This window comes from Engystomops pustulosus, chromosome 11, assembly GCF_040894005.1.
Source record: "Engystomops pustulosus chromosome 11, aEngPut4.maternal, whole genome shotgun sequence".
In the NCBI taxonomy this organism is placed as follows: domain Eukaryota; kingdom Metazoa; phylum Chordata; class Amphibia; order Anura; family Leptodactylidae; genus Engystomops; species Engystomops pustulosus.
The window spans coordinates 65,579,937-65,652,025 of record NC_092421.1 but is presented as its reverse complement, the minus strand read 5'-3'; positions in this window follow the sequence as shown (position 1 = coordinate 65,652,025).

Sequence of the window (72,089 nt, the reverse complement as noted above, 5' to 3'; positions counted from 1 at the left end):
ACAGCACAGAGACATCGGGGCAGCAGCAGCACGGAGACATCGGGGCAGCACGGAGACACCGGGGCAGCACGGAGACATCGGGGCAGCATAGAGACATCGGGGCAGCAGGGAGACATCGGGGCAGCAGGGAGACATCGGGGCAGCATGGAGACATCGGGGCAGCGGCAGCACGGAGACATCGGGACAGCGGCAGCACGGAGACATCGGGGCAGCGGCAGCACGGAGACATCGGGGCAGCGACAGCACGGATACATCGGGGCAGCACAGAGACATCGGGGCAGCACGGAGACATCGGGGCAGCACGGAGACATCGGGGCAGCAAGGAGACATCGGGGCAGCATGGAGACATCGGGGCAGCACGGAGACATTGGGGCAGCACGGAGACATCGGGGCAGCACGGAGACATCGGGGCAGCACGGAGACATCGAGGCAGCGGCAGCACGGAGACATCGGGGCAGCGGCAGAATGGAGACATTGGGGCAGCGGCGGAACGGAGACATCGGGGCAGCACGGAGACATCGGGGCAGCGGCAGCACGGAGACATCGGGGCAGCACGGAGACATCGAGGCAGCGGCAGCACGGAGACATCGGGGCAGCACGGAGACATCGAGGCAGCGGCAGCACGGAGACATCGGGGCAGCGGCAGCACGGAGACATCGGGGGAGCAGCAGAATGGAGACATTGAGGCAGCACGGAGACATCGGGGCAGCGGCAGCACGGAGACATCGGGTCAGCACGGAGACATTGGGACAGCACGGAAACATTGGGGCAGCACGGAGACATCGGGGCAGCACGGAGACATCGAGGCAGCGGCAGCACGGAGACATCGGGGCAGCGGCAGCTCGGAGACATCGGGGCAGCGGCAGAATGGAGACATCGGGGCAGCACGGAGACATCGGGGCAGCGGCAGCACGGAGACATCGGGTCAGCACGGAGACATCGGGGCAGCACGGAAACATTGGGGCAGCACGGAGACATCGGGGCAGCGGCAGCACGGAGACATCGGGAAGGGCAGAGAGATCGGGGAGACTTCAGTGGAAGAAGAGGAGCGGATCCCGGGACAGCGTATCTCCTGACAAGTAAGCAGATGTGCCCAACATCTGCAATCTATTCTTCACTGCGTTTTTCACTTATATGATACTGTGCTCACTGTTTTTATTCTATTCTTCACTGTTCTTCACATCTGCTAACTTGTCGGGAGATATATATGCGCAGAACAGTGAAGAATAGATTGCAGATGTTTGCATACATCTGCTAACTTATCAGAAGACATTCTTTTTCAATTAAATAACACATTTTATTCCTGAACCATGGTCCCTTCGAAAAATGCTCGAGTCTCCTATTCACTTCAATGGGGCTCGTTATTCGAGACGAGCACTCAAGCATCTGGAAAAGTTTGTCTCGAATAAGGAGCACTCGAGCATTTTAGTGCTCGCTCATCTCTAAAACACAGTGAAGATCAGTGAAGAATACAATGAAAACAGTGAACACAGTGAACACAGGATCATTTAAGTGGGGAACACATTGAAGAACACAGTGAAGAACACATTGCAGATGTTCCGTACATCTACTCACTTATTGGAAGACACGCGTGCTGAACGGTGTTTTTCACAATAGTATGTGAAGAACAATATGTGTGAAGAACACATTGCAGACGTATGGAAACATCTGCAATGTGTTCTTCACACATATTGTTCTTCATATACTATTGTGAACACCGTTCGGTACGCGTGTCTTTGGATAAGTTAGCAGATGTACGGAAACACCTGCAATGTGTTCTTCACTGTGTTATTTCAATGTGTTCTTTCAGTGAAAACATCTGAAAACATCTGCAATGTGTTCTTCTTTAGTGTTCTTCTTTCAATATGTTCTTTCAGTGAAAAATGCTCGAGTCTCCCATTGACTTCAATGGGGTTCGTGATTCGATATAAGCACTCGGGAAAAGTTCGACCCGAGTAACGAGCACTCGAGTATTTTAGTGCTCGCTCATCTCTAATAATGAAGTCTCAAGTCTAAGAATCATGTCAGGCTGATTCCCACTACCTCATCGGTAGGGCATTATTGTTTCTGCTCTTACAGTAGAGAATCCTGTCTATGATGATGGTGATACGTCTCTCCTGTAGGTGTAGAGGATTTTCCCTGTCTACGATGATGGTGATACATGTCTCCTCTAGGTGTAGAGGACGCCCCCTGTCTATGATGATGGTGATACGTCTCTCCTGTAGGTGTAGAGGATGCCCCCTGTCTATGATGATGGTGATACGTCTCTCCTCTAGGTGTAGAGGATGCACTCTGTCTATGATGATGGTGATACGTCTCTCCTGTAGGTGTAGAGGATGTCCCCTGTCTATGATGATAGTGATACGTCTCTCCTCTAGGTGTAGAGGATGCCCCTGTCTATGGTAATGGTGATACATCTCTGCTCTAGGTGTAGAGGATGCCCCCTGTCTATGATGATGGTGATAATTCTCTCCTCTAGGTGTAGAGGATGCCCCCTGTCTATGATGATGGTGATACATCTCTCCTCTAAGTGTAGAGGATGCCCCCTGTCTATGATGATGGTGATACGTCTCTCCCCTAGGTGTAGAGGATGCCCCCTGTCTATGATGATGGTGATACGTCTCTCCTCTAGGTGTAGAGGATGGCTCCTGTCTATGATGATGGTGATACGTCTCTCCTCTAGGTGTAGAGGATGTCCCCTGTCTATGATGATGATGATACATCTCTCCTCTAGGTGTAGAGGATGCCCCCTGTCTATGATGATGATGATACATCTCTCCTCTAGGTGTAGAGGATGCCCCCTGTCTATGATGATGATGATACGTCTCTCCTCTAGGTGTAGAGGATGCCCTCTGTCTATGATGATGATGGTACGTCTCTCCTCTAGGTGTAGAGGACGCCCCCTGTCTATGATGATGGTGATACGTCTCTCCTCTAGGTGTAGAGGATGCCCCCTGTCTATGATGATGGTAATACGTCTCTCCTCTAGGTGTAGAGGATGCCCCCTGTCTATGATGATGGTGATACATCTCTCCTCTAGGTGTAGAGGATGCCCCCTGTCTATGATGATGGTGATACGTCTCTCCTCTAGGTGTAGAGGATGTCCCCTGACTATGACGATGGTGATACGTCTCTCCTCTAAGTGTAGAGGATGCCCCCTGTCTATGATGATGGTGATACATCTCTCCTCTAGGTGTAGAGGATGCCCCCTGTCTATAATGATGGTGATACGTCTCTCCTCTAGATGTAGAGGATGCCCCCTGTCTATGATGATGGTGATACGTCTCTCCTCTAGGTGTAGAGGATGGCTCCTGTCTATGATGATGGTGATACGTCTCTCCTCTAGGTGTAGAGGATGTCTCCTGTCTATGATGATGGTGATACGTCTCTCCTCTAGGTGTAGAGGATGCCCCCTGTCTATGATGATGATGATACATCTCTCATCTAGGTGTAGAGGATGCCCCCTGTCTATGATGATGATGATACGTCTCTCCTCTAGGTGTAGAGGATGCCCTCTGTCTATGATGATGATGGTACGTCTCTCCTCTAGGTGTAGAGGACGCCCCCTGTCTATGATGATGGTGATACGTCTCTCCTCTAGGTGTAGAGGATGCCCCCTGTCTATGATGATGGTGATACGTCTCTCCTCTAGGTGTAGAGGATGCCCCCTGACTATGATGATGGTGATACATCTCTCCTCTAGGTGTAGAGGATGCCCCCTGTCTATGATGATGGTGATACGTCTCTCCTCTAGGTGTAGAGGATGTCCCCTGACTATGACAATGGTGATACGTCTCTCCTCCAGGTGTAGAGGACGCCCCCTGTCTATGATGATGATGATACGTCTCTCCTCTAGGTGTAGAGTCTGCCCCCTGCCTATGATGATGGTGATACATCTCTCCTCTAGGTGTAGAGGATGCCCCCTGCCTATGATGATGGTGATACGTCTCTCCTCTAGGTGTAGAGGATGCCCCCTGTCTATGATGATGGTGATATGTCTCTCCTCTAGGTGTAGAGGACGCCCCCTGTCTGTGATGATGGTGATACGTCTCTCCTCTAGGTGTAGAGGACGCCCCCTGTCTGTGATGATGGTGATACGTCTCTCCTCTAGGTGTAGAGGATGCCCCCTGTCTATGATGGTGGTGATACATTTCTCCTCTAGGTGTAGAGGATGCACCCTGTCTATGATGATGGTGATACGTCTCTACTCTAGGTGTAGAGGATGTCCCCGTCTATGATGATGGTGATACGTCTCTCCTCTAGGTGTAGAGGATGCCCCCTGTCTATGATGATGGTGATACGCCTCTCCTCTAGGTGTAGAGGATGCCCCCTGTCTATGATGATGGTGATACATCTCTCCTCTAGGTGTAGAGGATGCCCGCTGTCTATGATGATGGTGATACGTCTCTCCTCTAGGTGTAGAGGATGTCCCCTGTCTATGATGATGGTGATACGTCTCTCCTCTAGGTGTAGAGGATGGCTCCTGTCTATGATGATGGTGATACGTCTCTCCTCTAGGTGTAGAGGATGTCCCCTGTCTATGATGATGGTGATACGTCTCTCCTCTAGGTGTAGAGGATGTCCCCTGTCTATGATGATGGTGATACGTCTCTCCTCTAGGTGTAGAGGATGCCCTCTGTCTATGATGATGATGATACGTCTCTCCTCTAGGTGTAGAGGAGGCCCCCTGTCTATGATGATGGTGATACGTCTCTCCTCTAGGTGTAGAGGATGCCCCCTGTCTATGATGATGATGATACATCTCTCCTCTAGGTGTAGAGGATGCCCCCTGTCTATGATGATGATGATACGTCTCTCCTCTAGGTGTAGAGGATGCCCTCTGTCTATGATGATGATGATACGTCTCTCCTCTAGGTGCAGAGGATGCCCCCTGTCTATGGTGATGGCGATACGTCTCTCCTCTAGGTGTAGAGGACGCCCCCCCGTCTATGGTGATACGTCTCTCCTCTAGGTGTAGAGGATGCCCCCTGTCTATGGTGATGGCGATACGTCTCTCCTCTAGGTGTAGAGGACGCCCCCCCGTCTATGGTGATACGTCTCTCCTCTAGGTGTAGAGGACGGCCCCCCCGTCTATGGTGATACGTCTCTCCTCTAGGTGTAGAGGATGCCCCTGTCTATGATGATGGTGATACGTCTCTCCTCTAGGTGTAGAGGATGCCCCTGTCTATGATAATGGTGATACGTCTCTCCTCTAGGTGTAGAGGACGCCCCCTGTCTATGATGATGGTGATACGTCTCTCCTCTAGGTGTAGAGGACGCCCCCTGTCGATGATGATGGTGATACGTCTCTCCTCTAGGTGTAGAGGACGCCCCCTGTCTATGGTGATGGTGATACATCTCTCCTCTAGGTGTAGAGGATGCCCCCTGTCTATGATGATGGTGATACGTCTCTCCTCTAGGTGTAGAGGATGTCCCCTGACTATGACGATGGTGATACGTCTCTCCTCCAGGTGTAGAGGACGCCCCCTGTCTATGATGATGATGATACGTCTCTCCTCTAGGTGTAGAGGATGCCCTCTGTCTATGATGATGATGATACGTCTCTCCTCTAGGTGTAGAGTCTGCCCCCTGCCTATGATGATGGTGATACATCTCTCCTCTAGGTGTAGAGGATGCCCCCTGCATATGATGATGGTGATACGTCTCTCCTCTAGGTGTAGAGGATGCCCCCTGTCTATGATGATGGTGATATGTCTCTCCTCTAGGTGTAGAGGACGCCCCCTGTCTGTGATGATGGTGATACGTCTCTCCTCTAGGTGTAGAGGATGCCCCCTGTCTATGATGATGGTGATATGTCTCTCCTCTAGGTGTAGAGGATGCCCCCTGTCTATGATGGTGGTGATACATTTCTCCTCTAGGTGTAGAGGATGCACCCTGTCTATGATGATGGTGATACGTCTCTCCTCCAGGTGTAGAGGACGCCCCCTGTCTATGATGATGATGATACGTCTCTCCTCTAGGTGTAGAGTCTGCCCCCTGCCTATGATGATGGTGATACATCTCTCCTCTAGGTGTAGAGGATGCCCCCTGCCTATGATGATGGTGATACGTCTCTCCTCTAGGTGTAGAGGATGCCCCCTGTCTATGATGATGGTGATATGTCTCTCCTCTAGGTGTAGAGGACGCCCCCTGTCTGTGATGATGGTGATACGTCTCTCCTCTAGGTGTAGAGGATGCCCCCTGTCTATGATGATGGTGATATGTCTCTCCTCTAGGTGTAGAGGATGCTCCCTGTCTATGATGGTGGTGATACATTTCTCCTCTAGGTGTAGAGGATGCACCCTGTCTATGATGATGGTGATACGTCTCTCCTCTAGGTGTAGAGGATGTCCCCGTCTATGATGATGGTGATACGTCTCTCCTCTAGGTGTAGAGGATGCCCCCTGTCTATGATGATGGTGATACGCCTCTCCTCTAGGTGTAGAGGATGCCCCCTGTCTATGATGATGGTGATACATCTCTCCTCTAGGTGTAGAGGATGCCCGCTGTCTATGATGATGGTGATACGTCTCTCCTCTAGGTGTAGAGGATGTCCCCTGTCTATGATGATGGTGATACGTCTCTCCTCTAGGTGTAGAGGATGGCTCCTGTCTATGATGATGGTGATACGTCTCTCCTCTAGGTGTAGAGGATGTCCCCTGTCTATGATGATGGTGATACGTCTCTCCTCTAGGTGTAGAGGATGTCCCCTGTCTATGATGATGGTGATACGTCTCTCCTCTAGGTGTAGAGGATGCCCTCTGTCTATGATGATGATGATACGTCTCTCCTCTAGGTGTAGAGGAGGCCCCCTGTCTATGATGATGGTGATACGTCTCTCCTCTAGGTGTAGAGGATGCCCCCTGTCTATGATGATGATGATACATCTCTCCTCTAGGTGTAGAGGATGCCCCCTGTCTATGATGATGGTGATACGTCTCTCCTCTAGGTGTAGAGGATGTCCCCTGTCTATGATGATGGTGATACGTCTCTCCTCTAGGTGTAGAGGATGTCCCCTGTCTATGATGATGGTGATACGTCTCTCCTCTAGGTGTAGAGGATGCCCTCTGTCTATGATGATGATGATACGTCTCTCCTCTAGGTGTAGAGGAGGCCCCCTGTCTATGATGATGGTGATACGTCTCTCCTCTAGGTGTAGAGGATGCCCCCTGTCTATGATGATGATGATACATCTCTCCTCTAGGTGTAGAGGATGCCCCCTGTCTATGATGATGATGATACGTCTCTCCTCTAGGTGTAGAGGATGCCCTCTGTCTATGATGATGATGATACGTCTCTCCTCTAGGTGCAGAGGATGCCCCCTGTCTATGGTGATGGCGATACGTCTCTCCTCTAGGTGTAGAGGACGCCCCCCCGTCTATGGTGATACGTCTCTCCTCTAGGTGTAGAGGATGCCCCCTGTCTATGGTGATGGCGATACGTCTCTCCTCTAGGTGTAGAGGACGCCCCCCCGTCTATGGTGATACGTCTCTCCTCTAGGTGTAGAGGACGGCCCCCCCGTCTATGGTGATACGTCTCTCCTCTAGGTGTAGAGGATGCCCCTGTCTATGATGATGGTGATACGTCTCTCCTCTAGGTGTAGAGGATGCCCCTGTCTATGATAATGGTGATACGTCTCTCCTCTAGGTGTAGAGGACGCCCCCTGTCTATGATGATGGTGATACGTCTCTCCTCTAGGTGTAGAGGACGCCCCCTGTCGATGATGATGGTGATACGTCTCTCCTCTAGGTGTAGAGGACGCCCCCTGTCTATGGTGATGGTGATACATCTCTCCTCTAGGTGTAGAGGATGCCCCCTGTCTATGATGATGGTGATACGTCTCTCCTCTAGGTGTAGAGGATGTCCCCTGACTATGACGATGGTGATACGTCTCTCCTCCAGGTGTAGAGGACGCCCCCTGTCTATGATGATGATGATACGTCTCTCCTCTAGGTGTAGAGGATGCCCTCTGTCTATGATGATGATGATACGTCTCTCCTCTAGGTGTAGAGTCTGCCCCCTGCCTATGATGATGGTGATACATCTCTCCTCTAGGTGTAGAGGATGCCCCCTGCATATGATGATGGTGATACGTCTCTCCTCTAGGTGTAGAGGATGCCCCCTGTCTATGATGATGGTGATATGTCTCTCCTCTAGGTGTAGAGGACGCCCCCTGTCTGTGATGATGGTGATACGTCTCTCCTCTAGGTGTAGAGGATGCCCCCTGTCTATGATGATGGTGATATGTCTCTCCTCTAGGTGTAGAGGATGCCCCCTGTCTATGATGGTGGTGATACATTTCTCCTCTAGGTGTAGAGGATGCACCCTGTCTATGATGATGGTGATACGTCTCTCCTCCAGGTGTAGAGGACGCCCCCTGTCTATGATGATGATGATACGTCTCTCCTCTAGGTGTAGAGTCTGCCCCCTGCCTATGATGATGGTGATAGATCTCTCCTCTAGGTGTAGAGGATGCCCCCTGTCTATGATGGTGGTGATACATTTCTCCTCTAGGTGTAGAGGATGCACCCTGTCTATGATGATGGTGATACGTCTCTCCTCCAGGTGTAGAGGACGCCCCCTGTCTATGATGATGATGATACGTCTCTCCTCTAGGTGTAGAGTCTGCCCCCTGCCTATGATGATGGTGATAGATCTCTCCTCTAGGTGTAGAGGACGCCCCCTGTCTATGATGATGGTGATATGTCTCTCCTCTAGGTGTAGAGGATGCCCCTGTCTATGATGATGGTGATACGTCTCTCCTCTAGGTGTAGAGGATGCCCCCTGTCTATGATGATGGTGATATGTCTCTCCTCTAGGTGTAGAGGACGCCCCCTGTCTGTGATGATGGTGATACGTCTCTCCTCTAGGTGTAGAGGATGCCCCCTGTCTATGATGATGGTGATATGTCTCTCCTCTAGGTGTAGAGGATGCTCCCTGTCTATGATGGTGGTGATACATTTCTCCTCTAGGTGTAGAGGATGCACCCTGTCTATGATGATGGTGATACGTCTCTCCTCTAGGTGTAGAGGATGTCCCCGTCTATGATGATGGTGATACGTCTCTCCTCTAGGTGTAGAGGATGCCCCCTGTCTATGATGATGGTGATACGCCTCTCCTCTAGGTGTAGAGGATGCCCCCTGTCTATGATGATGGTGATACATCTCTCCTCTAGGTGTAGAGGATGCCCGCTGTCTATGATGATGGTGATACGTCTCTCCTCTAGGTGTAGAGGATGTCCCCTGTCTATGATGATGGTGATACGTCTCTCCTCTAGGTGTAGAGGATGGCTCCTGTCTATGATGATGGTGATACGTCTCTCCTCTAGGTGTAGAGGATGTCCCCTGTCTATGATGATGGTGATACGTCTCTCCTCTAGGTGTAGAGGATGTCCCCTGTCTATGATGATGGTGATACGTCTCTCCTCTAGGTGTAGAGGATGCCCTCTGTCTATGATGATGATGATACGTCTCTCCTCTAGGTGTAGAGGAGGCCCCCTGTCTATGATGATGGTGATACGTCTCTCCTCTAGGTGTAGAGGATGCCCCCTGTCTATGATGATGATGATACATCTCTCCTCTAGGTGTAGAGGATGCCCCCTGTCTATGATGATGATGATACGTCTCTCCTCTAGGTGTAGAGGATGCCCTCTGTCTATGATGATGATGATACGTCTCTCCTCTAGGTGCAGAGGATGCCCCCTGTCTATGGTGATGGCGATACGTCTCTCCTCTAGGTGTAGAGGACGCCCCCCCGTCTATGGTGATACGTCTCTCCTCTAGGTGTAGAGGATGCCCCCTGTCTATGGTGATGGCGATACGTCTCTCCTCTAGGTGTAGAGGACGCCCCCCCATCTATGGTGATACGTCTCTCCTCTAGGTGTAGAGGACGGCCCCCCCGTCTATGGTGATACGTCTCTCCTCTAGGTGTAGAGGATGCCCCTGTCTATGATGATGGTGATACGTCTCTCCTCTAGGTGTAGAGGATGCCCCTGTCTATGATGATGGTGATACGTCTCTCCTCTAGGTGTAGAGGACGCCCCCTGTCTATGATGATGGTGATACGTCTCTCCTCTAGGTGTAGAGGACGCCCCCTGTCGATGATGATGGTGATACGTCTCTCCTCTAGGTGTAGAGGACGCCCCCTGTCTATGGTGATGGTGATACATCTCTCCTCTAGGTGTAGAGGATGCCCCCTGTCTATGATGATGGTGATACGTCTCTCCTCTAGGTGTAGAGGATGTCCCCTGACTATGACGATGGTGATACGTCTCTCCTCCAGGTGTAGAGGACGCCCCCTGTCTATGATGATGATGATACGTCTCTCCTCTAGGTGTAGAGGATGCCCTCTGTCTATGATGATGATGATACGTCTCTCCTCTAGGTGTAGAGTCTGCCCCCTGCCTATGATGATGGTGATACATCTCTCCTCTAGGTGTAGAGGATGCCCCCTGCATATGATGATGGTGATACGTCTCTCCTCTAGGTGTAGAGGATGCCCCCTGTCTATGATGATGGTGATATGTCTCTCCTCTAGGTGTAGAGGATGCCCCCTGTCTGTGATGATGGTGATACGTCTCTCCTCTAGGTGTAGAGGATGCCCCCTGTCTATGATGGTGGTGATACGTCTCTCCTCTAGGTGTAGAGGATGCCCCCTGTCTATGATGATGGTGATACGTCTCTCCTCTAGGTGTATAGGATGTCCCCTGACTATGACGATGGTGATACGTCTCTCCTCCAAGTGTAGAGGACGCCCCCTGTCTATGATGATGATGATACGTCTCTCCTCTAGGTGAAGAGGATGCCCCCTGCCTATGATGATGGTGATACATCTCTCCTCTAGGTGTAGAGGATGCCCCCTGCCTATGATGATGGTGATACGTCTCTCCTCTAGGTGTAGAGGATGCCCCCTGTCTATGATGATGGTGATATGTCTCTCCTCTAGGTGTAGAGGACGCCCCCTGTCTGTGATGATGGTGATACGTCTCTCCTCTAGGTGTAGAGGATGCCCCCTGTCTATGATGATGGTGATACGTCTCTCCTCTAGGTGTAGAGGACGCCCCCTGTCTATGATGGTGGTGATACATTTCTCCTCTAGGTGTAGAGGATGCACCCTGTCTATGATGATGGTGATACGTCTCTCCTCTAGGTGTAGAGGATGTCCCCGTCTATGATGATGGTGATACGTCTCTCCTCTAGGTGTAGAGGATGCCCCCTGTCTATGATGATGGTGATACGCCTCTCCTCTAGGTGTAGAGAATGCCCCCTGTCTATGATGATGGTGATACATCTCTCCTCTAGGTGTAGAGGATGCCCCCTGTCTATGATGATGGTGATACGTCTCTCCTCTAGGTGTAGAGGATGGCTCCTGTCTATGATGATGGTGATACGTCTCTCCTCTAGGTGTAGAGGATGACCCTGTCTATGATGATGGTGATACGTCTCTCCTCTAGGTGTAGAGGATGTCCCCTGTCTATGATGATGGTGATACGTCTCTCCCCTAGGTGTAGAGGATGCCCTCTGTCTATGATGATGATGATACGTCTCTCCTCTAGGTGTAGAGGACGCCCCCTGTCTATGATGATGGTGATACGTCTCTCCTCTAGGTGTAGAGGATGCCCCCTGTCTATGATGATGATGATACATCTCTCCTCTAGGTGTAGAGGATGCCCCCTGTCTATGATGATGATGATACGTCTCTCCTCTAGGTGTAGAGGATGCCCTCTGTCTATGATGATGATGATACGTCTATCCTCTAGGTGCAGAGGATGCCCCCTGTCTATGGTGATGGCGATACGTCTCTCCTCTAGGTGTAGAGGACGCCCCCCCGTCTATGGTGATACGTCTCTCCTCTAGGTGTAGAGGACGCCCCCCCGTCTATGGTGATACGTCTCTCCTCTAGGTGTAGAGGATGCCCCTGTCTATGATGATGGTGATACGTCTCTCCTCTAGGTGTAGAGGATGCCCCTGTCTATGATGATGGTGATACCTCTCTCCTCTAGGTGTAGAGGACGCCCCCTGTCTATGATGATGGTGATACGTCTCTCCTCTAGGTGAAGAGGATGCCCACTGTCTATGATGATGGTGATACGTCTCTCCTCTAGGTGTAGAGAATGCCCCCTGTCTATGATGATGGTGATACATCTCTCCTCTAGGTGTAGAGGATGCCCCATGTCTATGATGATGGTGATACGTCTCTCCTCTAGGTGTAGAGGATGTCCCCTGACTATGACGATGGTGATACGTCTCTCCTCCAGGTGTAGAGGACGCCCCCTGTCTATGATGATGATGATACGTCTCTCCTCTAGGTGTAGAGGATGCCCTCTGTCTATGATGATGATGATACGTCTCTCCTCTAGTTGTAGAGTCTGCCCCCTGCCTATGATGATGGTGATACATCTCTCCTCTAGGTGTAGAGGATGCCCCCCCGTCTATGGTGATACGTCTCTCCTCTAGGTGTAGAGGATGCCCCTGTCTATGATGATGGTGATACGTCTCTCCTCTAGGTGTAGAGGATGCCCCTGTCTATGATGATGGTGATACGTCTCTCCTCTAGGTGTAGAGGACACCCCCTGTCTATGATGATGGTGATACGTCTCTCCTCTAGGTGTAGAGGATGCCCCCTGTCTATGATGATGGTGATACGTCTCTCCTCTAGGTGTAGAGGATGCCCCCTGTCTATGATGATGGTGATACATCTCTCCTCTAGGTGTAGAGGATGCCCCCTGTCTATGATGATGGTGATACGTCTCTTCTCTAGGTGTAGAGGATGTCCCCTGACTATGACGATGGTGATACGTCTCTCCTCCAGGTGTAGAGGACGCCCCCTGTCTATGATGATGATGATACGTCTCTCCTCTAGGTGTAGAGGATGCCCTCTGTCTATGATGATGATGATACGTCTCTCCTCTAGGTGTAGAGTCTGCCCCCTGCCTATGATGATGGTGATACATCTCTCCTCTAGGTGTAGAGGATGCCCCCTGCCTATGATGATGGTTATACGTCTCTCCTCTAGGTGTAGAGGATGCCCCCTGTCTATGATGATGGTGATATGTCTCTCCTCTAGGTGTAGAGGACGCCCCCTGTCTGTGATGATGGTGATACGTCTCTCCTCTAGGTGTAGAGGATGCCCCCTGTCTATGATGATGGTGATACGTCTCTCCTCTAGGTGTAGAGGACGCCCCCTGTCTATGATGGTGGTGATACATCTCTCCTCTAGGTGTAGAGGATGCCCCTGTCTATGATGATGGTGATACGTCTCTCCTCTAGGTGTAGAGGATGCCCCTGTCTATGATGATGGTGATACGTCTCTCCTCTAGGTGTAGAGGATGCCCCCGTCTATGATGATGGTGATACGTCTCTCCTCTAGGTGTAGAGGATGCCCCCTGTCTATGATGATGGTGATACATCTCTCCTCTAGGTGTAGAGGATGCCCCCTGTCTATGATGATGGTGATACATCTCTCCTCTAGATGTAGAGGATGCCCCCTGTCTATGATGATGGTGATACGTCTCTCCTCTAGGTGTAGAGGATGTCCCCTGACTATGACGATGGTGATACATCTTTCCTCTTGGTGTACTGGATGCCCCTTGTCCTCGTTACAGGCCGAGGTGTAAGGAGATGATTAGAAAGATCCAATCAGTATCTTCTCATATGAGGATGCCACGTGCACAGCAGTGTGTGATCTCTTTAGTTTTGGTGTAAGGTCCCTGGCCGCCCCTTCCCTTAGCTCTGTCCTTCTCCTCACATACCTGTATGGCAGCTTGTGAAAGGAGAAGAGATTCAGCTGCCAGCAGCTACAGGATACAGTACAGATAAGAAAGGAAGGTCAGGTACTTCATGTAGCTGCTGCCTTATCTGTGTCTCTTCAAGCAGCACCTAAAGCGAAGACAGAAACAAAGGCAAAACTTTACTTTACACAGAAAAACGAGCAGAGGGAAGTAGGTGAGAGGTGTAACTGGGAAGTTGTTGATTTTCCAACGATTGATGTTCAGATCAATAAGATAAAGGCTGGGATTAAATCCTTGCAAACTGCTCTAAAAGGTAGTGATGTCAGAATAAGTGATGGAAAACAGCTGACAGGTTCCTTTTAAATGGGTGATCAGTGATCATTTTTTTTAACTGGACAACAGTCGTCTCTCTTGGACATGGAAAGGCACTTGGTGAAGGAAGGGAAGGAATGGTTCCGTCTATTCTGCTGCCGCTACTACATTGTAGCCGTATCTTCCATCACGTGTTTCCTTTGGCAACAAGCGGCGGGAGAGAAAATAATTGTTTGAAGATTTCGACTCTCCATGAAGTATTGAACGAGTGCCCAGGCCGGCCGGAGCAGTCCACGCTCGCGCTCATTGTGGATGGCATTGTTAGTAAGCGGTAGGATGCCGGCTCGGGAGATTAGCCCTTGCTGGGGAATGTGATATATTTTCCAGGAAATTCTGCCAAAACATGAAAGCGAAGTTTTACAAAAGAATTATATCCCAGCAGTGAGCACATTAATGACGCCTACTGTATGAACTTTGGTCGACCCTATTACTTTAGAAATTTTGGAAACTTTTTAGCTGCGCTTTTTTGCTGTCCACAGATTACATTTTACATAAAAGGAACAGACTCTCATATGTCACTTGAGCTAAAGTTAAAAAGGGTTTTCCAGGAATTCCAGTAAATTAATTGTCAAGATGAACTTTGCTTCCTGCTTGTTCGGCGTTGCTTGTTCCCCTGTGTACGGTAGACAAGTGCTCTATCATATGCCTTCGCTACATTATGGCAAATTGAAAATATGGAAATGGGTAAACCCAAGCCTCAGCCTGTGCGGTGAAAATAACATCATAGCAGGTAACAGCTGCCTCCTCAATATACAGGAATAGCCACCATCTCCCTAATACATCGCTAGCCACATGCTGCTCATACACAGTCCCCTTAAGGGTGCCAGCTGCAGCATAGAAAAGCCTCATAAGTATTTATGCACATTTATAGTTCCTGAAGAGCTTAGTTATATGCCATCCATATGCCGTGCTGGTGGACTATTCCAAGAACTGCAGCTTGGGGATCCCTTGAGACATTTGTCTCTGGCGGGACTTCCATGAATATGTGTTACCCAGTCCTATCCATCATAATGACCCTTCTACAGGTGTCTTTACCGAAAAGGAACGGCTCCTTTTGTGGTTCTTCACAGCGAGACCCCTACAGTGCATAGAATAAAAATCAACTGATGGGTTTGGCCAACCATCAAATTTTCATGGAACTTCCCCAACTCTCTGAAGGCAAATGATGGGGGAGATCGGGATCAGAGCAGGTGTCATTGAATTGCCCAATCCTCCTGTTCTCACTCTGGATCTATGCTGTGGCCAGGCTGCCATCTCATATACAGAATACACCGGAGATAAAAATAAGACAACAACATAATATTTCCTAAATGTCAAGGTCATTGTGTGTCCTTTGTGAATATGTCCTAACATAAAATAGCATCATCTAGTATTTTAAGATTATTACATAAATTGTATATATTCAAAAGCACAGAATAAAAACAGGATAACTGTAAAAGATGCTGATTAAAATTAGAGACACTTTCAGGTACCTGCACGTTATTGGTGTTAATCTAGCACCTGGGGATAATTTATCTTGCCGTATAGTGTCTCAACACTTAAAGGAAACCAACCATGAGGAATCTACTATCAGAAGTAGATCTGACGGTAGATTTCTCCTGCCTCTGCCCTAATCTGTAATTCAATAATCCTGGAACCCAACTTGTTATAAACTTGATTTTAGCAATATGTAAATCAACTGCAGAGGCTACTGGGGCGTGTGCTAATCTGACCGGGCACTGGGAGCTAAGGCCCCGCCCCAGTTGCCTCTGCAGTTATTTTATAAATTGCTAAAATAAAGTTTTTAACAAGTCAGATAAGGTTCCAGGAATATTAAATTACAGATTAGGGCAGAGGCAGCCAAGAGGAATCTACCATCCGATCTTCTTCTCATGGTAGATTCTTCATGGTAGGTTTCCTGTAAGCACATTTGGACTGTAAGCCGACTCTGCAGTGATCAAACCTCTCATTAACAGGAAGAATCAAGAGGCAACAACCACTTTTACTAAGGAGTATGGTGTTTAATTTATTTGGATCTAATGAGAAACAACGCACTTTAGTTGGACTGTTCATGTTCTTTATTGCTAAAACATCGTGTGCCGTCAGACATTCCAACTGTTTTAGACAGAGTGCCGTATTTAACTTCCAAATTGTGTCGCACGCCCTACGTTAAAGATGCATCACAAAAAAGATGGTGAACTCTGTCAGACCAGGGTGTGGAAGCGCTAATTTATGATTTCAGGTGCACAATCTTATTGAATAGCTGCACGCAGCATTATACACGGACAGCAGAAATTTTTCATGCAGGATAATAACCCCTATCACACAGCAGAACAAAGCAGTTCCCAGAAACAGAAAAGAATGAAACAACGAAATGGTCACAGCGCAAAGTCCAGATCTAAACCCTATAGAAAGCCTCTGGAAAATCCCTGGTGACAAAATTGTGGGGAAGAAACCCACAAGTCACAGAACTGTGGAAGAGACTGGGAGAAGAATAGAGCAGATCCCAGCAGAGCCGTGTGAGAGGCCAGTGATGTCCTGTAGCCGGGGCTGAGGTCCTGTGCGCTCCCTACTGACTGGTGACTGCTGGGACCTGCAGAAAAAGTTATTACAATCCTTCTCTCTGCTCCAGTCATTGCTGTTATCATTATCATGTTTTATGTATCATAAAGAATTTATTGACCCCTTACACATCCATTATATGTTCATCAATGGAGATTATTTCTGAAAAAAGCCAGTGAACAGTGATTGCTCTCTTATTTGGATGTAACCCAAGCATCCCAGCATAAGTAATGTGTCCAGTATATAGATTTATACAGTGGGGTCTGGATTCTTACCAGTAGCCTATTATGATATGGGGTGGTTTAGGCAGCAGTCTGGGACCCACGGCTTTTAAGGGGCCCATGGTGACCTAAGCCACCCACTAAGTTTGATATCTTCCTTTAGAAATTTTCCACGACAGTCTTAATCCTCCCTGATTCATACTATAAATTCTATACAATGTATCGGTTGGAATACGTTGTGTTCCGAGCTTCTGTTCATACAGATATCTGAAAGCATAGCCTGTCCTCAGTGAGGGGGTCAACAACGCCAAAACTATGCATCAAACGGCAAACTTTGACGAGGTAGAAGGACCCAGCGGCTGACATCACCGGGGGCCCGGGTGTTACGCTCCCCCTCTCGTAGGTCACAGAACATGGGATGACGCATTGACGGGACATCATCGAGCGGCTGATGATTCCTTTCTTTACACAATTGGTCTCATTGTGACAGACAAGTAATTTCAGAAACCATTATACACAGTAAACGCTCCCCAATTATTTGTAATAATAGCCCCGGGAAGGTAAGGCCGGGATGATGGAGTGCACTGTATTAAGGGTGATGATGAGACCCCGGGGGGGGGGGGGGAGTATATTTTATCAAAATACATGAGGAATATTATTTTGTTACAATTCTTATTAAATGTCAACAAGTGGAGGAGAAAATAATAGAAAATAACACGGAACTGACGGACACCGGCATCTGATAGCCGACAGCTTAAAGGCAAAGTCCAGAATCATCTCGTCTACGTGGGCTTCGAGCTTGTCTCAGGTTGGGTCATACCATCTGCTGATGGTTTAGCATATTTCTAGGGTTGTGGGTATTGGGATCTTGCGCATCCCTCTGGGTCTTATAATGGAGACCCCTCCCTGTATGTCTATTAGTGTCTCCATTATTGATGAAATTCGTGGTTATTACGTTCATTGTACATTTGACCCAATAATTGAGCATCTTATGTTTCAGCCATAGACGTTCCCCATTACAGCAAAATCGTAGCAATTTCTGGTGATTATTTCTTAAAATGATAAGAATGGATGAGACAGACAGCAATAAAGGGAATATTACAGATGCACAATGATGGGAAGGTGACCTCTTATCATCAATGAGAGAATCAAAGCCTCTTGTGATCCCCCCATCATAACGTCTTGTATCATAAATCCTTCTTCAATCTCTTCTTTATTATTACAATTTCACTTCATTCTTTGAGGCTTCTGCTGCATTATAGAAGCAGAGCAATGAACAAAGGGAGGGATGGATTTTACAATGATGGACACCTATAGGTCCCATTGACTATAACCGAACACCAGGTTTGGTGGCTCTCCCCTCCTTTTCTTTCTTGCAGGTGAAATTATCACTTTAAGTCTATACAGCGTTCACAATATAGAGATGCAGCAAACTGTAACTTGACTTTTAACACATTGCAGCAAATGTTAAATTGATACTCAGCAAATCCATTGAAACGTTACAGGGGTTGTCCACTTTCTGCAAAAAACTGATATAGTTTGTATAATAAGAAGTGATACAGTGTTCTTCTCTATAAGTATACTTTCTCTAACAATTCCTCATGTTTTTCTAGATCTCTGCTTGCTGTCATTCAACAGGAAGCTCTATTGTTTACTTCCTGCGGATAATAACCCATCCATGGTCAAGCTATGTTACAAAAGTGTACCTGGGTGACATCACATGACTAGAAATAGAATGTGCCGTGCACCTGTGTGACATCACATGACCAGGGATATAAAAAGCTGTGCACCTATGAGACATCACATGATCAGGAATATAACAAGCCGTGCACCTGTGTGACATCACATGACCAGGGATATAACAAGCCGTGCACCTGTGTGACATCACATGACCAGGGATATAACAAGCTGTGCACCTGTGTGACATCACATGACCAGGGATATAACAAGCCGTGCACCTGTGTGACACCACATGACCAGGGATATAACAAGCCTTGCACCTGTGTGACACCACATGACCAGGGATATAACAAGCCGTGCACCTGTGTGACATCACATGACTAGGGATATAACGAGCCGTGCACCTGTGTGACATCACATGGCCAGGGATATAACGAGCCGTGCACCTGTGTGACATCCCATGACCAGGGATATAACAAGCCGGGCACCTGTGTGACATCACATGACCAGGGATATAAAAAGCTGTGCACCTATGAGACATCACATGACCAGGAATATAACAAGCCGTGCACCTGTGTGACATCACATGACCAGGGATATAACAAGCCGTGCACCTGTGTGACATCACATGGCCAGGGATATAACAAGCTGTGCACCTGTATGACATCACATGACCAGGGATATAACAAGCCGTGCACCTGTGTGACACCACATGACCAGGGATATAACAAGCTTTGCACCTGTGTGACACCACATGACCAGGGATATAAAAGCCGTGCACCTGTGTGATATCACATGACCGGGGATATAACAAGCCGTGCACCTGTGTGACATCACATGACCAGGGATATAACGAGCCGTGCAGCTGTGTGACATCACATGACCAGGGATATAACAAGCCGTGCACCTGTGTGAAATCACATGACCGGGGATATAACAAGCCGTGCACCTGTGTGACATCACATGGCCAGGGGTACAACGAGCCGTGCACCTGTGTGACATCACATGACCAGGGATATAACAAGTCGTGCTCCTGTGTGACATCACATGACCAGGGATATAACAAGCCGTGCACCTGTGTGACATCACATGACCGGGGATATAACAAGCCGTGCACCCGTGTGACATCACGTGACCAGGGATATAACAAGCCGTGCACCTGTGTGACATCACATGGCCAGGGATATAACGAGCCGTGCACCTGTGTGACATCACATGGCCAGGGATATAACGAGCCGTGCACCTGTGTGACATCACATGACCAGGGATATAACAAGCCGTGCACCTGTGTGACATCACATGACCAGGGATATAACAAGCCGTGCACCTGTGTGACATCACATGGCCAGAGATATAACGAGCCGTGCACCTGTGTGACATCACATGACCAGGGATATAACAAGCCGTGCACCTGTGTGACATCACATGACCAGGGATATAACAAGCCGTGCACCTGTGTGACATCACATGACCAGGGATATAACAAGCCGTGCACCTGTGTGACATCACATGACCAGGGATATAACAAGCCGTGCACCTGTGTGACATCACATGACCAGGGATATAACAAGCCGTGCACCTGTGTGACATCACATGACCAGGGATATAACAAGCCGTGCTCCTGTGTGACATCACATGACCAGGGATATAACAAGCCGTGCACCTGTGTGACATCACATGACCGGGGATATAACAAGCCGTGCACCCGTGTGACATCACGTGACCAGGGATATAACAAGCCGTGCACCTGTGTGACATCACATGGCCAGGGATATAACGAGCCGTGCACCTGTGTGACATCACATGGCCAGGGATATAACGAGCCGTGCACCTGTGTGACATCACATGACCTGGGATATAACAAGCCGTGCACCTGTGTGACATCACATGACCAGGGATATAACAAGCCGTGCACCTGTGTGACATCACATGGCCAGAGATATAACGAGCCGTGCACCTGTGTGACATCACATGACCAGGGATATAACAAGCCGTGCACCTGTGTGACATCATATGACCAGGGATATAACAAGCCGTGCACCTGTGTGACATCACATGACCAGGGATATAACAAGCCGTGCACCTGTGTGACATCACATGACCAGGGATATAACAAGCCGTGCACCTGTGTGACATCACATGGCCAGAGATATAACGAGCCGTGCACCTGTGTGACATCACATGACCAGGGATATAACAAGCCGTGCACCTGTGTGACATCATATGACCAGGGATATAACAAGCCGTGCACCTGTGTGACATCACATGACCAGGGATATAACAAGCCGTGCACCTGTGTGACATCACATGACCAGGGATATAACAAGCCGTGCACCTGTGTGACATCACATGACCAGGGATATAAAAGCCGTGCACCTGTGTGAATATATTACACAGCAGACAGAAGTTGTCATTTGACCTTTTCCTCTCCGGTACCCATAAGCAAGGAGCCGGGTAAAGTTTCACATACTTTATTTCAAACACCATAACACAGACATTTATTAAAAACATATTTGGCTTATACAGTAACCTGTCCCCTGAAAAAAATAGCCTCCTGGTGACAGGTTCCCTTTAATGTAAAGCATTCCATAAGAAACAAAATATTTATATTTACACAAATGTTATAAAAATCGCAAGAAATAACCCGGCTTTAGTATAGCCCCGGGGGATCTCCAGCGCATTACATCCTCTCCGCAGCAGATCTGCATAGTGAGGATGTGGTCGTGTCCCCTTCACCATCACACATCCAAGGACCCCCAGTCCCTGAAGAACAATGAGGAGGAAGGTTATCACTGGATGAATATTAATACAGCAGAAAGTGCACTGTACAAAATGCTATTGTTTATCTACATCCAAATGATGAACAGGTCGGGACTTCAGTCTGGAGCCGGAGGCGACACATTGTGCAAATAAATCTCAGCCGTAACGTTAAATATTCCGGCCTTCACTTTTACTAGCTGATCCTGTAAATCCTGTACAACTACACACTGCTAGACTGCTGTATCTAATCCTATCATATGGGATAGTGACTGCTGTATCTAATCCTATCATATGGGATAGTGACTGCTGTATCTAATCCTATCATATGGGATAGTGACTGCTGTATCTAATCCTATCTTATGGGATACTGACTGCTGTATCTAATCCTATCATATGGGATAGTGACTGCTGTATCTAATCCTATCATATGGGATAGTGACTGCTGTATCCAATCCTATCATATGGGATACTGACTGCTGTATCTAATCCTATCATATGGGATAGTGACTGCTGTATCTAATCCTATCATATGGGATAGTGACTGCTGTATCTAATCCTATCATATGGGATAGTGACTGCTGTATCCAATCCTATCATATGGGATACTGACTGCTGTATCTAATCCTATCATATGGGATAGTGACTGCTGTATCTAATCCTATCATATGGGATAGTGACTGTTGTATCTAATCCTATCATATGGGATATTGACTGCTGTATCTAATCCTATCATATGGGATACTGAATGCTGTATCTAATCCTATCATATGGGATACTGACTGCTGTATCTAATCCTATCATATGGGAAAGTGACTGATGTATCTAATCCAATCATATGGGATAGTGACTGATGTATCTAATCCAATCATATGGGATAGTGACTGCTGTATCTAATCCTATCATATGGGATAGTGACTGCTGTATCTAATCCTATCATATGGGATAGTGACTGCTGTATCTAATCCTCTCCTATGGGATACTGACTGCTGTATCTAATCCAATCATATGGGATACTGACTGCTGTATCTAATCCTATCATATGGGATACTGACTGCTGTATCTAATCCTATCATATGGGATACTGACTGCTGTATCTAATCCTATCATATGGGAAAGTGACTGATGTATCTAATCCAATCATATGGGATAGTGACTGATGTATCTAATCCAATCATATGGGATACTGACTGCTGTATCTAATCCTATCATATGGGATACTGACTGCTGTATCTAATCCTATCATATGGGATACTGACTGCTGTATCTAATCCTATCATATGGGATAGTGACTGCTGTATCTAATCCTCTCATATGGGATACTGACTGCTGTATCTAATCCAATCATATGGGATACTGACTGCTGTATCTAATCCAATCATATGGGATGCTGACTGCTGTATCTAATTCTATCATATGGGATAGTGACTGCTGCATCTAATCCTATCATATGGGATAGTGACTTCTGTATCTAATCCTATCATATGGGATAGTGAATGCTGTATCTAATCCTATCTTATGGGATACTGACTGCTGTATCTAATCCAATCATATGGGATACTGACTGCTGTATCTAATCCCATTATATGGAATACTGCCTGCTGTATCTAATCCTATCATGGAGATTCTGTCTGCTGAGCTGTGTATCTCTTCCTATCCTGTGTGATACAGTGTGCTGAGCAGTGTATCTAATCTTATCATGTGTGATACTGTCTGCTGAGCTGTGTATCTAATCCTATCCTGTGTGTGCTGTCTGCTGAGCTGTGTATCTAATCCTATCCTGTGTAATATTGTCTGCTGAGCTGTGTATCTAATCCTATCCTGTGTGTGTTGTCTGCTGAGCTGTGTATCTAATCCTATCCTGTGTAATATTGTCTGCTGAGCTGTGTATCTAATCCTATCCTGTGTGATACAGTCTGCTGAGCAATGTATCTAACCCTATCCTGTGTGATACTGTCTGCTGAGCAGTGTATCTAACCCTATCCTGTGTGATACTGTCTGCTGAGCAGTGTATCTAATCCTAACATGTGTGATACTGTCTGCTGAGCTGTGTATCTAATCCTATCATGTGTGATACAGTGTGCTGAGCTGTGTATCTAATCCTATCATGTGTGATACTGTCTGCTGAGCTGTGTATATAATCCTATCATGTGTGATACTGACTGCTGAGCTGTGTATCTAATCCTATCATGTGTGATACTGTCTGCTGAGCTGTGTATCTAATCCTGAGTAATACCATTTGTTAAAAATAAAATTGAAAACATCACCCATGGGCTTCCCAACAATAGAAATAGAGTAATTTTGGAAGGCTGACTGCGACTACACTTTCCTATAGAACTAAACATATACGGACACCTTAGACTCTCTTCACATGGGGAATAAAGGACAATATTTGTCACTTCTCTGGTCCTATACAGGGGTGTAATGAAAACCCATTTTTGGAAAATCAACTTACCGTATATACTCGAGTATTAGCCGACCCAAATATAAGCCGAGGCCCCTAATTTTACCACAAAAACCTGGTAAAACCTATATTTTTTTACTCGAGTATAAGCCGAGTTTGGGTTTTCAGCACACTAGGCTTATATTCGAGTATATATGGTATTTTCAAAGCTGGTTGATTGAAAAAAAAATTAGCTGCTTTAAAGAAATTTGCTCACGAAAGAAAATTCGCAAATTCCAATCCCCTAGTGATATTTACACAATAAAGATCATTTTTAACCCCTTACTTTACAATTGTACTAAGTTTTATTGCTGTTTTACATTGGTTTACTAATCTCTGCAGTAAAAAGGATTCCTTATTTAATAAGGATAAAGTGCAACCAGGAAGACGTGTGGAAAATGAAGGAACAGGATGAATAAGATACATTGTAACTGGGTTATAAAACATAAGGAAGAAATCTTACACCCTTGAAACAGAAATACGTGAAATAAATGTCCTCATGGGCTGCAGGTTAATATAACGTCAGTCAAGCCCCTTAGTATTAAGGTGCCCTATTACCCCTGCTACAGCCAATCACTTCTCTGCTTGCTGGGAGGACAGTGTCATTGTCCATCTCATTGGGGCACATTTACTAAGGGTCCGCAGCCGCGAATCCGTCGGGTTTTTCCCGAATATTTCTGCTTTGCGCTGTATTTCACGGGATTGTGGCGAACGCGATCGATTTTTGGCGCAATCGCGCCGACTTTCGCGCGACAGAAATCGGGGGGCGTGGCCACCGGACAACCCGAAGGATTCGGAAAAACCGCAGAATTTAAAAAGCCATTTGTGTCGCAAGATCAAGCACTCACATACACCGGAAAAAAGCAGGTGAACTTCGGCGGACCTCGGCGCAGCAGCGACACCTGGTGAATATCGGCGCACGGACCTTAGTGAATCCCGGCAGAACCCGAATCAGCGTCGGGGAACCCGCTGCTGGATCGCGACTGGACCGGGTAAGTAAATGTGCCCCATTGTATTCTCTCAAATAAGACCAAGAGCAAACAGTTCATGGTTCTCATTACTCCCCCCATTGTATCTCTATCGTGTATCATCCCTCTCCATGGATCCTGCATCTCTGTGTGACTTAGTACCGAAAATATTGGGATTAATACCACATCACATCTGGATGATGTGAAAAAAAATGTTGCACTAAACAGGTGACACATGAATAGTGAGAGGGGACCCGAATCAGACAGCAGTTCTGGTACAGTGTTTGGGCTCATCCACTGCTGTTGACACCCAAGATTTGTCCTGGCACCAAGAGCAGGTGTTAACTCTTTATATGCCACTGGCATCAGTAAGTGGTGATCCTCAACAAAATGGCAGCTGGAATGTGCCTGCGGCATTGAATTTGCCAGAAGCATTTAAAGGGTAACAACCGCAATCAGCTCTTGTGTTATCAGTGGGGGTAAGCATTAAGGTTCAGATTCTGTACCGAACTAAGCAGAGCCCATACTTTCTATGGGTTTATGTTTATACTGTCTCTCCCCTGGACTGTAAGCCCTTGTGTCCCACCCTCATCCTCATAGACTGTAAGCCCTTGTGTCCCACCCTCATCCTCATAGACTGTAAGCTCTTGTGTCCCACCCTCATCCTCATAGACTGTAAGCCCTTGTGTCCCACCCTCATCCTCATAGACTGTAAGCTCTTGTGTCACCCCCTCATCCTCATAGATTGTAAGCTCTTGTGTCACCCCTCATCCTCATAGGCTGTAAGCTCTTGTGTCACCCCCTCATCCTCATAGATTGTAAGCTCTTGTGTCACCCCTCATCCTCATAGGCTGTAAGCTCTTGTGTCACCCCCTCATCCTCATAGACTGTAAGCTCTTGTGTCTTCCCTCATCATCATAGACTGTAAGCTCTTGTGTCACCCCCTCATCCTCATAGACTGTAAGGTCTTGTGTCACCCCCTCATCCTCATAGACTGTAAGCTTCTGTGTCACCCCCTCATCCTCATAGACTGTAAGCTCTTGTGTCTCACCCCTCATCCTCATAGACTGTAAACTCTTGTGTCACCCCATTGTCCTCATGGACTGTAAGCTCTTGTATCACCCCCTCATCCTCATAGACTGTAAGCTCTTGTGTCACCCCCTCATCCTCATAGACTGTAAGCTCTTGTGTCACCCCCTCATCCTCATAGACTGTAAGCTCTTGTGTCACCCCTCATCCTCATAGACTGTAAGCTCTTGTGTCACCCCCTCATAGACTGTAAGCTCTTGTGTCACCCCCTCATCCTCATAGACTGTAAGCTCTTGCTTCCCTCCTCAAGAATAACAATTATCAGCATTGCTGTCATGTAGGCGGTACCAGGCTGTCTGTTTTAGCTTAGGACCTCCCATCTGACTCTATAGGGTCTAGCATGATATTATGCAAACACTCTGCTCATGAGGCTCTCTACTATGAGTGATCCGGGTCTGCTGCAGACAGCCTCACTCCGCTGAGAATGATGCTTCAGAATGTCCGAGACCAGAGAAAAATTCCAAATGCTCCAGAATCATTGGGATATTGCCTATCAAAGGATGCAAGGAAGGGGGTGGCAAAGGGCGAGAAAAGGTCATCTTTAAGCTCCACCCACAAATACCCACATTTATTATATGTCAGGGCATCGTGCACTGGTGTATGATATAAGTCCCGCCCCTCCACCACACCGAAAACCCACAGGAGGCTCCAGCCAATGATCAGATGGTCAACTGCGCTGGCGCACATCGGCTATAGCGAGTTGTGTAGACGTTGGGCAGGACCTTGCACCACCCTAGTTGGTAACCGATCGTGCCCCCTCTCCCCCCTACTTGCTCACTTGGCATTGAGGTGGTATAAAGGGGAAAAATAATTGCAATTTATCAATCTTTTAGGGAGGGGATCGTCTAGAAGGGGAGATGTTTCACCAAATATTTCTGTATTAGAGCTACATTGCATAGGGGCGTGTAACATCATGTACCGCAGCGTTTCTTTTTGACACCAGACAGTTTCTCATTTTGTTTGTATAACGATCAAAATACGAGATTTCATAAAGAAATATGCAATCCCCATGTCATCTGCTTTCCAAAAATATCTAGGTTTTATGGGTGCACACACTTTTTAATGTGTGTAGTAGCTTAGGTTTTATAGGTTGTTCTGAAATTTATAGACATTGATTTGCTTTTAGCTATTTTACTCTGATATTTAGAAAGGGCGGGCGCATTATTTTCTGCAATCAATTTTTTCTGCAACATTTTTTTGCAATCAATTTTTGATTTTCTTTTTAAATAAAGAATTTTTTTAAACGGAAATCTACCTCTGTTTTTGTTAAGGGTTAGGGGTTGTTCAGGTAATTAAATTATTGTATGCATGGCTGGGGATTTGGGGGGATTAAAGTAATAAACATCTTATACTCACATCTTTCCCCTGTTCCCATCCACTTGCGGTGCTGCCCATTACTACCGGGTGTCTGTTTGTTACGGTGTCCCTACAACTGCTGCGTGCCTGCTGCTGCTTGAAACTGCTGCTGTAGCAGGGATGCAACTTCAGTTAGAACTATAAATAAAGAGCTGAAGGCAATGGGCGGCAGCACTTTCCCCGTTTGCTCTGCTCTCCCCCCTCCAGCTGTGTTCTAGAAAATCATGTTAGCAGTGAGCATCTTCAAAGCGATGCCACAGTATTTTTGGTAGATAGTGGGAGGGGAGAGCAGAGGGAACGGGGAAGTGAGAGAGAAATGCACCAGGGGTGGGAGGACCTAATAGCCGGAGCCCTGTTATAACCCAGAATAAAGAGCAGGGGCATTGGGTGTAGGTGCGTGCCACCCCCAATGACATTATTTTATTCATGTAGTTTCCTTGTTGAACTTTGCAGAAAAATTTTTATTGCTTGTGTGAGGCTCAGTACAGATATTATTCTATTATATTGTAGAAATGAATAACCAGAATATTAACCCAGTGTAACAGAATAAGGCTCCAACCTGCAGTCAGCATTCTGTGTCACGCACCTGCTCCTTGTCACATTCATCCATTATGGGGAATAACTGGTGATATGGTCACAATAAAGCAATAAACGTACATGACAATATCTGCGCATATTCCAAAATTATGAATGAATATTCACTGCTCACAAAAAAGTTAGAGATATTTGGCGTGTAGGTGAAATTTCAGGTTGAACCTAAAGTTTGCTGCAAACTACAGATGAACTTACTGGGGCTTATTTACTAAGGGTCCCGCAGCCGCATTTCCGTTGGGTTTTCCGAAGTTTTCGGGGATCACGCTGCTGGGGCAGGCATTTAGAAGGGGATTGTGTCGCACGCGATCAGATTTTGTCGCATCGGCGCCGGCTTTCATACAACAGAAATCAGGAGGGCCAGCCGTCGGACGATCCGACTCATTCAGACTGAGCGCGGGATTTAACTTTCAATTTGTGTCGCAAGATCAAGCACTTTCATGCACTGGGAAGAAGAAGGTGAACTCCGGCAGACCTGAGCGGGGAGCGACACATGCAGGATATGGGCGCACGATCTTCTTGAATCGCAGCAGAGTGCATTCCGGTTGGACAATGCACTTTCGGGGATCGCGCAGGACAGGTACGTTAATGTGCCCCACTGTGACCTTATCTAATCCCTCGACTGTACATTTTCGACCTTTGAAGGTTTCATTACATTTTGCACAATTTTCTGTTCTGTTCTGAACAAAAATCACAAGAGGCATCGAAAAGTTGTGGTGCAATATGAGCCCAAAAAAAAAACTGGGGGAAATGTCTGGCGCCACACTTAACAAGTGGTATATACAGTTTGCAGACACTTCTAAGACTTTTACTGAAATAGGTCATGACCTCCCCGAAAGGTCAACTTTCAAAAAGTTGAAACACTTGATCTGCCAAAATATGACCACCCTGAAACTTTTCCCCTCCACACTTTGATGTATGCACCTGGGAAATTGTGGCCATGAGCAAACGTTGTCATAGCCAAATGTCAATGCTCAGAGTGAACGAGGGTACCCCTGGTCCGACCTTGAAATGACCGGAGCAGCCTGCTCATCTCTATGGAGCTGTTGGAGATTGCAGAATATGACACACGGTTAACCTACGGACAGGGCCTAACTTGCAACAATGGGCCAACCCCTTTAATAGCCATGATCAGTGTTAGCACTTATCGTGAGTGTTCCCACAGGTGTTTGGGTTCTGGTACCAAAACCAAACTTTTGTTCAAGCCTCAGCCAAACTCAACTACCTGAACCTGAATGGGTCTGCTTATCACTACTTAACACCACTTGTACAGACAGAGATGTCTCTGCCTATTCTATATCTGTCATTGTGCAACAGGAATCCTTCACCACGAGCCATGGATTTCTAGTAAGTTTGCGTAATGATGCTGTAACATTTTTTTTTTCCTGGCTACACATATTAATGATAGGGGTGCTGTGTTGTCAGTGGTCAGTTGCGTATGTGTATTAATTAGGAGCGCAGTGTGGAAATGCACTGCAAGGAGCTGAAGACACCAGGATAGCAAACTCTTCAGTGATGTAGAGTGATGTTGTCAGAGAAGTCATCAAGTTCTGTTTCTGGTGGAGAAAAATTGTCTCTGATGGAGAAGAATTGTGAGAATTCCACCAGGACATGCTAGGCCAGACCAGAAGAAGAATGCAACAGCCGTGGAATGAAGGACATTTATGGCTGCTACATATTTATCTCTGTGATATATTAGTGTAACCCCTGCTAAGAGCACAGCATGTGAACAGGACAATGTAATTGCTGGGCAGCAGGGGTTAAGACCAGCATCTAGCAGCACCTACTCCTCAGGAGCCGACTGGCCTACATCTCCCAGCAATCCCTGCTGCTCTGTGCCACTGACACTGATAGGAAGAGTTGGTGGAAAAAGGGCTGATGGGAGAAACAAGGGATTGTGGGAGGGAGAAGGGAGAAAGACCTCATGTGCAGCAGAGAGGACTGACAGCACAGGGCAGAGTGTAGAGAGTCCTGCACAGAGAATGACACAGCAGAGGACTAGAGACAGCCCAGCAGCTCAGCCCCAGAGGAGAAGAGGACCTGCTGGAGAAGCTCCACCTTTGCACCACAGCCCCAGAGGAGAAGAGGACCTGCTGGAGAAGCTCCACCTTTGCACCACAGCCCCAGAGGAGAAGAGGACCTGCTGGAGAAGCTCCACCTTTGCACCACAGCCCCAGAGGAGAAGAGGACCTGCTGGAGAAGCTCCACCTTTGCACCACAGCCCCAGAGGAGAAGAGGACCTGCTGGAGAAGCTCCACCTTTGCACCACAGCCCCAGAGGAGAAGAGGACCTGCTGGAGGAGCTCCATCTCTGCACCACAGCCTGATCCCCAGGAGGTCTCCACATCCACCACACAGGAGGTTCCTGCCTGCCCCTCCATTACCATCCATGTGCCTGGTCCCAGCCACAAGCAGAAGCCTGGGTGCAGTTACTCAGAGTTGTGAGTAGACTTTATTGTTAGTAAGGAGTTTGCAAGAAAATAATTTCCAAGAGAACTTAGAGTATTAAGTGCACCAACTTTACAGAAAGCATGCCATCATCCGCGGCAACTGGGCCCCAACGATTGGACCATGTAATAAGCATAGCTGCAGCATAAGAGTATAATCTGTGCCGGTAGAGAGAGTGTGTTGTCACCTGCAGAGTGTGTGACAGGTGTCATTTGTGTTGTGTTCTGATTTACCCCATTGTTGCTCACAGAGCTCCTTATTTACACGGACTCCTCTGCACCATTATCCCAACCAGGCCTGGGGGGTGCAGTTACCCTTTATTGCCACTAGCAGTACCTTTTAGTAGAAAATCTGCCTCTGTAAATACTTTATTCTTGTTTATGTTTTTCCCTGTTTACACTCTTGGCACTTGGCTCATCCCTAATTCCTTCCCTCAAAATAAACCTGCCAAGTAGTTTTACCCTTACCTATTGTGAGTGTGTGTTAAGCTTAGGCAGGGGTTTCCGAGTCAACCCCTGGCAGAAGAGGAAAACCCTCCTGCTTACCTACAGAGCTTCAAGCAAGATTCGGGTGGAGGCACTGCACCAAATTGAGTTTGAAGTCACCAGACACCCTTCCTGCAGAGGTAGGCTTGAAGGGGTGTTACAGTGGAGGCACTGCTGAGATTGAACAAACAAAACAGTTGCCATGGAGACTTTAACAGAGAGAGAAGTAACCACATGGTGTGAGGAGATGTGCATTGGTGGTGAAAAAAGTTTTGCCTTGTGTGGTAAATTGTTTCATACATCTGATGATGCGATACTGCAGATAAGGAATGGACTTCCTGGTGTCACCCATGCAAAGGTGGTTGAACGCAGGGGTGGTGAAGATACACCATTCCCAGCAGCATTAATAGCAACTGAGAAGATTTTGGAAAGAGAATACTTTGCATCATTTATAGCTGTGCCACCAGAATATGGTAGGCAATGGAAAATCATATGGCCTATGAGGCCTGCAGTGATTGGGCAACAGGATGCAAACACACAGCATAGGGGGCCTAGTAGATGTTTATCTCCTACCCCACTCAGCCAGATCAGCCAGATCTGAAGATACACCAGCTGCTGCTGACATGCTGGTAGCAGCTATGGAGAGGTTAGTGAGTTTGCAAAGATTCAGCCAGAGTCAAGCTATCGCCGTTTGAGGACTTTCTCAGGTATCACTCCAACCCCAGCTGGTGAAGAGGGGTATGACACATGGAGAGATGTGTCCCTGCAGTACCTGCAAGAGTGGCAGTACACGGATGCAGTAAAGAAGCAGAGAATAGTGGAGAGTTTGAAGGGTCCAGCTATGGAGGTAGTGCAGGCTGCTTGGCGAAGTGATCCTAATGCAACTTTTCAAAACTATATGGCTGCTCTTAAGGATGCTTTTGGGACTCCAAAAGATGCAACAGACCTTCTTTATAAGCTCCGCACCACTTACCAGGAACCGGGTGAGAAATTATCTGACTATCTTTACCGACTGGACAAACTAGTTCACAGGATTGTGTCCAAAGGCGGGCTCAGTTCTCAAGATGTGGACCGGTACCGTTTGAATCAAGTACTGCGAGGTGCTCTCACCAATGATCCCATTGCTCAAAGACTGAGGTGCTGCGACAAAGAGAAGGTTCCTCCTTTCTAGCATCTGTTGCTGAAAGAAGTCAGACAGGACGAAGCTATTATGGCAGCCCGAGAGCAAACATCCAAAAGAGTCACTGCTGCTACTCTAAAGGCTGAGCCGAGCCGAGAGGAGGAGCTTCTGAAAATCATTGAGAAGCAAGCAGAACAGATTTCTCATCTCCTAAAAAGCCATACAAAAGAAGTTGAGAGGTTGAAACAGGTTCCCACTACATCCCATGAGAGACAACTACGATCCACAAGAAGCACCAGTCAGGATCGGCAAAGAGATGGAGACCAAAAGACAGAGGGATGTTATGTTTGTGGGGATCCCAGCCATGTTGCTCGGCGATGTCCGAAGAGGTGGAGTCATAAGAAGTCTCTTTCCCATTACGAAAACAAGCTGTCGGGAAACGGGGAAGGGGGTCTGTAGAGTCCCATACTGACCCCCATTCAAGGTCAAATGCTTGCCCCACCACTCCATCCACTGCCGCTCAACCGGGACAATTTCCAAATGACTTGGTTGGACCAGCCCCACATGTTCCAGCTAGTATTAATGGCCAACCCTGCACTGTGCTGCTGGACAGCAGGTCTCAAGTGTCTATCATCTTTGAAAAATGGTACAAGAAATACCTATCAGGGGTGCCCCTTCAGCCTTTGCCTGGACTTGTTGTGTGGGGTTTGAGTGAACATAGCTACCCTTACAGAGGATATGTGTCTGTTATGCTACGCTTTCCAAAGACAGTTGCTGGAGTGGAGAAAGAAATACCCATCATAGCACTGGTCTGTCCAGAGGCGGAAGGAGACCAGAGATCCATACCGGTCATAGTAGGAACAAATGCCAACATTTTCCGTACATTAGCACAGTGGTGCCGAGAAATTGGTGGTGATAACTATTCACAGACCCTCACTATTCACCCAGCTTGTCTGGCTGCTTACATTAGAAAGGAGGAAGAAAGGAGGGAGCTACATCAGGAATGTTTTGATCCCTGTTTTGAAGGTAGTGACCTGAAGAAATATGAAAAGGAGTCACTAATAAAAGGCATGATGGAACAGAGAGAAGCATTCTCCCTAGGTGACTGGGATTTGGGCCTGGCGCAGGGAGTGGAGCATCGCATTAGTCTGACGGATGAGAAGCCTTTCCGAGAGAGGTCTCGAAGGCTAGCTCCTGCAGATATTGAAGACATCAGGCAGCACTTACGAGGCCTACTAGATGCAGGAGTCATCATAGAGTACAATAGCCCATATGCTTCTCCCATTTTTATTGACCACAAGAAAAATGGGGATATTCGGATGTGTGTGGACTACCGTACTCTGAATCGGCGCACAGTCCCTGACCAGTATACAGTCCCCAGGATTGATGAAGCTCTAGATTGATTACAGGGCAGCCAGTGGTTTTCCGTGCTGGATCTCCGAAGTGGCTATTACCAGCTATTATTCAAGAGAAGACGGCTTTCATTTGTCCCAGTTCCAAAGAATGCCTGAAGGAGTTACTCGTGCACCTGCAACGTTCCAAAGGTGCATGGATCAGGTGATGGAAAACATTAATTTTCGGGAGGTATTGGTCTACCTGGATGATCTTCTAGGGTTTGTCCAAACACAACCAGAGGCTATTCAAGGTGTTGGACAGGTTGAAGAAAGCTGGGCTGAAGTTGTCCCTTGAAAAATGTCGGTTCTGCCAAAAGGCCGTGAAGTATGTGGGATACATTGTCAGCCAGGAGGGGATCTCTACTGATCGGGCTAAAGTGGAAGCTGTTGTCAACTGTCCCAAACCCACCAAGTTGGGGGAGCTTAGGTCCTTTCTAGGATTTTGTGGGTACTACAGAAGATTTGTACCACAGTACTCAAAGATTGCCAAGCCTCTAACTGCTCTCACCCAGGGATATCCACCTCCCAGAAAGAACTTGCCCACCATGAAGGCGAAAGGGAAGATCTTTTTCAAGGTAAATGAACCATTTGGAGAGATGGACACCTGCGTGTGATGCTTTTGAGAAGCTGAAGTCCTGCCTAACCCAGGCTCCGGTGTTAGCCTATGCAGACCCTAACAAGAAGTATGTGCTGCATGTGGATGCATCCTTTGAAGGCCTTGGAGAAGTTCTGTACCAGGAGCATGGTGGAATTCTGTGGCCTGTCTACTATATCAGTCGAGGATTAACCCCCAGTGAGCGCAATTACCCGGCTCACAAGCTAGAGTTCCTGGCATTGAAATGGGCAGTGGTTGACAAGCTCCATGATTATCTGTATGGAGTACGGTTTGAAGTTCACACCGACAACAATCCACTGACTTACGTGAGAGCCACAGCTAAGCTTGATGCGACTGGGCACAGATGGCTTGCAGCATTAGCTGTATATGAATTCAGCTTAAAGTATAGGCGAGGAACCACAAACATTGATGCTGACTTCCTTTCCCGCCTGCCCAGGCAGTCGCTGAATGAAGAGGAAGAAGCTTGGATAGAATTACCTGCTCCAGAAGTGAAAGCTCTATGTCACAAGCATCAAGCTGCCACTATTCCTCTAAACGGATGTACAAAATTCCTAGGAGTGTCTGAGAAAGCTCTGCCACCTTTTTTTGCAAGTTGACTAGGGTGAACACAGACTCCTTGCCTCAACTGACCCGAAACCAAATGGAAAAGGCCCAACAAGAAGATCCTTCTGTGGGAGTCGTTCGATGGTGTGTGAAAAGAGCAAGGAGGCCTGAAAGAAATGCGCTGAAGATTGTGGAGTCCATTTTACTAGCTCGTCAGTTGGAACATCTAGTTGTAAGAGCTGGCCTGCTCTACCGGGAGGTTAAACGTCAAAATGGAGAGTTCCGAAAACAGCTGGTTCTACCCACTCAGTTTCGGAATATGGTCATGAAAGCTTTACACGATGACCATGGACACCTTGGAATTGAGAAGACAACTGGTATTGTTGCAGCAGATTTTACTGGCTGAGAATGGAAGCGGACATCGAGGGTTATTGCAAGTCATGTGCTTGGTGTGTCCTGAGGAAAACTTTGCCAACTCGATCAGCGCCTTTGGTGAACATCAACAGCGATGGTCCGATGGATGTAGTGTGTATTGATTTCCTCTCCATTGAGCCAGATGAGGGCAACATCTGCAACGTCCTAGTAGTCACTGATCATTTCACCCGCTATGCACAGGCCTACTGCACTAAAGACCAGCGGGCAGTCACTGTCGCAAAAACATTGTGGGAAAAATTCTTTGTACACTACGGATTGCCAGCTCGCAACCATACTGACCAAGGAAGAGATTTTGAGAGTCGACTGATCAAAGAGCTGTGTGAGATATATGGGATCCAGAAGTCTAGAACCACCCCTTTCCACCCACAAGGGGATCCTCAACCGGAGAGGTTCAACCGCACCCATCTCAATATGTTGGGTACTTTAGACACCAGGCAAAAGGGACGCTGGAGCCGTCATGTCAGTTGGTTCATGCTTACAATTGTACAAAGAATGAGTCGACGGGGTACTCCCCTTACTTCCTCATGTTTGGGAGAGAAGCTAGGCTACCAGTGGATATCAGCTTTGGAGTGTCACCCGACCATTCATCTGGGAAGACTTATATGAAATATGTGTCCCAGTTAAAGGAAGAATTGAAAAGGGCTTACGGATTGGCTGATCAAGCTTCTGGTCGAGCAGGGACACGAAACAAGATCCGTTTTGACCGCAGGGTACGAGAACACATTCTGCAACCTGGAGATAGAGCTCTCATTCAACAGCTGGGTCTTCCGGGAAAACACAAGCTTGCTGATCGTTGGAGACCAGAGCCCTATGTGGTAGTTGAGAAGCTGCCTGGTGTTCCATCTTACAGAGTTAAACCTGAGAATGGAAGTGGAGTAATAAAGACCTATCATCGTCAACATCTGTTGCCTGTGGGACAGAACATCAGATTGCAACAGTCACAAGAAGATGGGGCCTCATCAGTCACACAGCGTCCTAGAAGGAGTCCTCGTCATAGAAGAATAGTCGATCCGGTAGTCACCCGTGAAAGCAGTTATAGTGACTCCAGTGATGAGTGGGGGCTAGACTGTAGATGTGAAGGAGATCCATATCCTATCATTCATGACAGTCCAGAGCAGTGTTTTCCTGTGGACAACCAAGATGAAGCCACCCCAGAGGCTATCCTCCTTTGTCCACAGTCGGGGGAGAATTCAGAAGGAATAAAGTCACCAGGCGAAGAAGTATCCATGACAGTCAATATGTCAAGAGCTGGGGGTTGAGGAGGGGACTCCTGCAGTACACACTCGTCCCACAAGGAACACTAGACCACCCATGATGTTGACCTATGATAGAATGGGTCAAGCTACTGAGGTCCCTAGAGTTGTACGACCCCAATTCACTAGTCAGTGGCCATACTTTCCCTCTGTGTCTCTGTGGACAAATGATTTGTGTGTATTTGGTAGTGGTGTTAGTCAGGATGCTTTCACACCAATTGTTTTTTTTAGGTGGCGAGTAGTGATGAGCGAGTATACTCGTCCGAGCTTGATGCTCGGTCGAGTATTAGCATACTCGGACCGGCTCGTTGCTCGGACGAGTATTTGCCCTGCTCGATAACGAGCATTTAATTTAAAAAAAAAAAAGTAAAGAACAGTAAAAAAATACAATTAAAACATTTAATTTAATCATTTAATTGAAGAACACAGTGAAAGAACACTGTGCAGAATAGATTGCAGATGTTCGCGAACATCTGTGATCTGCTCCGGAGACACGCGTGCAGAACGGTGTTCTCCGCAATAGTATTCGAAGAACAATATGTGTAGAGAACAACTTGCAGATGTTGTCAAACATCTGCAAGTTGTTCTTCACACATATTGTTCTTCAAATACTATTGCGGAGAACACCGTTCTGCACGCGTGTCTCCGGAGCAGATCGCAGATGTTCCGGAGACACGCTTGCACGGTGCAATAGTATTTGAAGAACAATATGTGTGAAGAACAACTTGCAGATGTTTCCATACATCTGCAAGTAGTTCTTCACACATATTGTTCTTTAAATACTATTGCAGAGAACATCGTTCTGCACGCGTGTCTCCGGAACAGATCGCAGATGTTCCCGAACATCTGCAATCTGTTCTGCAGTGTTCTTTCACTCTTTCACTCAGTGCTCGTTCAGTTTTTAATTTTACTAAAAAATGCTCGGGTCTCCCATTGATTTCAATGGGGCTCGTTACTCGAAGCGAGCACTCGAGCATCAGGAAATGTTCGGCTCGAGTAACGAGTACCCGAGCATTTTAATGCTCGCTCATCTCTAGTGGCGAGTCATGTTATCATGCTGGGCCTTCCAATGTGACTCACCAGGGGGAGAGTGTAACCTCTGTCCTGTTCACATGCTGTGCTCTTAGCAATGTAATTGCTGGGCAGCAGGGGTTAAGACCAGCAGCTAGCAGCACCTACTCCTCAGGAGCCGACTGGACTACATCTCCCAGCAATCCCTGCTGCTCTGTGCCACTGACACTGATAGGAGGAGTTGCTGGAAAAAGGGCTGATGGGAGAAACAAGGGATTGTGGGAGGGAGAAGGGAGAGAGACCTCATGTGCAGCAGAGAGGACTGACAGCACATGGCAGAGTGTAGAGAGTCCTGCACAGAGAATGACACAGCAGAGGAGCAGAGACAGCCCAGCAGCTCCGCCCCAGAGGAGAAGAGGACCTGCTGGAGAAGCTCCACCTCTGCACCACAGCCTGATCCCCATGAGGTCTCCACATCCACCACACAGGAGGTTCCTGCCTGCCCCTCCATTACCATCCATGTGCCTGATCCCAGCCACAAGCAGAAGCCTGGGTGCAGTTACTCAGAGTTGTGAGTAGACTTTATTGTTAGCAAGGAGTTTGCAAGAAAATAATTTCCAAGAGAACTTAGAGTATTAAGTGCACCAACTTTACAGAAAGCACGCCATCATCCGCGACAACTGGGCCCCAACGATTGGACTGTGTAATAAGCATAGCTGCAGCATAAGAGTATAATCTTGTGCAGGTAGAGAGTGCATGTTGTCACCTGCAGAGTGTGTGATAGTGACAGGTGTCACTAGTATTTTGTGGGTACTACAGAAGATTTGTACCACAGTACTCAAAGATTGCCAAGCCTCTAACTGCTCTCACCCAGGGATATCCACCTCCCAGAAAGAACTTGCCCACCATGAAGGCGAAAGGGAAGATCTTTTTCAAGGTAAATGAACCATTTGGAGAGAGATGGACACCTGCGTGTGATGCTTTTGAGAAGCTGAAGTCCTGCCTAACCCAGACTCCGGTGTTAGCCTATGCAGACCCTAACAAGAAGTATGTGCTGCATGTGGATGCATCCTTTGAAGGCCTTGGAGAAGTTCTGTACCAGGAGCATGGTGGAATTCTGCGGCCTGTCTACTATATCAGTCGAGGATTAACCCCCAGTGAGCGCAATTACCCGGCTCACAAGCTAGAGTTCCTGGCATTGAAATGGGCAGTGGTTGACAAGCTCCATGATTATCTGTATGGAGTACGGTTTGAAGTTCACACCGACAACAATCCACTGACTTACGTGAGAACCACAGCTAAGCTTGATGCGACTGGGCACAGATGGCTTGCAGCATTAGCTGTATATGAATTCAGCTTAAAGTATAGGCGAGGAACCACAAACATTGATGCTGACTTCCTTTCCCGCCTGCCCAGGCAGTCGCTGAATGAAGAGGAAGAAGCTTGGATAGAATTACCTGCTCCAGAAGTGAAAGCTCTATGTCACAAGCATCAAGCTGCCACTATTCCTCTAAAGGGATGTGCAAAATTCCTAGGAGTGTCTGAGAAAGCTCTGCCACCTTTTTTTGCAAGTTGACTAGGGTGAACACAGACTCCTTGCCTCAACTGACCCGAAACCAAATGGAAAAGGCCCAACAAGAAGATCCTTCTGTGGGAGTCGTTCGATGGTGTGTGAAAAGAGCAAGGAGGCCTGAAAGAAATGCGCTGAAGACTGTGGAGTCCATTTTACTAGCTCGTCAGTTGGAACATCTAGTTGTAAGAGCTGGCCTGCTCTACCGGGAGGTTAAACGTCAAAATGGAGAGTTCCGAAAACAGCTGGTTCTACCCACTCAGTTTCGGAATATGGTCATGAAAGCTTTACACGATGACCATGGACACCTTGGAATTGAGAAGACAACTGGTATTGTTGCAGCAGATTTTACTGGCTGAGAATGGAAGCGGACATCGAGGGTTATTGCAAGTCATGTGCTTGGTGTGTCCTGAGGAAAACTTTGCCAACTCGATCAGCGCCTTTGGTGAACATCAACAGCGATGGTCCGATGGATGTAGTGTGTATTGATTTCCTCTCCATTGAGCCAGATGAGGGCAACATCTGCAACGTCCTAGTAGTCACTGATCATTTCACCCGCTATGCACAGGCCTACTGCACTAAAGACCAGCGGGCAGTCACTGTCGCAAAAACATTGTGGGAAAAATTCTTTGTACACTACGGATTGCCAGCTCGCAACCATACTGACCAAGGAAGAGATTTTGAGAGTCGACTGATCAAAGAGCTGTGTGAGATATATGGGATCCAGAAGTCTAGAACCACCCCTTTCCACCCACAAGGGGATCCTCAACCGGAGAGGTTCAACCGCACCCATCTCAATATGTTGGGTACTTTAGACACCAGGCAAAAGGGGCGCTGGAGCCGTCATGTCAGTTGGTTCATGCTTACAATTGTACAAAGAATGAGTCGACGGGGTACTCCCCTTACTTCCTCATGTTTGGGAGAGAAGCTAGGCTACCAGTGGATATCAGCTTTGGAGTGTCACCCGACCATTCATCTGGGAAGACTTATATGAAATATGTGTCCCAGTTAAAGGAAGAATTGAAAAGGGCTTACGGATTGGCTGATCAAGCTTCTGGTCGAGCAGGGACACGAAACAAGATCCGTTTTGACCGCAGGGTACGAGAACACATTCTGCAACCTGGAGATAGAGCTCTCATTCAACAGCTGGGTCTTCCGGGAAAACACAAGCTTGCTGATCGTTGGAGACCAGAGCCCTATGTGGTAGTTGAGAAGCTGCCTGGTGTTCCATCTTACAGAGTTAAACCTGAGAATGGAAGTGGAGTAATAAAGACCTATCATCGTCAACATCTGTTGCCTGTGGGACAGAACATCAGATTGCAACAGTCACAAGAAGATGGGGCCTCATCAGTCACACAGCGTCCTAGAAGGAGTCCTCGTCATAGAAGAATAGTCGATCCGGTAGTCACCCGTGAAAGCAGTTATAGTGACTCCAGTGATGAGTGGGGGCTAGACTGTAGATGTGAAGGAGATCCATATCCTATCATTCATGACAGTCCAGAGCAGTGTTTTCCTGTGGACAACCAAGATGAAGCCACCCCAGAGGCTATCCTCCTTTGTCCACAGTCGGGGGAGAATTCAGAAGGAATAAAGTCACCAGGCGAAGAAGTATCCATGACAGTCAATATGTCAAGAGCTGGGGGTTGAGGAGGGGACTCCTGCAGTACACACTCGTCCCACAAGGAACACTAGACCACCCATGATGCTGACCTATGATAGAATGGGTCAAGCTACTGAGGTCCCTAGAGTTGTACGACCCCAATTCACTAGTCAGTGGCCATACTTTCACTCTGTGTCTCTGTGGACAAATGATTTGTGTGTATTTGGTAGTGGTGTTAGTCAGGATGCTTTCACACCAATTGGTTTTTTTAGGTGGCGAGTAGTGATGAGCGAGTATACTCGTCCGAGCTTGATGCTCGGTCGAGTATTAGCATACTCGGACCGGCTCGTTGCTCGGACGAGTATTTGCCCTGCTCGATAACGAGCATTTAATTTTAAAAAAAAAAGTAAAGAACAGTAAAAAAATACAATTAAAACATTTAATTTAATCATTTAATTGAAGAACACAGTGAAAGAACACTGTGCAGAATAGATTGCAGATGTTCGCGAACATCTGTGATCTGCTCCGGAGACACGCGTGCAGAACGGTGTTCTCCGCAATAGTATTCGAAGAACAATATGTGTAGAGAACAACTTGCAGATGTTGTCAAACATCTGCAAGTTGTTCTTCACACATATTGTTCTTCAAATACTATTGCGGAGAACACCGTTCTGCACGCGTGTCTCCGGAGCAGATCGCAGATGTTCCGGAGACACGCTTGCACGGTGCAATAGTATTTGAAGAACAATATGGGGGTCATTTACTAAGGGCCCGATTCGCGTTTTCCCGACGTGTTACCCGAATATTTCTGATTTGCGCCGATTGTACCTGAATTGCCCCGGGATTTTGGCGCACGCGATCAGATTGTGGCGCATCGGCGCCGGCATGCGCGCGACGGAAATCGGGGGGCGTGGCCGAACGAAAACCCGACGTATTCGGAAAAACCGCCGCATTTAAGAGCCGAAAATGTGTCGCTCGGGACCCGCTTACCTTCACTCAGACGGCCTCGGTGAATTCCGGCGCGTTAAAATGCTTTTCAGCGCAGCAGCGCCACCTGGTGGACGGCGGAGGAACTACCTTATTAAATCCCGGCCGGACCCGAATCCAGTGCAGAGAACCCGCCGCTGGATCGCGACTGGACCGGGTAAGTAAATGTGCCCCCATGTGTGAAGAACAACTTGCAGATGTTTCCATACATCTGCAAGTTGTTCTTCACACATATTGTTCTTCAAATACTATTGCAGAGAACATCGTTCTGCACGCGTGTCTCCGGAACAGATCGCAGATGTTCCCGAACATCTGCAATCTGTTCTGCAGTGTTCTTTCACTCTTTCACTCAGTGCTCGTTCAGTTTTTAATTTTACTAAAAAATGCTCGGGTCTCCCATTGATTTCAATGGGGCTCGTTACTCGAAACGAGCACTCGAGCATCAGGAAATGTTCGGCTCGAGTAACGAGTACCCGAGCATTTTAATGCTCACTCATCTCTAGTGGCGAGTCATGTTATCATGCTGGGCCTTCCAATGTGACTCACCAGGGGGAGAGTGTAACCTCTGTCCTGTTCACATGCTGTGCTCTTAGCAATGTAATTGCTGGGCAGCAGGGGTTAAGACCAGCAGCTAGCAGCACCTACTCCTCAGGAGCCGACTGGACTACATCTCCCAGCAATCCCTGCTGCTCTGTGCCACTGACACTGATAGGAGGAGTTGCTGGAAAAAGGGCTGATGGGAGAAACAAGGGATTGTGGGAGGGAGAAGGGAGAGAGACCTCATGTGCAGCAGAGAGGACTGACAGCACATGGCAGAGTGTAGAGAGTCCTGCACAGAGAATGACACAGCAGAGGAGCAGAGACAGCCCAGCAGCTCAGCCCCAGAGGAGAAGAGGACCTGCTGGAGAAGCTCCACCTCTGCACCACAGCCCCAGAGGAGAAGAGGACCTGCTGGAGGAGCTCCATCTCTGCACCACAGCCTGATCCCCATGAGGTCTCCACATCCACCACACAGGAGGTTCCTGCCTGCCCCTCCATTACCATCCATGTGCCTGATCCCAGCCACAAGCAGAAGCCTGGGTGCAGTTACTCAGAGTTGTGAGTAGACTTTATTGTTAGCAAGGAGTTTGCAAGAAAATAATTTCCAAGAGAACTTAGAGTATTAAGTGCACCAACTTTACAGAAAGCATGCCATCATCCGCGGCAACTGGGCCCCAACGATTGGACTGTGTAATAAGCATAGCTGCAGCATAAGAGTATAATCTTGTGCAGGTAGAGAGTGCGTGTTGTCACCTGCAGAGTGTGTGATAGTGACACGTGTCATTTCTGTTGTGTTCTGATTTACCCCATTGTTGCTCACAGAGCTCCTTATTTACAGGGACTCCTCTGCACCATTATCCCAACCAGGCCTGGGGGGTGCAGTTACCCTTTACCTTGGCTCATCCCTAATTCCTTCCCTCAAAATAAACCTGCCAAGTAGTTTTACCTTTACCTATTGTGAGTGTGTATTAAGCTTAGGCAGGGGTTTCCCGAGTCAACCCCTGGCAGAAGAGGAAAACCCTCCTGCTTACCTACAGAGCTTCAAGCAAGATTCGGGTGGAGGCACTGCGCCATATTGAGTTTGAAGTCACCAGACACCCTTCCTGCAGAGGTAGGCCTGAAGGGGTGTTACATTCAGTGCTGGTAATTTTGCCTTATATTCATGTGTATGTATATGTAGTGTATATATAGCATGTGCCACATGTGTATGGTGTATCATAGTATATAAGGCCGGAAAAAGACGCAAGTCCATCAAGGCCAACCTTTAAGAATTAAATAAATGTTTTCTCCCCATAACCTGTGATATTTTTTCTCTCCAGAAAGTCATCCAGGCCTCTCTTGAACATGTACATAGAGTCCGCCATAACAACCTCCTGCGGCAGAGAGTTCCATAGTCTCACTGCTCGTACAGTAAAGAACCTTTGTCTATGTTGATGGTAGAATCGCCTCTCCTCTAGGTGTAAAGGATGCCCCTGTCTATGATGATGGTGATATGTCTCTCCTCTAGGTGTAGAGGATGCCCCCTGTCTATGATGATGGTGATACATCTCTCCTCTAGGTGTAGAGGATGCCCCCTGTCTATGATGATGGTGATACGTCTCTCCTCTAGGTGTAGAGGATGCCCTCTGTCTATGATGATGGTGATACGTCTCTCCTCTAGGTGTAGCGGATGCCCAGTGTCTATGATGATGGTGATACGTCTCTCCTCTAGGTGTAGAGGATGTCCCCTGTCTATGATGATGGTGATACGTCTCTCCTCTAGGTGTAGAGGACACCCCCTGTCTATGATGGTGGTGATACGTCTCTCCTCTAGGTCTAGAGGACGCCCCCTGTCTATGATGATGGTGATATGTCTCTCCTCTAGGTGTAGAGGATGTCCCCTGTCTATGATGATGGTGATACGTCTCTCCTCTAGGTGTAGAGGATGCCCCCTGTCTATGATGATGGTGATACATCTCTCCTCTAGGTGTAGAGGATGTCCCCTGTCTATGATGATGGTGATATGTCTCTCCTCTAGGTGTAGAGGATGTCCCCTGTCTATGATGATGGTGATACGTCTCTCCTCTAGGTGTAGAGGACACCCCCTGTCTATGATAGTGGTGATACGTCTCTCCTCTAGGTGTAGAGGACGCCCCCTGTCTATGATGATGGTGATACATCTCTCCTCTAGGTGTAGAGGATGTCCCCTGTCTATGATGATGGTGATATGTCTCTCCTCTAGGTGTAGAGGATGTCCCCTGTCTATGATGATGGTGATACGTCTCTCCTCTAGGTGTAGAGGACACCCCCTGTCTATGATAGTGGTGATACGTCTCTCCTCTAGGTGTAGAGGATGTCCCCTGTCTATGATGATGGTGATAGGTCTCTCCTCTAGGTGTAGAGGATGTCCCCTGTCTATGATGATGGTGATACGTCTCTCCTCTAGGTGTAGAGGATGCCCCCTGTCTATGATGGTGGTGATGCATCTCTCCTCTAGGTGTAAAGGACGCCCCCTGTCTATGATGATGGTGATGCGCCTCTCCTCTAGGTGTAGAGGATGCCCCCTGTCTATGGTGATGGTGATACATCTCTCCTCTAGGTGTAGAGGACGCCCCCTGTCTATGGTGATGGTGATGCGTCTCTCCTCTAGGTGTAGAGGATGCCCCCTGTCTATGGTGATGGTGATACGTCTCTCCTCTAGGTGTAGAGGATGCCCCCTGTCTATGGTGATGGTGATGCGTCTCTCCTCTAGGTGTAGAGGATGCCCCCTGTCTATGATGATGGTGATGCGCCTCTCCTCTAGGTGTAGAGGATGCCCCCTGTCTATGGTGATGGCGATACGTCTCTCCTCTAGGTGTAGAGGACTCCCCCTGTCTATGATGATGGTGATACATCTCTCCTCTAGGTGTAGAGGACGCCCCCTGTCTATGATGATGGGGATACATCTCTCCTCTAGGTGTAGAGGACTCCCCCTGTCTATGATGATGGTGATACATCTCTCCTCTAGGTGTAGAGGATGCCCCCTGTCTATGATGATGGTGATACATCTCTCCTCTAGGTGTAGAGGACGCCCCCTGTCTATGATGATGGTGATACGTCTCTCCTCTAGGTGTAGAGGATGCCCCCTGTCTATGATGATGGTGATACGTCTCTCCTCTAGGTGTAGAGGATGCCCCCTGTCTATGATGATGGTGATATGTCTCTCCTCTAGGTGTAGAGGATTCCAACTGTCTATGATGATGGTAGAATTGCCTCTCCTCTAGGCGTTGAGGATGCCCCCTTGTCCTGGTCACAGGCCTAGGTATAGAAAGTTCTTTGGAGAGATCCTTGTACAGGTATTTGTACATTGTAATAAGGTCTCCCCTCAGTCGTCTTTTTTCTAAACTGAATTATCCCAAATGTTGTAATCTGTCAGTGTATTCTAATCCCCCCATCCCCCTAATAATCTTGGTTCCTCTCCTCTGCACCCGTTCTAGCTCTACTATATCCTTTTTATACACCGGTGCCCAAAACTGTATACAATATTCCATGTGAGGTCTGACCAGGGATTTATATAAGGGCAAAACTATGTCTTTATCATGAGAATCTATTGCTCTCTTGATACATCCCATAATTTTATTTGCTTTAGCAGCAGCCGCCTGGCTCTGGTCACTAAAATTAAATTTACCATCCACCAATACCCCCAAGTCTTTTTCAGCTCCAGTTTTACCAAGTAATTGACTGTTTAGAACATGATTATACTTTTTGTTTCCATAGCCCAAGTGCATAACTTTACATTTATCTACATTAAACCTCATCAACCATTTCTCTGCCCACTCCTCAAGCTTCCACAAATCCCTCTGTAATGCAAAACTATCGACCTTAGTATTTTTTACTTTACACAGCCTAGTATCATCTGCAAATATTGAAACTTGACTGTGTAAACCCACCACAAGGTCATTAATAAAAATATTAAAAAGAAGTGGCCCCAATACTGACCCCTGTGGCACTCCTCTGGTAATGTCAACCCAATCTAAGAATGTGCCATTAATGACGACCCTTGGTTTTCTATCAGTAAGCCAATTACTTACCCAACAACACAGATTTTCCCCTAGTCCCGGCAGTCTCATTTTATGTAACAACCTTTTATGCGGCACGGTGTCAAATGCCTTTGAAAAGTCCAGATATACAACATCCACAGCCTCCACCAGATCCAGTCTTGAACTTACCTCCTCGTAGAAACCAATCAGATTAGTCTGACAGGACCGATCTCTCATAAACCCATGCTGATGCTGGGTTATAAGGTTGTGCATAGTGAGATACTCCAGGATAGCATCTCTAACAAACCCCTCAAATATTTTCCCCACCACAGAAGTTAGACTCACGGGTCTGTAGTTTCCAGGATCGCTATTTGATCCTTTTTTGTATATTGGTACCACATTTGCTATGCGCCAGTCCTGTGGAACATAACCAGTCCTCAGTGGATCTTCAAATATTAAAAATAATGGTCTATCACGGTACATAGTTCATGCAGAACCCGGGCGTGTATGCCATCTGGCCCCGGTGATTTATCTATCTTAGTGGTTGCGGTGCGGCGCCGTACCTCTTCCTGGGTTAAACTGTTGACATTCCAAAGAGAATTCACATCATTCCTCATCGTGTCTTCCACCAGGGGATTTTCCTGGGTAAAGACAGTCGAGGAGGCGACATTCAGTAGATTGGCCCTTTCCTCATCTCCTTTCCCCATGACCCCCATGTTACTCCTCAGAGGGCCCACACTCCCTGGCACACTACTCTCCCTGGCAATATTTCTCCCACTCTCTATTTTTGCAGCCTTTATCTGCTTTTTACAGGATTTATTTTTCTCTCTATAATCCTGTAACGCCTCATTGTTACCTTTGCGTTTTAGCACCTTAAACGCCTTATCTTTCTCACTTATTGCTTTCCTTACAAGACTAATTAAGCACATTGGCCTTTTCTCTTATGCTTTTTACCTTAAGGAATGTGCTTCTCACAGGTCTTTTTTAGAATATTTGTGAAAAGGTCCCATTTTTTTTGGGGGGGGGGGGGGGGGGGCTTTTGTCTTTGAGAACATTGTCCCAATTTATGCCTATAAGGTCTTCCCTTAGTTGCTGAAAATTTGCCCTCCTGTAGTTTAGAGTGTTGGTTGCCCCTCCACTAACGCTCTTAGTAAAGCTTAATACAAAATCAATGATATTATGATCATTATTCCCCAGGTTCCCCCCAACCTGTAGTTTTGATACCCTATCAGGTCTGTTGGTAAGGATAAGGTCCAGCACTGCCCCCCCCCCCCCCCCCTCTTGTTGGCTCCAGGACTAGTTGCGCATTTTCATTTGCATTTGCACCGATGTCATCTCGCAGGACCAGCTTGAGGCAAGAATTTAAATATAAACAAACCCCTCCCCCTTTTTTATTTATACAACAATTTCTAAAAAGACTATAACCATCTATAGTAACAGCCCAGTCATAGCTACTGTCCAGCCATGTCTCGCTGATACCCACTATATCATATTTGCGCTCCAACATTAACCCCTTAACGCTCTGTTCTACGGCGCAGAGGTGCAGGGAATGTATGAAGAGGGCTTGCACCGGTCGGTGCTTGCACCAATCTCGGCTATTAACCCTTCCTATGCCACCAGCGGCATTTAAAAGACGGCGCCGCCATCTTTATTCCGATCGTCACTCCCCCAAACGTCATCGGGGGGGCGGCGATCGGTTGCCATGGTAGCCTCGGGTCTTCGTTTGACCCGAGGCTTAATGGCTTCTGCAGATTCGTTACAATGAGCCAGTGGCTCATTGTAATGAATGACCTGCAAAAATCCCATATACTGCAATACAGAAGTATTGCAGTATGTGGTAGAAACGATCTGACTATCTAGGGTTAATGTACCCTAGATGGTCTAAGAAATAGTGAAAAAAAAAAAGTTTAAAAAATGTAAAAAATTAATAAAATATAAAAATTTCAAATCACCCCCCTTTCCCTAGAACTGATATAAAACATAATAAACAGTAAAAATCACAGACACATTAGGTATCGCCGCGTCCCAAAATGCCCGATCTATCAAAATATAAAAACAGTTACGGCCGACGGTGACCTCCGAGACGGGAAATGGCGCCCAAATGTCCGAAATGCGACTTTTACACCTTTTTAAATAAAAAATGATCAAAATGTCGCACAGACCTCTATATGGTAGCAATGAAAACGTTGGCTCATTTCGCAAAAAAATGACACCTCACACATCTCCGTGCGCCAAAGTATGAAAAAGTTATTAGCGTCAGAAGATGACAATTTATTTATTTTTTTTCGTAAAATGTATTAAAACGCAATAAAACCTATATAAATTTGGTATCACCGCGATCGCACCGAACCAAAGAATAAAGTAGAGGTGTTATTTGGAGCGCACAGTCAAAGTCGTAAAAACTGAGCCCACAAGAACGTGCAGTTTTTTTTTTCATTTTTTCCTCATTTGGATTTTTTTTCCAAAGTAAACGGCATGTTAAAATAAATAACATAACAGGAAAGTAAAATTTGTTAAGCACAAAATAAGCCCTCACACAGGTCTGTACATAGAAAAAGTTATGGATTTTTGAAGGTGGAGAGCGAGAAATGAGCGAAAAACCCTCCATCCTTAAGGGGTTAAGAGTTCCAGTTCCTCCATTTTGTTTGTGAGGCTTCTGGCATTTGTGTACATACACTTTATATGGTTTTCCCTGTCCGTATTGTTCTTATTCCCCAATCTCATTCCAGCCCCCCTTCCTCCCCCATGGACTATGACTCTTCCCAGCTCTCTATGTACACTGTCTATTTGCCCTGCACAAGTGTAGTTGCCCTCCCCCCTAGTTTAAACACTCCTCCAACCTTCTAGCCATTTTTTCCCCTAAAACAGCGGCCCCCTCCCCATTGAGGTGCAGCCCATCCCTACTGTAGAGCCTGTAGCCAACAGAAAAGTCAGTCCAGTTCTCCATGAACCCAAACCCCTCCTTCCTACACCAACTTTTGAGCCACTTATTTACCTCCCTGATCTCCCGCTGCCTTTCTGGTGTGGCACGTGGTACAGGCAGTATTTCGGAGAAAATTACCTTTGAGGTCCTTGCCCTGAGCTTATGGCCTAAATCTCTGAAATCATTTTTAAGGACCTTCCACCTACCTCTTACTTTGTCATTAGTGCCAATGTGGACCATGACCGCTGGTTCCTCACCAGCCCCTCCCAGTAATCCGTCAACCCGATCCGCAACATGCCGAACCCGAGCACCCGGCAAACAACACACTGTTCGGTATGCACGGTCTTTGTGACAGATTGCCCTGTGTGTTCCCCTAATAATGGAATCTCTGACATTGCCTGTGCTTCCAATATATATGTACACCTGGTATAGCCTGGGGATCTCCTGTATATAATGATACATGTACACCTGGTATAACCTGGGGATCTCCTGTATATAATGGTATATGTACACCTGGTATAACCTGGGGATCTCCTGTATATAATGATCTATGTACAGCCGGTATAACCTGGGGATCTCCTGTATATAATGATATATGTACAGCTGGTATAACCTGGGGATCCCCTGTATATAATGATATATGTACAGCTGGTATAGCCTGGGGATCTCCTGTATATAATGATATATGTACAGCTGGTATAACCTGGGGATCTCCTGTATATAATGATATATATACAGCTGGTATAACCTGGGGATCTCCTGTATATAATGATATATGTACAGCCGGTATAACCTGGGGATATCCTGTATAAAATGATATATGTACAGCTGGTATAACCTGGGGATCTCCTGTATATAATGATATATGTACAGCCGGTATAACCTGGGGATCTCCTGTATATAATGATATATGTACAGCTGGTATAACCTGGGGATCTCCTGTATATAATGATATATGTACAGCTGCTATAACCTGGGGATCTCCTGTATATAATGATCTATGTACAGCTGGTATAACCTGGGGATCTCCTGTATATAATGATATATGTACACTTGGTATAGCCTGGGGATTTCCTGTATAGAATGATATATGTACAGCTGGTATAACCTGGGGATCTCCTGTATATAATGATATATGTACACCTGGTATAGCCTGGGGATCTCCTGTATATAGTGATATATGTACAGCTGGTATAACCTGGGGCTCTCCTGTATATAATGATATATGTACAGCTGGTATAACCTGGGGATCTCCTGTATATAATGATATATGTACAGCCGGTATAACCTGGGAATCTTCTGTATATAATGATATATGTACAGCTGGTATAACCTGGGCATCTCCTGTATATAATGATATATGTACAGCCGGTATAACCTGGGGATCTCCTGTATATAATGATGTATGTACAGCTGGTATAACCTGGGGATCTCCTGTATATAGTGATATATGTACAGCTGGTATAATCTGGGGGTCTCCTGTATATAATGATATATGTACAGCTGGTATAACCTGGGGATCTCCTGTATATAATGATATATGTACAGCTGGTATAACCTGGGGATCTCCTGTATATAATGATATATGTACAGCCGGTATAACCTGGGGATCTCCTGTATATAATGATATATGTACAGCTGGTATAACCTGGGGATCCCCTGTATATAATGATATATGTACAGCTGGTATAGCCTGGGGATCTCCTGTATATAATGATATATGTACAGCTGGTATAACCTGGGGATCTCCTGTATATAATGATATATATACAGCTGGTATAACCTGGGGATCTCCTGTATATAATGATATATGTACAGCCGGTATAACCTGGGGATATCCTGTATATAATGATATATGTACAGCTGGTATAACCTGGGGATCTCCTGTATATAATGATCTATGTACAGCTGGTATAACCTGGGGATCTCCTGTATATAATGATATATGTACACCTGGTATAGCCTGGGGATTTCCTGTATAGAATGATATATGTACAGCTGGTATAACCTGGGGATCTCCTGTATATAATGATATATGTACAGCTGGTATAGCCTGGGGATCTCCTGTATATAGTGATATATGTACAGCTGGTATAACCTGGGGCTCTCCTGTATATAATGATATATGTACAGCTGGTATAACCTGGGGATCTCCTGTATATAATGATATATGTACAGCCGGTATAACCTGGGGATCTTCTGTATATAATGATATATGTACAGCTGGTATAACCTGGGGATCTCCTGTATATAATGATATATATACAGCTGGTATAACCTGGGGATCTCCTGTATATAATGATATATGTACAGCCGGTATAACCTGGGGATATCCTGTATATAATGATATATGTACAGCTGGTATAACCTGGGGATCCCCTGTATATAATGATATATGTACAGCTGGTATAGCCTGGGGATCTCCTGTATATAATGATATATATACAGCTGGTATAACCTGGGGATCTCCTGTATATAATGATATATATACAGCTGGTATAACCTGGGGATCTCCTGTATATAATGATATATGTACAGCCGGTATAACCTGGGGATATCCTGTATAAAATGATATATGTACAGCTGGTATAACCTGGGGATCTCCTGTATATAATGATATATGTACAGCCGGTATAACCTGGGGATCTCCTGTATATAATGATATATGTACAGCTGGTATAACCTGGGGATCTCCTGTATATAATGATATATGTACAGCTGCTATAACCTGGGGATCTCCTGTATATAATGATCTATGTACAGCTGGTATAACCTGGGGATCTCCTGTATATAATGATATATGTACACTTGGTATAGCCTGGGGATTTCCTGTATAGAATGATATATGTACAGCTGGTATAACCTGGGGATCTCCTGTATATAATGATATATGTACACCTGGTATAGCCTGGGGATCTCCTGTATATAGTGATATATGTACAGCTGGTATAACCTGGGGCTCTCCTGTATATAATGATATATGTACAGCTGGTATAACCTGGGGATCTCCTGTATATAATGATATATGTACAGCCGGTATAACCTGGGAATCTTCTGTATATAATGATATATGTACAGCTGGTATAACCTGGGCATCTCCTGTATATAATGATATATGTACAGCCGGTATAACCTGGGGATCTCCTGTATATAATGATGTATGTACAGCTGGTATAACCTGGGGATCTCCTGTATATAGTGATATATGTACAGCTGGTATAATCTGGGGGTCTCCTGTATATAATGATATATGTACAGCTGGTATAACCTGGGGATCTCCTGTATATAATGATATATGTACAGCTGGTATAACCTGGGGATCTCCTGTATATAATGATATATGTACAGCCGGTATAACCTGGGGATCTCCTGTATATAATGATATATGTACAGCTGGTATAACCTGGGGATCCCCTGTATATAATGATATATGTACAGCTGGTATAGCCTGGGGATCTCCTGTATATAATGATATATGTACAGCTGGTATAACCTGGGGATCTCCTGTATATAATGATATATATACAGCTGGTATAACCTGGGGATCTCCTGTATATAATGATATATGTACAGCCGGTATAACCTGGGGATATCCTGTATATAATGATATATGTACAGCTGGTATAACCTGGGGATCTCCTGTATATAATGATCTATGTACAGCTGGTATAACCTGGGGATCTCCTGTATATAATGATATATGTACACCTGGTATAGCCTGGGGATTTCCTGTATAGAATGATATATGTACAGCTGGTATAACCTGGGGATCTCCTGTATATAATGATATATGTACAGCTGGTATAGCCTGGGGATCTCCTGTATATAGTGATATATGTACAGCTGGTATAACCTGGGGCTCTCCTGTATATAATGATATATGTACAGCTGGTATAACCTGGGGATCTCCTGTATATAATGATATATGTACAGCCGGTATAACCTGGGGATCTTCTGTATATAATGATATATGTACAGCTGGTATAACCTGGGCATCTCCTGTATATAGTGATATATGTACAGCCGGTATAACCTGGGGATCTCCTGTATATAATGATGTATGTACAGCTGGTATAACCTGGGGATCTCCTGTATATAGTGATATATGTACAGCTGGTATAATCTGGGGGTCTCCTGTATATAATGATATATGTACAGCTGGTATAACCTGGGGATCTCCTGTCTATAATGATATATGTACAGCTGGTATAACCTGGGGATCTCCTGTATATAATGATATATGTACAGCTGGTATAACCTGGGGGTCTCCTGTATATAATGATATATGTACAGCTGGTATAACCTGGGGATCTCCTGTATATAATGATATATGTACAGCTGGTATAACCTGGGGATCTCCTGTATATAATGATATATATACAGCTGGTATAACCTGGGGATCTCCTGTATATAATGATATATGTACAGCTGGTATAACCTGGGGATCTCCTGTATATAATGATATATGTACAGCCGGTATAACCTGGGGATCTCCTGTATATAATGATATATGTACAGCCGGTATAACCTGGGGATCTCCTGTATATAATGATATATGTACAGCTGGTATAACCTGGGGATCTCCTGTATATAATGATATATGTACAGCCGGTATAACCTGGGGATCTCCTGTATATAATGATATATGTACAGCCGGTATAACCTGGGGATCTCCTGTATATAATGATATATGTACAGCTGGTATAACCTGGGGATCTCCTGTATATAATGATATATGTACAGCCGGTATAACCTGGGGATCTCCTGTATATAATGATATATGTACACCTGGTATAGCCTGGGGATTTCCTGTATAGAATGATATATGTACTGCAGGTATAACCTGGGGATCTCCTGTATAGAATGATATATGTACAGCCGGTATAACCTGGGGATCTCCTGTATATAATGATATATGTACAGCTGGTATAACCTGGGGATCTCCTGTATATAATGATATATGTACAGCTGGTATAACCTGGGGGTCTCCTGTAGATAATGATATATGTACAGCTGGTATAACCTGGGGATCTCCTGTATATAATGATATATGTACAGCTGGTATTACCTGGGGATCTCATGTATATAATGATATATATACAGCTGGTATAACCTGGGGATCTCCTGTATATAATGATATATGTACAGCTGGTATAACCTGGGGATCTCCTGTATATAATGATATATGTACAGCTGGTATAACCTGGGGATCTCCCGTATATAATGATATATGTACAGCTGGTATAACCTGGGGATTTCCTGTATATAATGATATATGTACAGCTGGTATAACCTGGGGATCTCCTGTATATAATGATATATGTACAGCTGGTATAACCTGGGGATCTCCTGTGTATAATGATATTTGTACAGCTGGTATAACCTGAGGATCTCCTGTATATAATGATATATGTACAGCTGCTATAACCTGGGGATCTCCTGTATAGAATGATATATGTACAGCTGGTATAACCTGGGGATCTCCTGTATATAATGATCTATGTACAGCCGGTATAACCTGGGGATCTCCTGTATATAATGATATATGTACAGCTGGTATAACCTGGGGATCCCCTGTATATAATGATATATGTACAGCTGGTATAGCCTGGGGATCTCCTGTATATAATGATATATGTACAGCTGGTATAACCTGGGGATCTCCTGTATATAATGATATATATACAGCTGGTATAACCTGGGGATCTCCTGTATATAATGATATATGTACAGCCGGTATAACCTGGGGATATCCTGTATATAATGATATATGTACAGCTGGTATAACCTGGGGATCTCCTGTATATAATGATCTATGTACAGCTGGTATAACCTGGGGATCTCCTGTATATAATGATATATGTACACCTGGTATAGCCTGGGGATTTCCTTTATAGAATGATATATGTACAGCTGGTATAACCTGGGGATCTCCTGTATATAATGATATATGTACACCTGGTATAGCCTGGGGATCTCCTGTATATAGTGATATATGTACAGCTGGTATAACCTGGGGCTCTCCTGTATATAATGATATATGTACAGCTGGTATAACCTGGGGATCTCCTGTATATAATGATATATGTACAGCCGGTATAACCTGGGGATCTTCTGTATATAATGATATATGTACAGCTGGTATAACCTGGGCATCTCCTGTATATAATGATATATGTACAGCCGGTATAACCTGGGGATCTCCTGTATATAATGATGTATGTACAGCTGGTATAACCTGGGGATCTCCTGTATATAGTGATATATGTACAGCTGGTATAATCTGGGGGTCTCCTGTATATAATGATATATGTACAGCTGGTATAACCTGGGGATCTCCTGTCTATAATGATATATGTACAGCTGGTATAACCTGGGGATCTCCTGTATATAATGATATATGTACAGCTGGTATAACCTGGGGGTCTCCTGTATATAATGATATATGTACAGCTGGTATAACCTGGGGATCTCCTGTATATAATGATATATGTACAGCTGGTATAACCTGGGGATCTCCTGTATATAATGATATATATACAGCTGGTATAACCTGGGGATCTCCTGTATATAATGATATATGTACAGCTGGTATAACCTGGGGATCTCCTGTATATAATGATATATGTACAGCTGGTATAACCTGGGGATCTCCTGTATATAATGATATATGTACAGCTGGTATAACCTGGGGATCTCCTGTATATAATGATATATGTACAGCTGGTATAACCTGGGGATCTCCTGTATATAATGATATATGTACAGCTGGTATAACCTGGGGATCTCCTGTATATAATGATATATGTATAGCTGGTATAACCTGGGAATCTCCTGTATGTAATGATATATGTACAGCTGGTATAACCTGGGGATCTCCTGTATGTAATGATATATGTACAGCTTGTATAACCTGGGGATCTCCTGTATATAATGATATATGTACAGCTGGTATAACCTGGGGGTCTCCTGTATATACTGATATATGTACAGCTGGTATAACCTGGGGATCTCCTGTATATAATGATATATGTACAGCTGGTATAACCTGGGGATCTCCTGTATATAATGATATATGTACAGCTGGTATAACCTGGGAATCTCCTGGATATAATGATATATGTACAGCTGGTATAACCTGGGGATCTCCTGTATATAATGATATATGTACAGCTGGTATAACCTGGGGATCTCCTGTATATAATGATATATGTACAGCTGGTATAACCTGGGGATCTCCTGTATATAATGATATATGTACAGCTGGTATAACCTGGGGATCTCCTGTATATAATGATATATGTACAGCTGGTATAACCTGGGGATCTCCTGTATATAATGATATATGTACAGCCGGTATAACATGGGGATCTCCTGTATATAATGATATATGTACAGCTGGTATAACCTGGGGATCTCCTGTATATAATTATATATGTACAGCTGGTATAACCTGGGGATCTCCTGTATATAATGATATATGTACAGCCGGTATAACATGGGGATCTCCTGTATATAATGATATATGTACAGCTGGTATAACCTGGGGATCTCCTGTATATAATGATATATGTACAGCCGGTATAACCTGGGGATCTCCTGTATATAATGATATATGTACAGCTGGTATAACCTGGGGATCTCCTGTATATAATGATATATGTATAGCTGGTATAACCTGGGGATCTCCTGTATATAATGATATATGTACAGCTTGTATAACCTGGGGATCTCCTGTATATAATGATATATGTACAGCTGGTATAACCTGGGGATCTCCTGTATATAATGATATATGTACAGCCGGTATAACCTGGGGATCTCCTGTATATAATGATATATGTACAGCCGGTATAACCTGGGGATCTCCTGTATATAATGATATTTGTACAGCTGGTACAACCTGGGGATTCCCTGTATGTAATGATATATATGTACAACTTCTATAATTTATGCATCTACCTGAATTTGTATATACCGTACTTTGAAGTTCACACAAATAAAGGGCAGAAGTTTAGTTGACCAGTCTTTATATTGGGTGAGATTTTGGGTGTAGGTGTATCAGCCACATTACTTTTATTTTATCCATGTAGTTTCCTTGTTGAACTTTGCAGAAATATTTTTATTACATGTGTGAGGCTTAGTACAGATATTTTTCCATTATATTGTATAAATGAATAACCAGAATATTAACCCAGTGTAACAGAATAAGTCATCTTTAGAGATTAGCAAGCACTAAAATGCTCGGGTACTCGTTACTCGAGTCGAACTTTTCCCGATGCTCGAGTGCTCGTCTCGAATAACGAGCCCCATTGAAGTCAATGGGAGACTCGAGCATTTTTCAAGGGGACCAAGGCTCTGCACAGGGAAGCTTGGCCAAAAACCTGGAAACCTCAGAAAATGATGGAAACACCACGGAAATGGACAGGAAACAACAGGGGCAGCATGCATGGATGCCTCTGAGGCTGCTTAATCGCACCATTATGCCAAAATTATGGGCAACAGCATGGCAATGACAGAGTGACCGAGTGAGGGGAGATAGCATCTAAAACACCCAATAATTGACCCTGACACTATAGGGGACGGCATGCAGAGGCAGCGGCAGGCTAGAGAGTGGCATGGCGACATACCCCAAATGCACTCAGGCTTCAAACCAATTTAAAAAATTCCTTTTGGCGAGGATAACGTGTAGCACTGTACGTATCAGTATTTTGCCTGGTTATGGCGGCAGAGAGGAACCAAAGGAGGTGAGCAAGAAGCGCTGAAATGATTTCCTATGTGAACAAAAGGGTGATGGTATATTTAGTCGATAACATAGCATGGTGGCGACAAAGTGACCAAGTTCCATAACGTATCTGGTGAAACACTCGAAAAATGAGCCTGACACAGCTCGTTTGCTAAGGGGACGACATGTGGAGGCAGCTATGGAGACGACTTTTGGAGGCGGCTATGGAGGCGACTTTTGGAGGCGGATATGGAGACGACTTTTGGAGGCGGCTATGGAGACGACTTTTGGAGGCGGCTATGGAGACAAATTTTGGAGGCGGCTATGGAGACGACTTTTGGAGGCGGCTATGGAGACGACTTTTGGAGGCGGCTATGGAGACGACTTTTGGAGGCGGCTATGGAGACGACTTTTGGAGGCGGCTATGAAGACGACTTTTGGAGGCGGCTATGGAGACGACTTTTGGAGGCAATGGGGACGGTTATGGCACCCGAGGTGAACGTAAGGAGGTGAGAAAAGAGGAGTGAAAAGATAGATTTTAAAGGTAAAAGGTTGTAGGTTGAAGGTTGCTGCAGTTAAAACTATGTTAGTTGGATCTCGGGATGGAGCTGGCGGTCCGCTGCCAGGCGAACTTTCGCCTGTCCAAGCCCCTGCCTCTCGGCTCCTCCCCACTCAAAATGGACCTGGGGTCCCAAAGCGTTTACTTTGAAAAAATTATAATTTTCAAAGCAGATGGGGGCTACAAACAGCATTTCGAAAAACCTTTTGTGTAAGGTCAAGTGTAGTACTGTTCTTATAAGTATTTAGTTATGGTGAGGGAGGGGAACGTAAAGAGATGCGCAACTAGCACTGAAATAATATCGGCCAATGATAAAAGTTTGGCGGTATATTTTGTGGATAACACAGCAGGGTGGCGACAAAGTTAACACGTTTGATGTGGACCTGTTAAAACAACCCAAAATTTTGCCGGACACAGCTCGTTTGCTAAGGGGACGATGTATGGAGGCAGCTATGTTGACGACTTTTGGAGGCAGCTATGTTGACGACTTTTGGAGGCAGCTATGGAGATGACTTTTGGAGGCAGCTATGGAGACGACGTGTGGAGGCAGCTATAAAGACGACGTGTGGAGGCTGCTACAAAGACGACGTGTGGAGGCTGCTATGGAGACAATTAAATTTGGATAGTGCCTGTATGTGGCAGTCCAAAAAGTTTTCAAAACAGAGGAGCGGGTAGGTGGCCCTCCAGAAAAATTAAATAGATATAGTACTATAGCTAGAGCCAGTTGGCCCTGGCAAAAAATAGCCAGTTGCCTCTGCTTTAGTGTACAAAGAGGAGGAGAAGGAAGAAAATGAGGAGGAGGAGGAGTGCATACATGAGAATTATTCAGGTTGAGCTGCTTTCACTTGGTGGAGAATGGAAATCATGAGAAATCCAGACTTGATTCATCGTGATAAGCGTCAGCCTGTTAGCGCTGTCAGTCAACAGGCGTGTACGCTTATCGGTGATGATGCCACCAGCTGCACTGAAAACCTGTCGGACAACACGCTAGCGGCAGGGCAGGCAAGAACCTCCAAAGCGTGCAGCGCCAGTTCGGGCCACATGTCCAGCTTTGAAACCCAGTAGTTGTAGGGAGCTGTGTGATCATTTAGGACGATGGTATGGTCAGCTACGTACTCCCTCACCATCTTTCTGTAAAGATCACCCCTACTCTGCCGAGACAGGTGACAGTGTCTTGCTGGGGTGACATAAAACTGGCAAAGGCCTTGTAAAGCGTACCCCTGCCAGTGCTGGACAAGCTGCCTGCTCCCTACTCTCCCTCACTACTTGTCCCGCAGAAGTACGCCCTCTGCCGCTAGCGCTGTGAGAAGGGAAATATTGTTTCAGCTTGTGCACCAGGGCCTGCTGGTATTCATGCATTCTCACACTCCTTTCCTCTCCAGGGATGAGAGTGGAAAGATTTTGCTTGTACCGTGGGTCCAGGAGAGTGAATACCCAGTAAACGGTGCTGGAATAAATTCTTTGAACGCGAGGGTCACGGGATAGGCAGCCTAGCATTAAATCTGTCCCAACACGCAACAATTCACTCCCCTCACTGGCCTGACTCTCCATTTCCTCCTCCTCTTCCAACTCCTCTTCTTCTGCCCATACACGCTGAACAGTTGATAAGGACTGAGCAATGGTCTCCTCTTCTGTCTCGCCGACATTCTCCTCCTCTTTCTCCTACTCATCCACCTCCACCTTCGCCAATACGCGCTGAGAAACAGACCGGAGGGTGCTCTGGCTATAGACAAGGGAATCTTCTTCCCCCGTCTCTTTTGACGAGCGCAAAGCTTCCGACATCATGCTGACCAGAGAGTTTTTCAACAGGCCAAGCAGCGGGATGGTGAGGCTGATGATGGCGGCATCGCCACTGACCATCTGTGTTGACTCCTCAAAGTTACTCAGCACCTGACAGATATCAGACATCCACGTCCACGTGACTACCAGTTCTGATGGAAGTTGACATCTGGCAGTCTACAATCGCTATGCGCTTCTAGTAAACTCTGGATAACATGATTAATGTTGAATTCCACCTCTAGGGCATGTCGCACAACAGTCGGAGAGCGGGCAGTTGGAGGCGGCGCTGCGCTGCCCTGAGAGTGACAGCATCTGTGGTCAACTTTCTGAAATGCGCACAGATGCGGCGCACCTTCATCAGGAAATCAGACAGATTGGGGTATGTCTTGAGGAACCGCTGAACTATCAGATTGAACACATGGGCCAGTCTGCCGAGTTGCAGAGCCGCCACCAGGTTACGGCCATTGTCACACACAACCATGCCTGGCTTCAGGTTCAGCAGTGCCAGCCACAGATCAGTCTGCGCCGTGATGCCCTGTAATAGCTCTCAGGCGGTGTGCCTTTTATCGCTTAGCGACGGCACTGCTGCTGTGCCTAGAGCTACCGACTGATGGCGCCATGCCCAAGGATGGTAATTCGGAGGAGGAGTTGGAGTAGGGGTGGGAGGAGGAGGAGGCATAGTAGGCCTGAGAGACTGTGACCGAGGTAGGCCCCACAATCCTCGGCGTCTGCAGTATATGAGCGGCCCCAGGGTCAGACTCGGTCCCAGCCTCCACCAAGTTAACCCAATGTGCCGTCAGAGATGTATAGTGTCCCTGCCCGGCAGCACTCATCCACGTTTCCGTGATTAGGTGGACCTTGTCAGAAACGGTGTTGGTCATGGCACAGATGATGTTGTCTGACATGTGCTGGTGCAGGGCTGGGACGGCACATCGGGAAAAGTAGTGGCGGCTGGGGACCAAATACCGAGGGGTGGCCGCTGCCATGAGGTTGAGAAAGGCCTCGGTCTCTACCAGCCTATAGGGCAGCATCTCCAGGCTGAGTTATTTGGAGATGTGGATGTTGAGGGCTTGGGCGTGTGGGTGGGTGGAACTGTATTTCCTCTTGCGCTCCAGTGTCTGGAGTATTGACAGCTCAACGCTCCGCATGGAGACATTGGTGGATGCTGTGGAGGATCGTGGAGACGAAGGTGTGGTTTTCGCACGGGAGGTGTTGGTGCCAGGGTCCTGGGCACGGGGCTGACTAGCAGAGGCAGCAAATGACACAGGAAGGAGCAGTGGTGGGCCCGGCCGGAGGTTAACGGCCTTGGTTCCATTGAGTGGGGTGTTTAGCACTCATATGCCTGCGAATACTGGTGGTGGTTAAGTTAGTAGTAGTGGAACCCCTACTGATCCTGGTGTGGCACAGGTTGAACACCACAGTCCGTCGGTCATCCGCTATTTCTTTAAAGAACCTCCAGACTTCAGAAAATCTAGCCCTCACCACAGGAGCTTCACTACGTGAAACATTTGGCGCTGATGCACCAGCTCTGTCCCTGCCTCTCCATCTGGCCCCACCACTGCCTCTTCCAACCTATTCTCGTATAGGACTCGCCTCCGTCTCACAAGCACTGTGTTCACCCGGCCTATCAACCAAGCTTGGCTCTGTCACCTCATCATCCTCCGCTCCCTCAGTCTGCTCACCCCTCGGACTTCCTGCCCTGACAACAACTTCACCACTGTCTGACAACCGTGTCTCCTCATGGTCCGACACCTCTTTACACACTTCTTCCACTACGTCAAAAAGGTCATCATGACCCACAGACTGCAACCGGTGGAAAACCTGGGCATCGGGAAAGAGCTCAGCAGCAAACTGACAAGTGGTTAGTGACTCTGGGAAGGGTCCAGAAAACAGTTCCTCAGAGTATGCCGGCTCAAATGCCAAATTTTCCTGGAAGAGGGCAGACTGGGGGGAAGGAGGTTGAGGTGGAGGAGCTGGAGGAGTGCTCACTTGGTTTCATAGTTTCATAGTTTATACGGTTGAAAAAAGACACTTGTCCATCAAGTTCAACCAAGGTAGGGTAGGGATTGGATGAGGAAGGGATTTAGGGGAAACAATTCTATATAACATAACCATCAATGTTATTTAGCTGTAAAAAGGCATCTAGACTCTTCTTGAAGCTCTCCGCTGTCCCTGCTGTGACCAGCGCCTGAGGCAGGCTATTCCACAGATTGACCGTTCTCATAGTAAAAAAGCCCTGTCGCCTCCGGTGATTAAACCTTGGTTTCTCCAAACGGAGGCAGTGCCCCCTCGTCTTTTGATTTGATTTAATCTGGAACAACTTACCACCATATTTTTTGTATGGACCATTCATATATTTATATAAATTAATCATGTCCCCTCGTAGTCGTCTCTTTTCCAGACTAAATAAATCTAGTTGTTTTAATCTTTCCTCATAACTAAGACCCTCCATACCCCTTATCAGTTTTGTGGCTATACGTTGAACCCTCTCCAGCTCCAGGGCATCCTTTTTATGGACCGGTGCCCAGAACTGCACAGCATATTCCAGGTGTGGCCGAACCAGTGCCTTGTATAGTGGTAATATTACATCCCTATCACGAGAGTCCATTCCACTTTTGATACATGACATGATCCTACTAGCTTTAGAGGCAGCTGATTGACATTGCATGCTGTTATTCAATTTATGATCTACTAGTACCCCCAGGTCCTTCTCAACAAGGGACTCTCCCAGATTTACTCCCCCAAGGACATATTTTGCCTTTGGATTATTGGCCCCCAGGTGCATAACATTACATTTATCCACATTAAACCTCATTTGCCAAGTGGATGACCAAACATTCAGTTTGTCCAAGTCACCCTGCAGCCTATGAACATCCTCCATAGACTGTATTACACTACACAGTTTGGTGTCATCTGCAAAAATAGACACAGTGCTATTAATTCCTACCTCTATATCATTAATAAATATATTAAATAGTAGTGGGCCAAGCACAGAACCCTGAGGTACACCACTCATAACTGGTGACCATTCCGAGTAGGAATCATTGACCACAACTCTCTGGATACGATCCTTCAGCCAGTTTTCAATCCAATTGCAAATGATTTCTGCCAAACCAATAGCCCTAATTTTACCCATCAGGCGTCTATGAGGGACAGTGTCAAATGCCTTTGCAAAGTCCAAGAACACAATATCCACAGCTGCTCCTCCATCCAGGCACCTGCTCACCTCTTCATAGAAGCAGATAAGGTTAGTTTGACAACTTCTATTCTTAGTAAACCCATGCTGGTTATCACTTATTATTCTATTTGATGTCACATACTCCAGTATGTAGTCTTTTACTAACCCTTCTAGTATTTTCCCCACAATGGAAGTTAAGCTTACAGGCCTGTAATTGCCTGGCGAAGTTCTAGAGCCCTTTTTATATATTGGCACCACATTTGCCTTGCGCCAGTCACTTGGCACCACACCAGACATTACGGAATCCCTGAAGATTTTAGACAGTGGTACAGCAATAACAGAACTGAGTTCTTTAAGAACTCTGGGGTGTAACCCATCTGGTCCAGGAGCTTTGTACACATTGATTTTACTTAGCTTAGATTGGATAATGCCTACATTCAGCCAGTCTACTATATTACAGGGTGAGTGACCCGCACTGGCACCACCCAAGTCAGAAGTTCTCTCTTCTATTGTATAAACGGAGCTAAAAAACCTATTAAGTATCTCCGCCTTCTCTTGGTCTCCAGTCACCGATGCCCCATTTTCAGAATAAAGGGGTCCAACCTGTTGTGACCCATTTTTTTTTGCATTGATATACTTAAAAAATTTCTTGGGATTTGTTTTGCTATCTTTAGCCACCTGTCTTTCATTTTGTATTTTGGCTGATTTGATTTCTTTTTTACAGATTTTGGTAAGTTTTTTGTAAGTATTGAAAGCCTCAGGTGACCCGTCAGATTTATATTTTTTAAATGCCCTCTTTTTCTCATTAATTGCCCTTTTAACTGTAGCTGTAAGCCACGCAGGGTGTAATCTAGCCCGTCTATACTTGTTGCCTATTGGAATAAATTTAGAAGTATAAAAACCCAGGATAGATTTGAAATTCTCCCATGTAACATTAGTATCACCATGTGACAGTATCTGATCCCAGTCTATATCCTGTATTGCAGCCCTGAATTTTTGGAAATTAGCCCTCTTAAAATTCAAAGTTTTCGATTTTCCCACCTGTTTCTGATTTTTAAAGTTTAAGAGGAAAATAATTATATTATGATCGCTGTTCCCAAGGGGTTCCCTGATACTGACATTTTGGACAATCTCCTCATTGTTAGAAATCACAAGGTCCAACAATGCGTCACCTCTTGTGGGATCTTCTACAAGCTGCACCATAAAATTATCCTGAAGAATGTTCATAAAATGTCTCCCCTTCACAGATGAAGATGAGCCCTGACCCCAATTTATATTTGGAAAGTTAAAGTCTCCCATTATCACTACGGTCCCCTCCTGTGCAGCCCGCTCCATCTGTCTATATAGGTGACCCTCTATTTCCTCAGAGATGTTAGGGGGTCTATAAATTACACCAAAAATAATTTTCTCAAAGCTCTCTTGGCTTTGAATTTCAACCCACAAAGTTTCAGCCTCCTCACACTCTGAGACCACTGACTTTTAAGTCTCTTCTGACATACAGACATACACCACCTCCCCTCCTATTTGCCCTGTCTTTCCGAAAGAGTGTAAAACCTTGAATATTAACACCCCAGTCATGCGATGCATCAAGCCATGTCTCTGCTACACCAACAACATCTAACTGTTCCTCTAATATCAGAGCCTCAAGCTCGCCCATTTTGCCTGAGATACTTCTGGCATTTGTGAACATGCAATTTAATTTTCCACAGTTATTTATCTGATTTAAAGTAATTTTACTGGCACATATATCCTCACCACTGTTCTGCAGCTTGTGGATCTCCTTATCCACTGCCTTAGGCCCCCATACACCGCCCACCTCACCACCCACCAACATAACCTGCCCCCTCTCTGACCTGTCTACCCCTTCAGTGTCTTCCTTTCCCTCCTCCCCCGATCCTAGTTTAAATACTCCTCCACCCCTGCTAGGATCTTCTCCCCCAGCACAGCAGCCCCCTTCCATTTAGGTGCAAGTTATCTGCGGAAAACAGGTTGCACCCCATTGAAAAGTGCAACCTGTTGCATGGGTGGACTGCGTGGAAGACTGACTGGTGGACAAATGGCTAGAAGCATTGTCCGCAATCCACAACATCACCTGTTGAGAACTGTTCTGGCCTCAACAGTGCTCTACCACGAGTCCCAGTAACTTGAGACATGAAGCTAGGGATTGTAGTTCTGCTCCCTCATCAGCAGGTGGTGTCTCACCCCGCCCAGGACCACGGCCTCTGACCCCTGCAGTATTTGGATGCCCACGTCCACGTCCTCTACCCCAACCCTCGGGTTCCACATTTTCAAAATTAAAGTCTATTATATAGACAAAACAGAAATATAATTTTTTTTTTTTTTTTATAGAACAAAACGTGCAGAAGAAATCAGACAGCAACCACAGAAGATGATTGCTATGGCTAGTTTCTAACCTACACTGACAGCAGACAAAAGGATTTTGTGCTGAGACTGAGTGTGTCACTTTAACTGTTGAAAAATGCTAATGTAGCCCTAACAAGGGCTGTTGGGTTCTTGGAGAATCACTCCTGCCTAACAGTAATCTACAAGCACCCTAACACTATCCCTGACCATCAGCAGCTCTCTCCCTAACGGCATCCAGACAGAGAATGATGCGAGCAGCGCAGGCAGGGGCTAGTCTATTCCAGGGTCACCTGATCTGGCCAGCCAACCACTGCTATCGACGTGTAAGGGTACCACGTCATGCTGGGTGTACTGCAGAGTCTCATGGCTTGTGATTGGCTCTGTTTCTGGCCGCCAAAAATCTAAACGCTGCGAGATGACATTTTCTCGAGCGGGCGAAATACACGTCCGAGCACCGAGCAGTTTGCGAGTACGCTAATGCTCAAACGAGCATCAAGCTCGGACGAGTATGTTCACTCATCTCTAGTTGGGATAGATTACCTTTGGTAAAAGCACAATGTGGGCGTCATTAAAAAAAAAAAAAAATTTCAGTATATTGGTAATCCAAAGACATTGTAGGTTTGAAAATAGAGTGGCAGAGAAACGGGAAGAGGAAGTTGGAGTTTTAGAGGAACCTGCTTGGTTAGATACTTGCAGAGATATTCGCAAGATATAAAAAATTCCAGCACACCGATTGGCTCTACTACTACAAAGAATATATTACACAATTAATAAAATAATGACATTTTCCAGGGAAGTGACATGCTGTAAAAGATGTGGTAGGTCGTGGCTGTAGATGTAGGTTGTAGATGTGGTAGATGTGGTAGGTAGGCTGATGACACCCACATCTTATGGTTCTGCCCAATAATAACAGAATACTGTGAAGAAATTGCTGGGGAGATTGAGAAGTGTTGTGATTTTCAAATTCCATTACATTTTTTGACCTGTGTCCTGGGTATCTGGCAAGGGGACTCCTGTAGGGATAAAGGGAATCAAGTAGTTAAGTGGATTTCCCCGGACCCACCTTCAATTGTTTTTTGGAAATGAATTACGAATAATACAATCTTGCCTGAAGGTTTTGAGGATAGTAGAATGGGTTCCAAGGGAAAATGTTCATATATTAAACGATCTATTAAATAGATGGAGTTAATTTTCTCGCCGGAGGAAAAACTTTAAAACATGGTGGGGGTCATTTACTAAGGGCCTGATTTGAGTTTTTCCTGACGTGTTACCCGAATATTTCCGATTTGCGCCGATTTTCCCTGAATTGCCCCGGGATTTTGGTGCACGCGATCGGATTGTGGCACATCGGCGATGGCATGCACGCGACGGAAATAGGGGGGCATGGCAGAACGAAAACCCGACGGATTCGGAAAAAACGCTGCATTAAAAAAAAAAAGTGTCATGGGACTCGCACTTAGCTTCAATCGGTCCGGCTTGGTAAAGATCGGTGCATTCCGGGGAACTTCAGCGCTGCAGCGCCACCTGGTGGATGTCGGAGGAACTGCCCGGCCGGACCCGAATACACCGTAGAGAACGCGCTGCTGGATCGCGAATGGACCGGGTAAGTAAATCTGCCCCGGTATTGTTATTCCATGTTTATGTGGGTGTTTGTATTTTGTGCAAAAAAAAAGATTGAGGGTCACATGACTGGAGCAAATGGAGAGGGACAAAATAGCCAAAGCAAAGTCTCAATATGCTCCCATAAATTTGTATGAAGTTGGTTGAAGGGGTATTCTCTTTTTTTCTATTCTTTTTTTTTTTCTTAACGCTGTATTGAGAAAATCAAATTAACATACACCATGTAAAATCTTAATATAAAAAACTGTATAATAAATTCCACATAGTTATACATAATTCTGCAATACCAACAAAACATATTGGGGATCATTTACTTACCTGGTCCAGCGGTGCGCTCTCCGACGAGGATTCGGGTTCTTCCAGGATTCACTAAGGTCCGTGCGCCCGATGTCCACCAGGTAAACTTACAAAAAATGGGTCGCAATAATGTATTTTCAGCATCTGAAACAATGGATCAAACTCAAACAGACAGAAAAACATATGCTATAGGGAAAATATGAACTTTATTCATTAACTGGTTCGCGATGCATGGAGAGGGCTCGTGGGCCGAACCCTCTCCATAGCCGGTAAGTCTCTGCTGCATATTGCAGCAAAGGCTTACCGGTAACACCCGCGATCGGTGCCGGCACCGGTCGCGGGTGTTTTCTTGCTGATCGCCGCCGGCAAAGCTGCATGGGCCGCCGCCATATTTCCGAGGATCGCCGCTCCCCGTGACGTCATCAGGGAGCGGCTATCCATCGCCATGGTAGCTTCGGGTCTCCCGAAGACCCGAAACTACTTCAGGTTAACCCATTCATTACAATGTGCTATCAGCACATTGTAATGTATGAGGAGTAAAATCCCCATATACTGCCATACTGTAGTATGGCAGTATATGGTAGGATCGATCAGACAACCTAGGGTTAAAGTACCCTAGGGAGTCTGAAAAATAGTAAAAATTAAAATTAAAAAAAAGTTAAAAAAAAAATTATAATAAAAAAACCTAAAAATTCAAATCACCCCCCTTTCTCTAGAACTGATATAAATATAAATAAACAGTAAAAATCATAAACACATTAGGTATCACCGTGTCCGAAAATGCCTGATCTATCAAAATATAATAAAGTTTTTTTACTGCATTTAACCCCGTAACGGAAAATCGCATCCAAAGTCAAAACTGGCACTTTTTTGCCATTTAAAAAAAAATTAAAAATTCAATAAAAAGTGATCAAAAAGTAGTACAGTCCTAAAAATAATATAATTGAAAACATCATCAAAAGTCGCAAAAGATGACACCACCCTCAACTCCATACAACGAAGTATGAAAAAGTTATAAGCACAAGAAGACGGCAAAATAAAAAAAAAAATTTTGTACAGGAGGTTTTAATTTTTGTAAATGTATGAAAACATTATAAAACCTATACAAATTTGGTATCCCTGTAATCGTATTGATCCACAGAATAAATTAGATGTGTCATTTGTGGCGTGAAGTGAAAGCCGTAATATCCAAGCCCACAAGAATACGACACAAATGCGTTTTTTCACCATTTTCACTGCATTTGGAATTTTTTTCCCGCTTCCCAGTACATGGCATGGAATATTCAATGCAATCACTATGAAGTGCAATTTGTTACGCAAAAAACAAGCCGTCACATAGCTTTTTACGTGTAAAAATAAAAAAGTTATAGATTTTTGAAGGTGGGGATGAAAAATGGAAATGAAAAAACCGGAAAGGGTCCGGTCCTTTACCGGTTAAATATCAAACATAGAAATTAAAAACAGTTAAAAATCCCATGGCTAGGGAAAACAGATCCAAGATCCCCCAGAGTCTAGCCCCAATATAGAACTCATATATCATGTAACAAAAAATAGTGATGGTAAAGGACAATGAAGCAAATATAGAGTACGAAGTAAAAATGAAATTGTTCTTCGGGTCTCTGAGGGTTCACTTGAACTCCAATATACCATTCTTTCACTTACCTCTTTCGCCTTACTCGGTTCCTTTTGTTTTCATCACATTTGGACCCCCTAATTTTGTGGTTTCCATGGGCCCCGTAATATATTTATGTAGTGTTCACATTAATTAACTTTTCTTCTTTTTTTGTTTTCACTTAGGATATAGGTGTTGTGTCAAATCTTTTTGATAATCGTTTATTTCTTTTGAAGATGTTCTCTCTGTTTCCTTACCTGCTGAAATCGATCCAGTGGATATTTACAAGACCTGCACAGCATATCCGTCAACCATCATTGTGCATTTCCGATATTTATGCTTTCTCCTCCTGACCTGTTGTACTTGTTTTCATGTCTCCTTTTCCTTCCCCTCCTCCCTATTTCCCCCTTTTTTGTATTTATCTGTTATCAACTTATGTCCACATGATCTCATGACCCACCATGGTTTGTTCCTTCTTTTTCTTGACGCTCAGTTTTGTTTTCTGGCGCTGATTACAAATATTGACATCTATCATATGTATGTGCACATATTTATATATATCTGTGTTGATTTCCTTAACCCCTTAAGGGCGCAGGGTTTTTCGGCTCATTTCTCGCTCTCCACCTTCAAAAATCCATAACTTTTTCATTTTTACGTGTACAGACCTGTGTGAGGGCTTATTTTGTGCGTAACAAATTTTAATTTCCTGTAATGTTATTTATTTTAACATGCCGTGTACTGCGAAGCTGAAAAAAAATTCCAAATGTGGAAAAAAATTTTAAAAACCCCATGTGCGTCACATTCTTGTGGGCTCAGTTTTTACGACTTTCACTTTTCGCTCCAAATAACACGCCTACTTTATTCTTTGGTTCGGTGCGATTGCGGTGATACCAAATTTATACAGGTTTTATTGTGTTTCAAAACATTTTCAAAAATTAAACGAATGTGTACAAAAAAGAAAAAAAATTTTTTGCTAATAACTTTTTCATACTTTGGCGCACGGAGCTGTGTGAGGTGTCATTTTTTTGCGAAATGAGCCGACGTTTTCATTGCTACCATATAGAGGTCTGTGCGACATTTTGATCATTTTTTATTCCATTTTTTATGTGATATAAAAAGGTGTAAAAGTCGCATTTCGGACATTTGGGCGCCATTTCCCGCCTCGGAGGTCACCGCAGGCCGTAACCCTTTTTTATATTTTGATAGATCGGGCATTTTGGGACGCGGCGATATCTAATGTGTCTGTGATTTTTACTGTTTATTATATTTTATATCAGTTCTAGCGAAAGGGGGGTGATTTGAATTTTTTATATTTCATTAACTTTTTTTCCACTATATTTTAGACCAGTGATGGCTAACCTATGGCACTGGTGCCAGAGGTGGCACTCGGAGCCCTTTCTGTGGGCACTCAGGCCATCACCAGAGATGACTCCAGGTATCTCCCTGCAGTCCCAGACAGCCCAGGACTTGCTGTGCACAGAGCTATATTAAAGTGACAGCTCTACCTGGGACTATTTTCTGCTTTATTGGTGTCCTCAGGTTCTGGTATCAATGAAAACTGTGACAGAGAATGGAGTATAAACCACAAATTGAATTTCTGTGTTGGCACTTTGTGATAAATAAGCGGGTCTATGTTGTAGTTTGGGCACTCAGTCTCTAAAAGGATTGCCATCACTGTCTTAGACCATCTAGGGTACATTAACCCTAGATAGTCAGATCGTTCCTACCATATACTGTAATACTTCTGTATTGCAATATATGGCATTTTTGCAGCACATTCATTACAATGAGCCACTGGCGGTTATTAGCAGTGGGGGTTTGCTGCAATATGCAACAACACCCACCTTTGTATGAAGAGGACTCAGCCCGTGAGCCCTCTTCATACATTCCCTATACCTCTGCGCCGTAGCATGGTATTTTTGATTATTTTGCAGGTCTTTTGACCCATTCATTTTTGTCTGCTCTGTCGGGAAACTTCTGCCTTACCTTTTTGCCGTTCTTCTTTCATTAATTATCTGATCAGTTTTTTCGTTTCATAAATTCTCGTCTGCCATAATTATATTTGCTTTTGAGAATTTGTATTTTTAGTCAGAATTTTTTGGCTTTTGGCATTCATAACCCTTCGAGGGCTGCCTCTATGTTTATACTAATTGCGCTGATATTTCCAGAATCACTTTGTAACATACTATATCCGTAGTTTCTCCTTGTCTTTATAATGATGTACATACGTGAATATCCGCCGATTTTTGCACTTTACAAATTTTTAAAGGAATAATTCTCCCTTTTGTACTGTGTCTGACTCTGTCGCTTTTAATATTAACTCAGTTTACTAATGGATTATGCACTTATTCTTATCAAAATATTATTTTTATTGTTAAGAGCACATATATGGCATTATACTTATTTTTATAGCTATCCGGGATCATTATCTGATCCTGCATGTCTTATAGCACTTTCAGCACTTTATCGTTTTTTGTACTAAGGTTTTCATTGTACTTTTTACGCCGTACCTCTTCTTTATATTAGCACAATGAATTTACAGGTAGTTAGTTTCACTTTTATGTATTCATCAGTCATATGGATACACTAGCATATTGTTATATTTTTTGTGATCTATATTTATTTCATCTGTGTCAAGTAATACTGTTTGTGTCCCATATTTATTGCACATGTACTCTGATATACCTTATTAGCTGATATTTTTAATAAATTGTGCATTAACTTTGCATTTTTGCAATATAGTTTATGTTCATGATATCTACACATATATTTATTAGATGAATTATTTTAATACAGTTTTTGTCCACAGTTAATTGATGAATTATTTCGATTGATTCACTTAGTTTGTGCTTGTTATTAGTCATGAATTACTACGGATACATGCTATTCATTACATTGACTCAGCACCATACTATTTATACCTCTCTTGTATAGGAGTATCACGCCAATACCTTTTATTGTGACTTTTCTATACAATTTTCGCTCTCACCCACTATCTCACCCACTATCCCCTGGGGAAGCCCGCTTGACGGGCGATACGCATGGGGCACATGTGATCTCCCAGTTCCTCTAGCCCTGCATCTCTTTTTAGTAATGTGAATTTCATTTTAACTTAGTACTCTATATCTAGCCATGGGATTTTTAACTGTTTTTAATTTCTATGTTTGATATTTAATGAATAAAGTTAATATTTTCCCTATAGCATCTGTCTTTCTGTCTGTTTGAGTGCGATGTCCACCAGGTGTCGCTGCTATACCGAGGTCCGCCGGAGTTCACCTTCTTCTCT